We start from the raw sequence: 58,815 nt of genomic DNA, 5'->3' as shown, positions 1-58,815 counted from the left end.
ATGTAGCCACCCTCTCCTGTTTCCTCCTGAGATAGACTAAGGACTATGGGCTATTGGATGTGTAGTGTACATATAGCAGTGTAAATGTCCACGACTAACATGCACTGCTCTCTCCAAACAAACAGAAGTAAGGGGGAAAAGGAGATGTTCAGGAGCTCACATCGGACGTTATCAGGAGGCAAAAAAGCCCAGTCAGAATTGATTTCATGATAAATAGATTACCACCTTACCAACTGTTCATTGTCTGCCACCCCTCTCTACCAATCCCTCCACTGGTTTCCGCTCACCCAACCAATAAAATTCAAGATACTTACAGCAACTTATAAAGCCATCCACAACTCAGCCCCAGCTACATCACTAACCTTGTCTCAAAATACCAAAATCGTTCTCTTCATTCCTCCCAAGACCTCCTGCTCTCTAGCTCCCTTGTCACTTCCTCCCATGCTCACATCCAGGACTTCTCCAGAGCCACTCTCATCTTTTGGAACTCCCTTCCCCAATGTGTCCGACTATCTCCTACTCTGTCCACTTTTCAACGATCCCTAAAAACTCATCTCTTCAGAGAGACTTATCCTGCCCCCACCTAGTAACTGTACATGTACAGTATTTTCTCCATCAGCCCATCCCCACAGTTACCCATTATCTTTTGTATCAATTGACCCTCCCTCTTAGATTGTAAGCTCTAACGAACAGGACCCTCTGATCCCTCCTGTATGAATTTGTATTTTAATTGTACTGTCTGCCCTTATGTTGTAAACTATATAAATCCTGCATAATAATAATAACATTAACCACTTTCCAGTTGTCCTATAGCAGAAATACTGCTACAGGGCGGCAGGGCTGCGTAAAATCACATATATATATATATATATATATATATATATATATATATATATATATATATACACGTGATTTTGCATTTTCCGTGTAGGGGGCCCTACCCGCACTGCCATTGGTGGCCTCATCTGTCAATCACTGGGTCCTGGTGGGTGATTCTCCGCTGAGACCTGGCGATCGCCGAGTATCACTGACTGGAAGAGACCTGTATGTAAACAATACAGATCTCTCCCTTGTCAGCAACTGCACATTGCTTTGTATTGCTTTGTTGGAGATACAACAGCATGCACTATATAGTATTGTGTGTTAATATCACTTGACCAGTAGATGGCACTGTACACTAAGGTTACTAGTTGTGCATATGTGTAAAACTTGTTGGTTCTCTCTTTTCCTTCTTTTCTTCCTCTCGTCAAAAGAACCAAGATGTCTGCTGAAATGTGCTCTGTATGTTTGCAACTTAAGCCACACAAGTAAAACAGAGTTCTGCCTCATCGCTACCAGTGTCTTCTCTAACACATAACCAACATGCTTTGCATAGCAGAGCAATACAAAGCAATGTGCTGACACAGTGAAACATACAGCACACAGTAAAACAGCACACAGATAACCCTTTGATTGCTTCAGATCTTAACCCCTTCCTGACCAGTGCCATTAGTTCAGTGTCAGTGCTTTTTATTAGCACTGATCACTGTATTAGTGCCACTGGGAATGTCAGTAATAGTCAGTTCCCCCCCACCAGTGTCAGAATGCCCGCCGCAGTCCTGCTATAAGTCGCTGATCGCCACCATTACTAGTATTAAAAAAATAAATAAATAAAGTATATATACCGCCATTTGTAGACGCTATAACTTTCATGTAAACCAATTTATTTACACATATTGTGATTTTTTTTTCTTAGAAAAGACATGTCACAGAATACATTTTTGCCTAAATTTATTACGAAATTTGATTTTTAAATTTTTTTCTACTGGACATGTTTAAAAGCAAAAAATCAAAAATATTGTTTTTTTCTCAAGATTGTCAGTCTTTTTTTGTTCATAGCAAAAAGAATAAAAAGCACACAGGCGATCAAATACCACCGAAAGAAAGCTCATTTGTGGGAAAAAAAGGTTGTACATTTTATTTGGGTGCAGAGTTGCATGACTGTGCAATTGTTAGTTAAATTAATGCAACGCAGTATCGCGAAAAATGGCCTGATCACAAAGGGGGGTAAATCCTCTGGAGGGCAAGTGGTTAATGCAGAGCCTAAAATTGTAGATGTGTATGGAATTATTTTTGGAGAGTAAGCTTTTCGTGTGTCACATAAATGCCATTGTCCCATTTTCTACACTCAAGCCTATATACACAAATACACGTATGACACAACCAACAACACCCACAGAGGAATGAACCATCTTTCGCTGATGACACATGATTCACTAGTAAGAAAAAGACAACTGAAACAATATAGTCAGTGAGGGGACAAGAAGCCTAGTAAAAGTAATGAGAATGTCCTGCAGACCAGGTGCAGGCGACAGCTGATCAGCTTTATTTACAGAGCCTATACTGTATGATACCTCCCTATATTGTGCAGGTCTGTGATCAGTACAGGGTCAGTGCATGTTTATAGAAAATATGTATTAATTACTGTACTAGTAAGGACTGACACATAGATATAAAAATAAACTCATTTATTCAACTCACAATCTATCAAAAATAAAACTTGAGTGGCCTTGGTTCTTACTGTTTCTTCACTATTTCCATTCCATTATTTTTCATGATCATATCTTGAAATGTGTATCAGAATACAGAGATAAGGGATCTGCCTCTGCAGACTTGTTTTTTTGAGCTGCATTTTCCCCAGCTGTCATCTGTATCTTTCCTTCACTACTTAAGCTGGCCATAGATGGATTGCAATTCCGCTGGTTCAGCAGGGACCGGTTGAATGTTGAGCCATCTATGTGAAAGCTGGTTGTACTGAAGTTGATCCCTCAATTGATTCAGTTTAATTTTTTTTTTTCAGTTTTGTTCGATCATTGCCAGTAGCTATAACAGCCAGCAATGATCATTGTATTCTGACGGCTGGGAAACCTCCCGCTGTCAGAGTACAAAAGCTCTGCGGGAAGGATTCCCCTATTAATACTGACTTTGATGGGGGAATGAAGCAAGTTTCCCATAGTTGCAGGAAAGAATAATGCCTAATGTATGGCCTGATTTAGAATGTCGCTGACACAGAACAACAAAACCCATATACTCAAACCACATGCAAATTAAAATTGACCTAAACCATTATAGTTTAAAGCAGTATTAAATCCGAAAACAAAAATGAAATACTGTATATATCAGCTTACCAATCCTTAGATGAGGTAGCTGTGTTAGTTTTCTTTTTTTTTTAGAATTTATTTCCCTTTGTTTTCACCTAGTGATCCAACCAGTAACACATTTCCTGTCTTAGGGTGTCTCCCCTGGAGGAACAATGGAAATACCTTTGGACAGTAGTATTGTCAATCTGGTAAGAGGGTTAGACTAGAACAGTGGTCTCCAACCTGCGCCCTGGGGGCTGGATATGGCTCTTTGCTTGCTTTTATCCGGCCCTTGAGGGGGGGGCATTATTCCCCCCACTGTCAGTAACAGTGGGACATAGTTCCTGACACTGACAATGAGGCTCTATTCTTCCCACTGACACCAACAATGGGGCACTACTCCCACTGACACCAATGATTGGTCATTATTTCCCCCCCAATACTAAAGATGGGGCACTATTCTTCCCACTGACACCAACAATGGGGCACTACTCCTCCCACTGACATCAATGATTAGTCATTCTTTCCCCCCAATACTAAAGATGGGGCACTATTCCTCCCACTGATGCCAACCATGGGACACTATTCCTCACCCTACAACCAAAGAGGGGACACAATTTACTCTCACTGACACCAGGATATTTTCCATTCCCACTGGCCACATTCCGGCCCCCTCCTAGTTTGGAGACCCCTGGACTCAAACATTTAGATAGACTAGACTAACATGTTAAAGCTGAACTCCAGCTAACACAATTAAAAGCGGAGCTCCACCCAAAAGGGGAAGTTCTGCTTTAAGGCCTCCTCCCCAACTCCTGTTTGTGAAATGGAGTTTTGGGGGGAGGGGGGAGAAGGTACCTGATTTTGACAGATACCCGCTCCCACTTCTGCTCCGACTGCCTAGGCGATCAGAAGCAGAGGTTCCCCTCCCGCATTCTTCTGAGACACGACAGGTCCCAGAAGACTATAGGACCATTCACAGTGCGCAGCACCACTCGCGGCATGCGCAGTGGGCACCCGGCTGTAAATCCGCAAGCTGTCATAGCCAGGTGCCCATCGTAAACATACCGGCTCCGTGGAGAGATGACACTAAGTGAAAACGGCTGGGCTGAGCACAGCGCTGGATCCTGGGACACAGGAGATTGGAGCTCTGCTTTATCCTAGGTTCACACCTAAGTGCTGTAAAAAAGCATGTATTGCGTTTTTGCTGTGTTTTGCGTTTTAAATCCGCCTAGGAACAAGAAAAATTAAAAAAAAAGAAAAAAAAAGTATAAAAATGCAGGTGCAAAAATGCAAAATGCAACGCAAAACTCAATGCAGAAATGGCTCAAATGCAGCCTGCATAGGTGTAAGCCTAGCCTTAAGTATTTATGGCTTTTTTCCCTTTTGGGAGAAAGGTTTTACATAAATAATAAAAGCTGATCATTGTAAGCACCCCAGTCAGTGTTAAATGGTTTGTTTCAATCCCCTGACATGTTTGCTGGGCAATTTGGTTTGTTAAAGAAGGTTGACAAATAACAGAATTACTGGCAGGATCATTAGGTGAAAATAAACTGTAAAAATCCTTAAAAAGAAAATGAATGCAGCCACCACATCTATGAATTGGTAAGCTGCAATATATTACATATTTGGGGGTTTATTTTGCTTTAAAGGATACTTTGAACTTTTTAGAAAAAAGTAATAAATGCACATATATTCCCAGAATCAAAATATGTTATTTTTTCCTGCAGCAGACTGGAAAGCATTGCAGAGTCAGGTGCCTGCAGACAAGCCCTGCAGCTTTCAGCCTGTACCTCTACACATATGGACTGCAAGTTTGGAAGCTGCAGGGCTGCAGCTTACCAGTCATTATATATGGTGGCTGCATTTGTTTTCTTTCTTTAGGCCTGGTTCATACCTAGGAATTTTAATACATTTTGCATAAATGCCCTACAGTCCATTTAACATGATTTCCTATGGGATGCATGCATATCTATACGTTTTTCAGCTGCTGTGCTTTTGGAAAGGGTCAGGGACTTTTTTTAATGCAACAGTGCGTTTTTGGCTCAATAGACTTCAATGGATATGCGGCAGGCATACACATAGTGTATTTTTTATGTGTTTTGCGGGGGGGGGGCGGGGGTTTCCAATAGGAAAGTATTAACTTTGATGCCAGTTTAATGTGACTTTGGATGGGGGTGCGACTTTGTTAAGTCTTTAATGCAACTTTGGATGGGTGCGACTTTGTTAAGTCTTTAATGCAACTTTGGATGGGTGCGACTTTGTTAAGTCTTTAATGCAACTTTGGATGGGTGTGACTTTGATGCAACTTTTTTTTTTCTAATAGGAAGGTATGAGAGTTCTGTTCATGTAGTGCCACTTCGATGCGACTTTGATGCGACTTCACACTGTCTGGCACCCAAGTAGAATCAAAGTTTCATTCAAGTCCAGCCATTCGGAGTCACATCAAAGTCGCATCCAAGTCCTACCCATCCAAAATCGCATCAAATTTGCATCCATCCAAAGTCGCATCCAAGTCCCACCAATTCAAAGTTGAATCCAAGTCACATCCAAGTCCTCCCCATCCAAAGTAGCATCAAGGTTGCATCCAAGTCACACCCATCAAAAGTTGCATCAAAGTTGCATCCAAGTCGCACCCATTCAAAGTCACATCAAAGTTGCACCCATCCAAAGTCTTATCCAAATACATCCAAGTTGCACCCATCCGAAGTCACATCAAAGTGGCATCAAAGTCAATACTTTCCTACTGAAAAAAAAAACGCTAAACACATTAAATATACCTCAAAAAGTGTACTCAAAAATGCAAAATGAGCCAGAAAATGCATCAATTATGTGAACCTTGCCCTAGGCTTTTTCCCCTCTGTTTTCAACTTGTGATCTGGCCAGTAACACACCTTGTGTATTAGAATGCCCCCACTCTGGATGAACAAGTACAGGGGGAACCTTTGGGCAGCAGCATTTTCAGTCTGGGATGAAGGGAGCGTTAGATGGACTAACAGATTTATATACACTAACAAACAGAAGCCAAATTCCACCTCACACTGCAGTTATACAAGCCATTACAGCAACCATTTTTTTTCCTTTTGGGATAAAGGTTTTACATAAATAAATAAAAGCTGATCATTGTAAGCACCCCTGCCATTGGTAAATGGTTTGTCTCATTTGCAGGACAGAAGACAACAGACTTCCTGAAAGGATCCCCAGGTGAAAATAAAAGAAAGAAAGCCTTAAAAAGAAACGAATACAGCCATCACATGGAGGAAAGCCTAGGCTGCAACATAATAAATGTTCGCTTTTGGCTGTAATACCGCATTAAGTTCTAATTCATAAGAACAGCAACCCATAGTAAGCAGAGCTTGCTTTGTCAAATTTAGACCAGGTTTGGATGGATTTTGATCAAGAGCCTGCCTGATTGGATACCGATTGATTGATCAGTTTAGCTAGCTCATATTACACATTTTTGATAACTTTAAAGTTGTTTTTATGGTCAGATTGTAATGTGTGCGGCAGGGGCGGACTGACAACTCATGGGGCCCCCGGGCAATATGGGATCATGGGGCTCCTGTGTCCTTGCCCACACTCAAAGCACACCCAAAAATGCCTATAAAAAGGTACCAGGGGCATTTCATGGGGCCCCCTACTGACCCTGGGCCCTCGGGCAGTGCCCGAGTGCTCAAATGGTCAGTCCGCCCCTGGTGTGTGGTGACCCCAAAGTCGCATTCACACCCGCATGTTTGCTGAATGCGCAACAAAGCACACAAATATGTTTCGGAAATGAGCTGCAAACATGCTGCAATCCTGCGTTGTGCATGCAGTGCCATTCATTGTTAATAGCACCCCGATCCTGGGTAGCAGATGCTCATTTTGTTGTGCGTTTGTCGAGCGACAAAACACAATACAAATATGCCAAAACGCCCACTAAAAAAAATGCCTCACTCTCCACGACCAACAAGGATCTGGAGATCCTTTGGGTGTTTAGCTCGATCAAGTAAATGGACAGCCGTAAGCACAGCACGTGTTAACACAAGAAAAACATTAGTGGAAATGTGCATTTCCACTATGCTCAACTTTGCTCTCTAAAGAGCAATCTGCATTCGGATTGCTCTTCAAAGAGCATTTGACAGGCAGCGAGGAGGCATTGTATGCACCACCTTGCTTTAACCCCTTGAGGCCCACAATAGCGCTTCAAGCCCACACTGCACTTTAACCCCTTGGAGCTTGCTTTAGCATGCTGCAATCATGTGCATTGCACACATTTGTGCCTGCCAAAAACAACAGGGGTATAATTCCTGCCGCAGCTGTGAAGCAAAGTATCGTGGCCACAGCATGTGTACATCCCCATCCATTGCTTCTATAGCTAAAGGAGTAGCTGTTTAGGGACAGTAAATGCGTGGCTCAACCATGGGGTCTTATCACCCCGCAACTGCGTAGATTGTATGCTCCAAGGAGCAGGGCCCTCCTAACCCTCTTGTATTGAACTGTATTGTGGCTGTATTGTCTCCCGTTATATTGTAAAGCACTGAGCAAACTGTTGGTGCTATATAAATCCTGTATAATAATAATAGAAATAATAATAGTGTGAACGAGCCCCAAAAGTTAGCACTTGGGCTGAAACAGTGTTGCATCTGATCCTATATAGCAGTGGTCCCCAAACTGCAGCCCAGGGACCGAATGTGGCCCTTTGCTTGCCTTTATCCGGCCCTTGAGGTACTTTTCCTCCCACTGATACAAGACATTATTCCTCCCTCTGACACCAACAATGGGGCATAATTCCAGCTACTGACATCAGCCATGGGGCCCATTGACACCAATAAAGGGGCCCTATTTCTCCCACTGACACCAATGATGAGGCACTCAAACTGACACCAAAGATAGGGCACTATTCCTCCCAATGATACCAGCAATGGGGCACTATTCCCCCCCTAATACCAAAGATGCATTGTTTACTCCCACTGACACCAGGACAATTTCAACTCCTAATGGCCACAGACCGGCCCCCCTAAAGTCTGAAAGATAGTAAACTGGCCCTTGTTTTAGAAAGTTTGGAGACCTGTGCTATATAGATTTAACAATTCAATTATCTGTTTAAAAGAAAAGTATCAGTAGCTGATTTTCCAGTATAATAACTGCCAAAATTCAAACAGAAAAAACATTCTCAGCAGTCAGTTGATAGATGTAATCTAGGCAGAAGATTACAGTGATGGGCAGAGGGATTGCTGTGACTTCTGATTAATCTGCTACATCACACACAGCACATATAGTTGGAGCAATAAATGATTTGCAGAAAAAGGATTTCATTATTGAACAGCAATGCTTTGTATTTTGAGTGTCATTACAGCATTACCGATTCTTTACATTTCATTTGTTTAGCTGAAACTTCATCAGTTTGGCTAGGTAAACTATAACCATCATTTACTACATTTAAAAACATTTCAAGCAGAACTACACCCTCCTATCTTTATGGCCTCATGCACGCAGGGCATTTTTACAGCAACTTTTAGGGGTGTCAGGTGTTTTTTTTTACTGCTTCCAAACAGCCATCAATGTTATGCTATTTGTCCATGCACACATAGGCTTTTATAAAAAACAAAATAAGGTCAGCGATAATCCAAAAAAAATCAGAAAGTGAAAAATATTATGTGTATCTGCATGCAATGGATACCGATATACCTATAAGTGCTAAAAAGAGAAGTTGCAGTGCTAAACACAAAAATATTAAATAATGTCAATAGATAAATACCATCAAGTGCAAAAAAATAAAATTCCCATTAAACAAAAAATAATATACATAAGTCCAATGGTGTTCAAATCAATGATTGTGGACTGTGATAAACTGAAAAGAATAGTCCACTGTATAATAAATCTGCACGCAGTGTCACCTCCACCAATGGCTAGAATGAAAACTCACCAGAAGATGTTGCTGCTTAGAAAAACAGATATAGTGCTTGTATGATAATAAATTCCCAATGTACGATCCTTCAGTGTATCAGGAAACTCAATAGTCCTCATATCCCGCTCCACCAGATGTCAGAACATGCACTTTCATCTTCCAAAAAACACCAACAAATCTCTCATAGTGTAGTAGTTTTAATAACGTGCATATATACACAGATAAAATAGCTAATTAAAAACCAAAAACGGTCGTGCATTCACTTACATAACTGGCCACCAGACACTCGGAATGGCGGTGTGACCAATGTTTGGGCAGAAGAAACACTTGACGTGTGTAAACGCAGCTAGATGCATCTAAACGCATTTTAATGTCAGGCGTGTTTAGCGCTTGAGCATAATTCAGTTCAATATCCAGAATAAACTATTATTCAGGACAATGAAATGAACTAACGCCCAAGTGTTTGATGCTTGTAAATGTGCTTAAACACTTGTAAAAGCATTAGACATTTTGACAAGTGTCAGGCATTTTTTTCTGCCAAAACGCTGCTGCCAAGAGGAGGAGCACTTTTATAATGTCCTGTGAGCATGAGACCTCACAGCCAAGAAGGCTGCCATCTTAACTTCTGTTTCTTCTACAGTTGGCATGGTGTTACATGATGGGTCCAGGGGCGGACTGACCATTTGGAAACTCGGGCACTGCCCGAGGGCCCGGGGTCAGTAGGGGGCCCCATGAGATGCCCCTGGTACCTTTTTAATAGTTTTTTTTGAGTTTGGGCAAGGACACAGGGGCCCCATGATCCCCTATTGCCCGGGGGCCCCATGAGTTGTCAGTCCACCCCTGGATGGGTCTGATATATATGGTTATTCCATCCAAATTACCAACCTTCTTTGCCAACCTCTGTTAACCTCGTACATGGAAGTGAAAGGACTGCACCACTCCAACATCAGGAACTCCCCATTCCAGCATCTTGATGATATGAGAATTTTAGTGCACATCCACATTAGGCTAGATATGAATTTTGCTGATAGATTGCAGCATGTTACGTCGCATTACCTGGCAATGAAGCCTACACATTTATGTAGGATTAAATCTTAACTCCAGGAAAACAGCTAAATACACAGATGAGAGACTTATAAGAGAGCTATTAACCCGATAAAGGATTTGTATGTTTCTCCATCCAGTCAATTAACTTACATACACTATATTGCCAAAAGTATTGGGCCACCCCTCCAAATCATTGGATTCAGGTGTTCCAATCACCTCCATGGCCACAGGTGTATAAAATCAAGCACCTAGGCATACAAACGGCTTCTACAAACATTTGTGAAAGAATGGGTTGCTCTCAGGAGCTCAGAGAATTCAAGTGTGGTCCCGTGATAGGTTGCCACCTGTGCAATAAGTCCATCTGTGAAATTTCTTTGCTACTAAATATTCCACGGTCAACTGTTAGTGGTATTATAACAGAGTGGAACAACAGCAACTCAGCCACGAAGTGTTAGGCCACATAAAATGACAGAGCAGGGTCAGCACATGCTGAAGCACACAGTGCACAGAAGTCACCAACTCTCTGCAGAGTCAATAGCTAAAGATCTCTGATCTTCGCGTGGCCTTCAGGTTAGCACAATAACAGTCCATAGAGAGCTTCATGGAATGGGTTTCCATGGCCGAGCAGCTGCATCCAAGCCTTACATCACCAAGTGCAATGCAAAGCGTCAGATGCAGTGGTGTAAAGCACACCGCCACTGGACTCTAGAGCAGTGGAGACGTGTTCTCTGGAATGACCAATCATGCTTCTCTGTCTAGCAATCCAATGGACATGTCTGGGTTTGGCGGTTGCCAGGAGAACAGTACTTGCCTGACTGTATTATGCCAAGTGTAAAGTTTGGTGGAGGGAGGATTATGCAGTGGTGTCGTTTTAAAGGGTTGGGCTTGGCCCTTTATTTCCAGTGAAGGAAACTCTTAAGGCATCAGCATACCAAGACATTTTGGACAATTGCATGCTCCCAACTTTATGGGAACAGTTTGGGAATGGATTCTTCCTGTTCTAACATGATTGCGCACCAGTGCCCAAAGCAAGGTCCATAAAAACATGGATGAGCGAGTTTGGGGTGAAGGAGCTTGACTGGCCTGCACAGAGTCCTGACTTCAACCTGATAGGACTTCTTGTCCAACATCAGTTCCTGACCTCATAAATACGCTTCTGGAAGAATGGTCAAACATTCCCATAGACACTCCTAAACCTTGTGGACAGCCTTCCCAGAAGAGTTGAAGCTGTTATAGCTGCAAAGGGTGGGCCAACTCAATATTGAACCCTACAAACTAAGACTGGGATGCCTTTAAATTTCACTTGCGTGTAAAGGCAGGCGTCCCGATACTTTTGGCAATATAGTGTTGCTCTGACACACAGCACACTCCTGTCTAGCAGGGAAGGGGATCTTCTTCTGTTGCAATATTACTCTCACTTATAGGTTCCCTTCTCTTCCTTAGCTTGTGACTGGACAGTAAAAGGAGAAGCAGCACTGCCATAAAGGCTGCACAAAGTTGATACCAAGTCAAATTCAGGTATATTGTATTAATAAAATACATTTAATGATGTAGTGATAATCACAAAGCTGCATTCATCAGTGCCTTTTAGGGCTGGTTCACACCAGCAGCTACGCTGAAAGCAGTCACTGGTGTGTGCTGGGAGGAACAGTGCTGATGTTTACATTGCATTGTTTGTTTTTTTTTTTTTTTATTGTTAGAACTTTAGTGAAGTGTTACAAGTTATATTTTGTTCAGTTTTATTTACTGCAACGGCATTGCGATGTGTTAGCTTGCATTGCAACACCCTGTGCTGTAAAAAGAAAAACTGTGGGCAGTACATTTTCCCAGCACATATCACTGAATACAGTATTGTGAATTGTCTTTGGAACTCGTTTGGACAATGGGGATAATTCAATAAAGTAGCTGTGCCACTTTTCTGGTGTTAATCCCTCGTTAATGTATTGCACCAAATTTATGAAGCATTTGCAACATTTTTGGTTCTGATAGTGATTTGTGCACCAAATTCAGGTAGTTCTAAAATACGCCACTTTTACATTGTGTCATATTGAATGCATCAAATGTAAAAGTGGAGCTAATTAAGACCAACAATCTTTTGGCATACAGAGAGAAAAACTGGCTCAGACAGATTTTGCAAAAGTGTTTTTTCGTGCATTCTAAAAATGGCGCAGCATGAGCAATATTCAAGTACAAGCTCTAGACAGGTACATGAATTTTGCACATTCTTCACCACTTTTAGAATGTTTGAGAGATGGTTAAGCAAAATCTGCCTGCGCCAGTCTTTATGAATTCCAGGTAATGTGCATTTGGGGTGTCACATCAGGATGAGCGGCTGTGTCTGTGCAGCTGCTGCTAGCTGATAGACTTCAATGAGCTGCCTGCATATACCACCTGGAGGTTTGTGGCATTGAAAAAAAATGGCCTGTTCATGGTATATGGGCCTCAGCACCCATGTGAATGACATCTTATAGCAGACAAGGCAAATTGTCCTTTCTTTACACTGCTAAACGTAGCCCAATGCAGATGCTGTAATTGAGTACTTTTATCTGTCTGGAGTTCAGACAGATTGCACTCTACAATATTTTACTACCAAAGTGTTTTAGGATTAAAACTTCACTTTAGGAATACAAACTCTGTATTGAAAAAAGATATACATGAGGAAGAGACTTCCCATTCAAGGAAAGTCAATATTTTTTATCCTAGAGGACTCTGGGATGGCCCATGTTCTCAGAAGTCCTGCAGAGGCAGATGGCAACAGATTTATTGTAGTTGTTGGGCTATAAAGCGACTGACATTTCAATCCAATGTGGATCTATAAATTGACAGCTGCCTGAGACAATAGGACAAAAAAGGCTCAAATTTAGCAAATCCATTGTTCAGTACAATGATAGAGATTGTGTTGTAGCTTGTGGTCACAGCGACCAACTCTCACTGATTTGATCACAATTTCTGAAGATCCGTGGCAGCGACAAAAGCTGCTGTATGTATACTGCCACTGTACAAAATATTGAATACCAAATAGAACAGCCTGCAGCGCTCAAGGTGATTATTCCAGCAATGGAAGACCGTGAAACTTCAACCACTAAAGTTTGGCAAGACTTTGCAGCCCCCTGAGGACTGGGGAAGCCCAAAAGGTACACTCGAAAAACAAGAAGAGAGGGTGCACCAACCTTGCACATTACTTTTATAGATCCTTTTATTTGAAGTAATAAAATAAACATATACTCACAAACAGTATACAATCTCAAGCTCTTCAGTAACCACAGTGTTCTGCATGACCTGGTCCACTGTGTGAATTCCAACCACGGGAAGACACTCAGAATGTGTGACGTGTTTTGAGGGAGGTCCCCTCTTCCTCAGAGCCATGTCAAAATCAGGGGCGGACTGACAACTCATAGGGCCCCCGGGCAATAGGGGATCGTGGGGCCCTTGTGTCCTCGCCCACACCCAAAAAAGCCTATGAAAAAGCGAATGAAAGGTACCAGGGGCATCTCATGGGGCCCCCTACTGATCCCGGGCCCTCGGGTAGTGCCCGAGTGCTCGAATGGTCAGTCCGCCCCTGGTCAAAATCATACATAGACTGCCAATAAATACCTTTTGAATGATGGATGATGAAACATGCCTTTGAGCAACATCTGAACATACCAGAAAATTGTGACAGTGTTCAACAACAGATCCCTCTTCTCTGCTTGTCCTGAGACCATGAAAGGGATGTCACTGAGGGGAGGTGAGGGGAAATCCTCCAGTGGGGACAATGGTCTTGGTGTCAACTCTCATAGAGGGATTTTTGGTGTGATGTCCTGCAGTGTTTTTGACAGAGGAAGTGATTGGAAATTTTCCCAGTAGGACACAGACACACAAAAAAACAAAAAGAAATAACAAGTAAACGCACAGTGATATACTGCTCTTTACATTAAAGCCCAACTCCCGGCAACTAAAAAATTATCCCCTGCAGTTAGGAATTGCTACTATATGTTTAGAGGAACAATAAAAAAAGATTTACTTCCCTGATCCTTCGCTCCTCCCTGCAGCCTGCAGCTATACTTGTCTCCTCAGCTCCCCCCACCCTCCAGCGGTCTAGGGTCCTGACGCAATCAAGACCACACACAGCAGGGTACACAGCCCTGCATTGGATGTGATGACACCTAGGGTCTGTCCACTGATGGGGTAGAACCAACTGCTGGGGGAGTGAAGGATCGGGTAAGGTAACCTGTTTTTCTCTCCCCTAAACAAAACACGCCCCACTGCAAGGAATAATTTGGGCTTTAAAATAGATATTTTTCAGATGGACTTTAAAATCCACTCAAATAGTAGATGATATAATGTTATAGTGTCCAAATTCTTACTTTGTTGCTGTTATGATTTTCCCATTCCAGTGTTCCTTTGCTTAGTGCTTTCCCAAACTCAATGCATCTAAGAACTGTAAATCTTCAGGACTACACGTTCTATGGCTCCTTGCACACTGCCTGATGCATGCACAGTATGAGCGTATGAGCTGCTAGCCTTTAGAGCTGTATTCAGCCAAAGCAAACGTCCCTATGTGCATCAGTTGAATACAGTGCTAGAGAGCTAGGGGCCCGTGCTGTACATTCATTGACCAAAAATCAAGCCAGTGTTTGCCCCTACTGCAAATGTGTACTCCCTGAGCATGGCATCCAGAAGTGTGTGTATTTTCAGTCCTGGCACGTCAAGGTGGCTCCAGGGAGAATTTTCAAGGCAAAGGAGCCACTTTGTAGGCGGAAGCTCCACACAACATGCTATCAAAGGCAGCTTATGCATTAAAGACTTCAAAAAAGGAGAACAAGAAACACTGCCCAACTTCAGAACACTTTAAAATGTATCCCTGGGGCTGCTTGTTTTGTTTATGGGAGGCAAGCACTTTAATTTACCTAGTCCTCTGCTTTGCCGACAGGTGGTGCTGTCTTCATGCTCCGATGGTAGACTAATGCTTGGTGCTATCCTGTCCAATGCAGGTTTATGGACTATACACTGGTCTTGATTATGTCAGGACCTTAGACCAGTCTTTATCAACCAGGCTGCCTTGGCAAAAAGTCTAAAAATTGGCCAAAACTTGTATACAAGCAAGCGGGTGAAGCAAGCCTGCCTTTTAGTTACACAAAGCCACAGGTTTTCATTGTAACCATTATGACCTTCTAGCCTCCGGCATCCTGACAACCAATGACATCATCAGTTGATAAAGAGGATGTCTTTTGCATTAACAGCATCATTGTTTGACCCTCCCCTGCTCCTCTTCATCAGTGCTGGGGTCACATTAGCTCAATGATGGAGAAAAACTGAGGGAGAAGAGAAATCCTGGAACACTAGTCAGTACCAGTGTACAAAAGTGTATTTGCTTTGGAAGAATAAATTACCTCTAATGTTGGGTGTCCTACATGTGTGGATGTTGCTGCATTATAAAACTATTAGAATAGTTTTTACATTTTAGAATGGGGTTCCTCAAGACTGTCCATAATTTTAAAGGGTGCCTCGGGACTGTCCATAATTTTAGAGGGTGCCTTGACATTGTCCATAATTGTAAAGGGTGCCTTGACTGGAAAAAGGTAGAGAAATACTGCCTTAGACCACTGGAGCATGAGCGAGAAGACACTGCAGGGATCAGTCTAGCAGCACAGAGGAGATCTACTTTTCTATGTCCACTAGACCTAAACAAGCAATTAACCCTTGCAGTTGATTTTTCCAGAGTAGGGCTTTAAGGAAAGCAGATACATTTATTTTTTTTGTTCATCACGGAGTAATACCAAAACTATTCCCTACTCTCTCTACTACTGAAAGATACAGAATGTTTAAACGTAAGCTATACTGGCAGTACTCGGGTCGTCGGTTCAAATACCAACCACTGCACCACCTACCTGGAGTTTGCATGTTCACCCTGTGCCTGCGTGGGTTTCCTCCCGGTACTCCGGTTTCCTCCCACACTCCAAAGACATGCTGGTAGGTGAATTGGCTCCTGTCTAAATTGGCCCTAGTATGTGTATGTATGAATGTGAGTTAGGGACTTTAGATTGTATGCCCCTTGAGGGTTAGGGACTGATGTGAATGTACAATATATATGTACAGTGCTGCGTAAATTGACGGCGCTATATAAGTGCCTGTAATTAATAAAAAAATAAAAATATACATAAGACAGTAATTTTAGAGTACAGCTGACAACCATTGAACACCAAGGAAAGTTTGTTGGGATGATCATGAAACAGTTGTCAGCTCTGGTTTACTCCTAGCTTTTACATGTCACTCTGTCAGTGTTCCATAGGGCAGGGTTATGGGGCTGTGACTGAGCACAAAGATTCTGTGAACCCTCCCATCCCCTCTGAATAGAGAGCAGAGGAAAAATCTCAGAGTTCAGATGGGGGAGAGCAGGTGACAAGGAGGGGTATTCCACTTCACATCATCTAGTCATTTGTCACAATGTCACACTGAGGGACACAAGTCTGTGATTAGCTGCACTGGTGAGTCTATTTACTTCTTTTCTTGACATTTAATGTAGCCAGGAAATGCTTGAAGTTAAACCACCTTAAATTTCCACACTGTGCTACAAATGATAATCACGTTTTTGTGGACCTGTCAAAGGTTTTCAAAGGTTGGCCATTATAAGCCAAGCATCTGAACAGAATCAACAGATCGGAGATATAAGAGTTACCTTGCACCTGAACCCAGCTGAATTTTACTGCTGACTCAGATTTTTTTTTTGTATTGGCGAGATTGCAGCGGATGCATAGTTCAATCTCAGTTAGTGGAAAAATAAATTAATGTCTCTTACTAAAATTTACCAGCATTCTTTGACATTCTGCTACCAGAGCTAATGATTTGCTTGAGTTCTGTTGCTCATTATCTTGTACTCTAGCCATTTAGTACTACCTGTTCTTGCGTGTGTTCTTTTTTTTACTGCCAGTAGACTTTAGATGAAGGGTAAGGTATCACTTTTAAAAACATTTCCTTACAAAAAACTTTTTTCATAAACATGTATGCTTGGATTGTTTAAAAGACTATGCCTATGGAAGAAGGACAGCAAGGGGTCATCTTCAGTATTCTTTATCCAGACAGAATACAATATTGATCAGCTAGAGAAATCCAAATGGAGCTATCAGGTCTCCTCTGAGGGTAATCAGCCATGCAATGTATTGAGAAGTTTAAAGTCCCAATAGATGTCTAATATTTTTCACAATCTACCATAACCAACCAGTTGAGGAAAAATAAAATCTACAAGTACTTTGATTTTATCTGTCATTTACTAAAAAAGGTAAAAAGTGGTAATCCATAGCAACCAGTCAACAATCATCTTCCATCCATAAACTGATAAACGATTAAATCTGATTGGTTACTATGGGCTACTACCATATACACATCATGACTGTTCTTGGCAGTACATTACAAAATCAGTTTATTACAGGGCAATGCTAGGTGAAGTACATGATACTTCGCTTAGGACCAGTGTTTTGTTTAATTACGTTTGGTTATTACACTGTGATGTGTATGTTTATCTTTTCAAAGTGTGGCTTTGTAATTGCGCTACTTCACCTGAAGTATTGTGATTTCAAAGCTGCTGGTCAGTTCGATTTCATGCATGGCTTTCCTGACATCTGTGTGACTTCATGCACAGATGTCTATGCAAGTCGCACATGAAATTGCCAGAAATAGTGCAGGAACCTTTTTTCAAAATTGGTGCTGCACTGATTTGAACAGTTCCATAGGCACAAATAGGGTGCAACTTGTCAAGCAATTTGGAACTGTCAAATCACATGACAGGTTGCACCGATGTGAACCAGGGATCAAAGGTGCCCCTACACAACATATAGCATTGGTTTATTTATTACAGATATTCATATAGCACTGACAATTTACGCTTCTTTTTGAATTTATACATTCACATTAGTGTCTGCCCGCATGGTGCTTACAATCTAAGGTCCGTCTATCTTCCATACATACTTGGGCCAGTTTAGACAGGATCCAACTAACCTAACCAGCATGTTTTTGGGGTGTGGGAGTAAACCAGAGTTCCCGGAGGAAATCCACACAAGCACAGGAAGAACATGCAAACTTCATGCATATGGAGCCTTGGATGGGATATGACCTGAGCACCCAAGTGCTGCAAGGTACAGTTGCTATGCACCAAGTCACTGTGCTGCCCTATAATGTTGGTAGTGGGTGGCCATATATGTCTTACTAAGAACAATGGGCCTTTCTTCAAACAAGGTGCTTTCTCCCCTCTACTGGGAACTGCTGTGATCTTTTTTCCCTATTATGTGATGGGTGTTGGGGTCACACACAGTCTTCACAAAAAAAGGAATTTCAGTCAATTAATTGCAGAGTCATTTTTATACATCCGAAGGTCCGTTTACAGCAACCCTACATGATTCAGTTGTCATGAGCAAGCTCAAAAGGATCCCAATGTTTGTCTTTACATGGCAAGCTCAGACCTGTACATCTGATCTACTAAATAAGTCTGTGAAAATGATCACCATAGGAAAAAAGTGTAACACTCTCCTGTACTGTATAATGTATAGTGGTTTCCCAGGAATGAGCAGTTGCTGATTACAGTGAGATCTCTCACCAGGAGGTCATTTACATTTGTGAGATGCTGGTTAGAATAGGATCTGCTGAAAAGAGGCTACACACCAGTGAACTTCCCAAACACAGCTGTTGTGATATGTAGAGATGTGTGCTTACCTTTGCAGTACACTAGTAGAATTTCTTTTAAATATTTGTTCGATTTTCTAATCGTTAGTGAGGTCAATCGACATTGGATTTGACTGCATTGATGAATTTGAAGGAACAGAATGGATTTTTTGTTTTAACAAATTATTAACAGCGAATGTAAAGTGAGTGAAAGTAAAGTCCATTCATTCCAAAATTGAATGTTAAAAGCAAATGACATTCGTCAAAGCTTTGAATGCACTGAGAATTTTCATTCATTTGAAAATCTTACAGGGGGGGATTTGCTAAAATTGGAGGGGCAGGATCTGATACCGCTTTGTATAGAAACCAATCATCTTCCAGGTTTTGTTGTCAAAGCTTAATTGAACAAACTGAAGATAGAAGCTGATTGGCTACTATGCACAACTGCACCTGAGTTGAGTGCTACAGTTTTAGTAAATCTCCTCCATAGTGTATAGTCAGCTTTAGTCAGTAGAAGACAAAACATTCTTCCTTATCTTCATTTTATAATCTACACAGGAACCCTTGGGGGGGTTAAGCCGGCCATACACAGATCAAAATTCAGCTGGTGCAGCAGGAATCAGACATATTTTCAATCTTTTTTGGACCGACTAGTTGTACTGAAGTTGATGTATCAATTGGCTTTGCTACAACCAGCTTGTCAGGTTATTTTCAGTCAATCACTGCCGGTGGCTATAGCCAGCAGCAGTGATCATTGTATTCTGACAGCTGGGAAACCTCCCACTCTCAGAATACAATAGCGCAATGGGAGGGATTCCCCCATTAACACTGACTGTTTTGATGGGGGAATCAAGCAGTTTTCTTTCCTTCAACTAATGCTTGAAAGAAAATTGCATAATGTATGGCCTGTCTTAGTAGTTTCCAAATTAGGTAATTATTTTCTGATAATCAACACACATGCTGGGCACATCGTCCTTCCATGTCAACATCTACTATTATCCACTTAAGCAGAATTGAAAATATTATTGCCTGGTTATTACATCTGTTTGTCTCTATGGTCATCATTCAAGGTTGCCAACCATCCAGAAATTTACAGACATTGTGTAATAAAGGTTGTCTATAAGATATGTAAAAAAAAAAAAATGGATCCTTTTTTGATTTTAAGGATCAGCCAGTCACAATATTTTACTACTTTAATATGATGGAAAATTTGGTGGCTGCATCGTAAATAGAAGTTGGGTTTCTATGTTCCCTAAGGCTGCATGTGCGCAGGCGTTTAGCCGCATTGTAAATCCCAGTTGCAAGAATCTACTCATTCCTGAGGCTGGGACTGACAACTGGGTGTGACTAGCTGTGGCCGCCGAGCCCATACAGTGCAATGACAGGCTGTTGGCGGTTGCAGCTATTCATGACTGTTCATTCAACCAGCGTTTATCTGTGGCGATCATGGCTGGACGCACTGTGTGTGGTGACCTGAGTTTTTCTACATTGGATAAATGCTGGTCACCACTAGGATACATAGGAAACAATTGTTTTTTATATTTATCTGTTCATGCTACAACTCTGGTAAGATATGCGGTGTGTTGCCACTACATGTCAACGCACTGAAACTTCAAATAAAGTTGAAAAAAAATGAAAAAGTGGGATGCAGTGTGCATGAGCTGCGATGTGCATTAAACTGCTCCCAACTGGAGCCAATGCTAAGGCTGACCATACATTATACAATTATTTTGTATAATTTTCCTTCAGATTTACCAAAACCATATAATATGAGGTCAAACCTAAACACTTTCAATTTGTATGCAATCAGGCAGGCCCTTGCACTACATAGTTAAAGGTAAGGCTGCTTTCACACATCCATTTTTCTTCTGCTTTTGCGATAAAAAAAGGAAGAAAAACGTGGGACCATGTAATCCTATGGAACTCTTCACACTGATCTGTTGAGGGTCCACAGTATTTTTTACAGTCCTGTTTGCTGCATTTTTGGTGCAGGTTTGGTGCAGTAAAAAAAGCACCAAAACCGCACGTTCCCATGGAAATGAATGGAAAACTCAGCAAAACCATTGCAATTTTGGTGCGTTTTTTTGAGTCACATGTTCTGTAAAAAATGCACTGAAAACGCAGTGAAACAAGACAAAAACGCTGTAAAAATGCTGCAAAAAACATACATTTTTGCCATATTGATACCATGGATCAGTGTAAAAGTAGCCTAAATCTAAAAAAAACTGAATAAGACAACTGTGTAATGTATGGCCAACTTATCACTAGCTTGCATGGTAACCCTGTGCTTTACTTTTGCAGGCTAATGTGAACCTAACTTATGCCAGGTTCACACCTAAGCGTTTTCTGCAGTGTTTTGCAGAAATGCAGTACAATCCATTTAACATGATTTCCTATAGGACATGTTCACATCTGTGTGTTTTTACCCTGTGCGTTTTTTGAAAGCAAAAATTTGCATTTTTGGTTCTATAGACTTCAATGGAAACACTGCAGAGAAGCATGTATTGAATTTTTGCCATGTTTTTGATCCCATGCCCTGGGACATGCAGGGAAGAAGTCCCTGCACTTCTTCTGAAAACACAGCCCGTACGGGAACCTCGGTTCCCAGTACGGATGCGATTTCCAGTGCGGGCTGTGTGCGATTAGAATCAATGGCACCCGCCCGTGGGTCTGCATTCTTCTGTGTGGGTGGTACAGCTGCACGGATTTTTGTGCGGATCCACAGCAGCACCACACGCACATATGTGAACCAAGCCTAAAAGTGACATGAGATGCTTGGCCATTGCTTTTCTTATGAACAGTTATTTGTTACAATATACTATATTTACAATGTAGATAATAAAACATTACTATCAAAAAAATGATACAATGCTGACAATGCTGTCATTGTGTCCATGCTACAACTTGTAAAGGTGGCCATAGATGCATCATAGTTTCTCTCTATATGTGGCCACTGCTGTTGAACAGATATTGATTAACCAATCGGCTTCTGTTTAGCCTCCCTGTCTGATAAAAGCTGCTTGATCAGTGACTGCAGTCAGAGGCTGCAGAGCTGATCTGTGTATTCTCCCCACTGTCAAAACACAATGGCACAGCAGGGAGGATTCCAGTGTTATTTTCCAGGCAGCTTTAAAATAAATAAATAATATATATATATATATATATATATAAATTATATTTATATAATTTTTTTTTTGTTATTGTTATTGAACTATTAATGAACACAAAATAGAGGATAGCAAGTCAGACCATTTTTTTTATATTCAGCTGAATGAATTGTTTCTTTAAAAATGCCATTATAACCCAGCCTGCTGCCTCTGTGCGTCTTCTTCCTCTACTTACAAGCATACATCTCTATATTTCCTGTACATTTACATCATGCATGGGAAAGAACATGACAGAACTTTTCAAGAAAAACCCCAAGTCTGGTTAGCTCTCTACAATTTGCAAAGATGAGTAAATTATGTGACTGAACACGTGGACCACATACTTCATCTGCATGAAAGAATCACACGCTCTTTTTTTGTAAAAATAACTATGACTGCAATGTGTGACAGTTTATTAAATGCACCACATTTATTTGTTTGTACACAGTCAAGTACCTTAAATCTAGCAATACATGTACAGATTTTTCTTCTTCAGCCTGCAGACTGAATGAGAGAAATCTAATAGATTCTTCCATCCAAGCAACAGAGTGTGGATGGCAAAATCTCTCCTGCCAGCTATTATATTCTGACTGCCAATACCAGCAGCTGTCAGAATACCCAAACAATGGCTGCATCTGATTGGATGCAATCGCTGTTGGGCCAACAATTTTCTACTTGGCTCTTTCAACAAAAAGCTAACAGGGTCACCCAAAGCTCACATTTAGGCCGATTTAGCAGCAATTGGACAACATTTGTGCCATCAATGGCAAACTAAAAGTGGTATAAAACCCAAATGCAAAGATGTAATATTGATTTGGTGGCTTCATTAGTTTTCTTATTTAAGCTTTTCTCTTTATATTGTTACCTGATGATCCTGACCATAATGCCCTTCTTATTTTAGAATGTCTGCATTTTGGATGAAATAGTAAAGCAGACACCTTTGGACAGCAGCATTGTCAAAGAAGGGGAGGATAGTATAGACTAGCAGATTGAGGCTAAGTTCACATCTATACAGGTTGCGGCAGATGCGTTTCTCCAGTGCATTTTGCGCTTTTTGAACACATGTTTTTGAGTGCTTTGCATTTTTGTTTGCTATTAGAACAGTATGACAGTTCTGTTCATGTGATTCGACTTTGATAAAGCTACTTGAGTGCCAGAGAGTGTAAAGGAAAATCAAGTCGCAAAGTCGCACTACATGAACAGAACTGTCATACTTTTCTATTGGCAAAAAAAGCAAAACGCATCAAAAACATGCCCATTGTAAGTACCTTGAAGTCTATTACATGCAAAACTCAAACTGCTGCCTCCCTGATCCTTTCCAAAAAATGCAATGGCTCAATGCACAGATTTGAACTATATCCACAGGCAATCATGTTAAATGGGCTGTAGTGCATTTCTGCAAACTTGAAAAATGCACTGAAATCCGCATAAGTGTGAACCTAGGGTGAGATGGACTTGACTAACAAATTGAAGCTGAATTCCAGCTCACACTTTATAAGCTGTTAGAGAAAATGTTTTTTCTTTTGTGGATGAAGGTTTGACACAAAAGAAAAAAGCTTGTAAGCAGGGGTTAGTATATCTTTTAGTAAGGCCCCTTCCCTGGGTGTAGTTGGTGGGCGGAGTATGTACCCATTTATAAGCTGGAGTGGGTGGAGTCCAAGTCAAAAGGAGTATGGGAACAGGTTATCCCTGCCTATGCAGGTTTGTAGTCTGGAAAAGAGATGACCCTTTAAAGCAAGAATGACAAGAGACTCTGGATGGAGGTCCACACTGGAAGAATTCTTAATTGAGGAAGAGTGTGTTGAGGGCTCGAGAGGAGACTATGCCACTCCCCTTCTCCCCCCCACCATTTGAGCTTTCACGGTTGCCAACAGAAGAGTGACTTTGTGCTCCTGCCCATCCCTCCTCCTGTCAGCAGGAGAGAGCCAGTGCGGTGGTAATGGAGTCAGATGAGGACAACTGCGGGCTCTACACAAGCACTGCTCACCATCTGCCCCATTTCTTCTTCACCTCCATTTTCCTGGCCATGGAAAAGGAACCAATCAGCAGGCAGCCAGCAGGATCTAGGGACATGTAGTCTCAGAAGACAGGTGGCTCCAAGAAGAATAACAAAGCATGGACTACAGCAGCCAGACTGCCATGGACAAGACAGGGGAATTGGACTGAAAAACGTTTCCCAGGCAGAGAGGGGTGCGACCAGGGACAGAGTGGATAGAGGGGGAGAGAGAGAGCTGGGTGGTGCGGATCCACAAGAATGCAGGTTGGGTGAGATCAAGCTGGAGAGCAGAAAGAGTCCAGATCGCTGAGCCCATTGAGGGATACACACAGGATATCTACATTAATGCTTTCTGTGTCCCTGGTAGACAGGAATTTTGAATACATTCCACTACAAGCCTATTCTATCCTGGGAAAGAAAAAGTGTTACAGATTCAGTTAGAGGGACATATTGCTGCCAAATTCAGTTCTACCACCTTACCAGTTTAATCACTTTCCATCCAAAGGGACAATACCCCTCCTGTGCACCAATGTAAGGGCCCCATCAAGCCGGCAGAAGAGTCATTCCTATATCTTATGTTTAGTTTTTCATGAGATCCTCTTTATCAGAGAGGTAAACCCTGACTCTGGTTACCGGGAGCCCATCAGTGAGCTAGCCTAATGTCTTTTGCTCTTTTCTTCTCTACTCACTTGGGAGAGGAACCTCTCAAAAAAAGAGCCAACACGTAAGCTCTGAGTCCTGCAGTACAGTTTGGGTCTGCTTAAAGTGGTATTGTATAGTGTTGTATTGTTTAACCCTAATATGTAGTTTTCATTTGCGTACAACAGACATTGACCTTTCTGTGATTATACTCTTGATAATTTGACTTCAATATAAACTGAATAATCATCAAAAGTGTGTGTTTATTCCTTCAGCTGTGCATCTATTCCTGGTAATATCCAGGATAAAAGATCCTTATTTGTGTTTGCAGTGATTTCCATTCAGCTAGGTGTGTCAGAGGGGTTGTGGTCTTTCTTGGGGTTGAGGTGCAGAACAGAGCACCCATATTTACTAAGTGCCTCCTTCGGGGGTGGCGCTACAAGTCTAAGAGATGATTGGACTTGCTGAGTTCAAGTCTATAGCACTGAAGTGCACTGTACTGCTGGTCTGAAGTGTGCAAGAAGTAGCTGTGCGGAATTGTTGACCTGTTATCTCACAGCAAACAACATTAACCTTTTTCTGCCACCTCCAGGCCCTTTATCAGGTTCTAAATGCTGGGAGGCAAAGGTGGGCGTTTAAATCATGTGACTGCTGTGATTGGCAGTCACAGAGATCACATGATCGCAAGTATGCCTCGGAAGCTTTCCAGTACCCACCAGTTACTGTGCTGGGAGTGCGCTGTCAGCACAGTAAAATGTTTACTGTGGGACGCATATATATATCAAAGCCCACCTGCCGGGAGGCTGAATAAATGTGTACAGCTGGCGAGAAGTGGTAAAAAAATCTATTCATGTGGGCATTATTCATCAAGGTAGGCCTCAGACCAGGAAGATTTGAGTAACAAAATAGGATAACAAAATTGGGTATCAAAACACACCATTTACAGGTGTGTTTTGATACCCTATCCGAAGAAAAAGGGTGGACCCCCTGGCCAGCTTGGCAGGAACTAGTGGCAATTCAGGGCTACCAACAAGCTGACCATTGTACCCCTGTTGAATGGTCTGATAGGGACACACCTCCTCCTGCCCTCCCTCCATTGAGACAAGTTTTTTCATTGATTACACATATGATTATAACATAATCTGTGAATGGAAGAAATAATCCTGTGACTGATCAGACTGCTCCATTCACAGATGGGGGTGCATTCAGTGTAATCCATGAAAATTTTTTTCTCAATAAAGGAGGAGGAAGGAGGGGGCGTGACGCCGTTGGATCTCCTTTAGTGCAGCTGAGCCTGGAGACTGAAAGTTATTAACACCCACAGTACCAGAAGCTCAGCAGCAGGAAGAGGACAGTGAAGCCTTCTACAGAATCCAGGAGCCTGCACATCATGGGATATCCTTCATTACAGGTAAGTAATGTAACTAAAGCTGTAGAGAGAAAAATGTTTCTTATCTAAACGTCAGCTTTAAAATTGTGAGGGCGTCTAAGAACAATACACTGTTCTGCATATATTTTAGGAACCAGCCAGTGAATGCGTGTTCCTCATGTTTTTGTGGGTCAGTGCTTCATTTTAGGATTAGGATTTTTTACAGAAAAAAAAAGTCAGCACTTGCAGGAGGCAGTTCTCATATTTTTATCATTACAAGCCCCCTGGTTCAAGAAAACCCATGCTGAGGCTGTCATGGCTGAATTCCTTAGGAAATTGCTAGTTTCCTGGCTGCCTCTGGCCCCAGTATTTAGTGAGTCACTATCTTGGTTGAAGGATGCAAATAGTGAAAGGTAGAACTCCTCATCTGCATACTTTGTCTGGGTGCTTTTGGATCAACATAACAGCCAAGAAACTAGAATTTTCACAAGAAGAATCGAGCAATAGCCACATACATGCTGATGTCTCCTTTTAAAAAATAAAAGTCCTCTGTTATGTTGATCCAATGTTTTTCTTAGTCACTGACTTTGAACAAGCATACAGATAAACTTCACTGACTTTCATTATCTGCATGCTTGTTCCAGATCAGCATTAAAAGCACTGAATTCATACAAGCATCTAGCATTTTCAGACAAATGCTTGTGATTTTTGTCTAGCAAATGTTTTATAAACCAAACCAAGGTGTTGTGGTTCATAGGGCAATACATAGGATGCAACATGCAGTAATCAACACATCTAATATCACCGGATATCTATTAGACAGTAGGCTACTGTGCTTAGTACATCCCAGTTGCACTCTACTCTGCCCAATCTAGTAGACCTGCTTCCTTTATCTTTTTTTCAACACAGGATTTTTTTTTACCTTATTCACCCAACTTTTTAAAATGAAACCACCATAAAGTTAACCACCATAAAGTTAAACAACAAGCTGAGTAAGAATTCACTTTTAGACGTGGATTGCCTCCGGCCTGCCAGTGAACCCCTGGACTGTGTTTTCTCAGTGTTGGTTGTTAATTCAGGGGACCACACTCTTTGTGCCTCCTAACTTTACATGTTCTTGTAAAAGATGCAGCTGTTGGAGCTGTGAAACTCCTGAAAGAGACTTTTCCCATAGCAGATTATGTGTCTCTGGGTTGACATTGGTCCGTTTGTTCACCCTAAGCAGCTTTTCTTTTATGTAGAACAAACTTAAAGCTGTGACACCGTGCTTTTATTGCAAAAGAGGATGACTGTTTACTTACCACCATACAAGCTACTCTATGTTTGCATTAGCATTTCCATTTCCATTGGCCTACTGGTGTGCCAATGGGATGAACAAACCAGACTGGAATGATGAAGCCTTTCATTCATGATCACAGCTATTTAAAGTCTGGGTGAACTTTGGACAGCTTCTACTAAATCTGAGATCAGTCCCATGTAATAGAAAAAAAACTGTATATACAGTATACAGTGGATATAAAAAGTCTTCACATCCCTGTTAAAATGTCAAGTTTCTGTGATGTAAAAAATGAGTCAAAGAAAATCATTTCAGAACTATTTCCACCTTTAATGTAACCTATAAACTTTTAAGGTGGAGGGAAGTAAAGATAAAAAACTAAAATAATATGGTTGCATAAGTGTGCACACCCTTAAACTAATACTTTGTTGAAGCATCTTTTGATTTTATTACAGCACTCAGTCTTTTTGGGTATGAGTCTATCACATGAGTTGTCACATGTACCATACAGCCAGTACTTGCCAGATATTCCTGCAGCTCCTTTAATGTTGCTGTAGGCCTCTTAGCAGCCTCCCAGACCAGTTTTCTTCTCATCTTTTCATCAGTTTTGGAGGGACATCCAGTTCTTGGTAATGTCACTGTTGTGCCATATTTTCTTCACTTGATGACTGTCTTCACTGTGTTCCATGGTATATCTAATGCCTTGAAAATTCTTTTGTACCCTTCTCCTGACTGATACCTTTTAACAATGAGATCCCTCTGATGCTTTGGAAGCTCTCTACGGACCATGGCTTTTGCTGTAGGATGAGACTAAAAAAATGTCAGGAAAAACCTACTAGAACAGCTGAACTTTATTTGGAGTTAATCAGAGGCACCTTAACTGATGGCAAGTGTGTACTGACTCCTATGTGCTCAAAGCGGTACATTTTTTTGCATGGAAATATGTATTTTTTTTGTTGTAGGCCTGTAATTTTTAGGAATAACTCACTGAAATCTGTCCGAACAAGAATCTAGTAAACATCCCGGGTAGGATAAAACTTGAAGCACGAAATCATAAATTATAATTTAATAAATAATCATAAAAAATAATAATATATTAATAATACATTTAATTCAATAATATAATCAAACCAAAAACACTGAAATTTGAACTATAGCGCCAAGTTCGCACATCACTGAGCAAAGTCGCAAAATTGTTTTCAGTGTCTGATGACGAATTTCCCCACGAATCATTATCACTCAATTCTGCAAGTAGTTCTAATTTACTATCGCTGTTCTCTAGCTGGTCTAAAACCGCTTTTGACCTAAAGGGACGCTTTTTGGACGCCATGGACGTTTCTCAGTTTCAAGGCAGAAAGAACAGTATAAATACAGGCAGGGTGCCGGACAAAGAACTCGGGACAAAATGTATGTGAAATGCTTTGATACAGTAATGGTTTACTATGTGATTTTAGTGAATGTCACTTTTTGTCATTTTCAAATGTTCCACCGTTCCGTCCCCCGTACGTCCCGATGCTCGCAGGGGACGGAACCCAGATGACAGAGGCCGGCATCCGCCAGATTACATTTCCGGGGACACTGCAGGAGGGACATCGCAGGAGCGCAGGACAAGGTAAGTGATCGAGGGATTGCGGAGCAGTGACGCATGGTAAGCCCGAGTGTAGCTCGGGGTTACCGCTTGTGGTACTAAAACTTTACCCCGAGCTACACTCAGGAATACCGCCAGGGAGGTTAACATGATTTTGAATGTGATTGCTCAATTCTGAACACAGCTACATCCCCAGTTATAAGAGGGTGTGCACACTTATGCAACCACAGCATTTTAGTTTTTTATGTTTACTCCCCCTCCCCCCCAAAAGATTTCAGTTTGTTTTTAAATTGAGTTGTACAGTTTATAGGTCACATTAAAGGTGAACAAATTTCTGAAATGATTTATCTTTGTCTAATTTTTTTACATGATAGAAATCTGACATTTTAACAGAGGTCTGTAGACTTTTTATAACCACTGTGTGTATATATATATATATATATATATATATATATATATATATATAAATATATATATATTGGAATGGAGGTTAGATGCTAGTTGGCACGACTTAAATAATTATACTGTAGAATGTTTAAAAATGTTAAAGTCCATTTACAATCAACAATGTTCAGTCAGATATACTGTACATTGAATCTCCATCATCATAGTGTTACATTCAGTTTAACTTTACAGTTGTCAAATTTAACTACAGAATAGAATAAGCACCTGAGTGTCACCACACTGCCCAGTACCGTCTGTGACCTAAGCCTAGGTTCTTGCTTATTCAAGCTCGTTTGCATACACACGCAAGAAACGCGGGTACAGAAGTCCTGGAACCTCTTTTAAAAATCGGACCATATGGAAATTCCTGGTGTTGCCCCACCATGCAGTTCAGTGTGTGCAAAAGAGCAGTGCGTAGTATGTGAACCCCTTGGAATTAACTGGTTTTCTGCAGCAATTTGCCATAAAATGTGATCTGATCCTCATCAATGTCACAATAGACACACAGCTATAGCTTAAGCTAATAACACATAAACAATTCTAATTTCATAGAATCTCTAAGGGATTAAGGTGTGGACTCTGACTGGGCCACTCCAAAAAGAGCATTTTCTTTTTCTGAAACCATTCTGTGGTGGATTTAATTCAGTGCTGAGGGTCATTGTCCTGCTGCATCACCCAATTTCTACTAAGCTTTAGCTGGCGGAAAGACACCCTGACATTATTTTGAAGGATATTTTGGTAAACTTGGGAATTAATTTTCTCCTTGATAATGGCAAGTAGTCCACACCCTAAAGCAGAGAAGCAAGCCCAAATCATGATGTTCCCTTCACCATACTTCACTGTTGGGATGATGTTTTGATGTTGGTAAGCTGTGCCTTTTTTTGTGCCATAAATCCTGCAGAGTATTCTTCCTGAACAATTCAACTTATGCATGCGTTCCCAACCCACACATACACTATATTGTCAAAAGTATTGGGATACCCCTCCAAATCATTGGATTCAAGTGTTCCAATCACCTCTATGGCCACAGGTATATAAAATCTAGCACCTAGGCATGCAGACTGCTTCAACAAAGCACACTGGATGTGTTTTCTGGAGTGAGGTATCACGCTTCTCTGTCAAATTGATGGACGTGTCTGGGTTTGGCAGTTGCTAGTAGAATGGTACTTGCCTGACTGCATTGCGCCAAGTGTAAAGTTTGCTGGAGGGGGGAATATGGTGTGGGGTTGGGCTTGGCCCCTTAGTTCCAGTGAAGGAAACTCTTAAGGCATCAGCATACCAAGACATTTTGGACAATTTCATGCTCACAACTTTGGAGTCCTGACCTCAACTCGATAGAACACCTTTGGGATGAATTAGAGCGGAGACTGTGAGCTAGGCTGTCAAGGTCCTACCTTTCCTCAGCCCTTGTGCTGCTCCATGTGCTGGCATCCATCTTAGGTGTCTGCAAAGCATTGTGGGATCCTTTATGCTTTCAGCCCTCTGCGGCTCCTCCCCCAGGAGGTGGCGGCTTATTACATATAAGTTTGCTGTTTGTGACTGTCCATTGCATTTGTGACCTGCCTGTTGCACAACAGCAAGCTCCTGTTTAGCTCCTCATTGCTTTCCTGGATACTGACTCGGCTTTGGCTAAGACTCCTCCTGGCTTCTGACCCCGGCTCTGTCGACCATTCTTCCTGGCTCCTGATCCCGGCTCTGGCGACGATTCTTCCTGGCTACTGATCCCAGCTCTGGCGACGATTCTTCCTGGCTCTTGACCCCGGCTTTGGCTACGATTTCCGCTGTTGGACTTGCATAGACTCTTGTCTTATTTTTATATTAATAAACCTACCTTTAATTGCACCTCCTTTTGTGTCTGGCTCCTCGCTCCCTGACACTACATGAATGCCATGAATCCTGACGGTGCAGGTATGCCCCCGCTCCCCATGTTGGTTTCCAGACTTGATCAGCAGGATCTCTTGTTGGCTCAGTTCGCTCAGGCGTTGCAGATGCTGCTTGCACGCACAGCGCACCTTGCTCCTGGTGCTATTAGACCGGTTGTCACTCCAGTGGTCGCTCCCGTTGTTGCTCCAGTTGTTGCGCCTACCTCCGCATCTGCTGCCGCACCTGCGGTGCCCAGAGGTATGACTGGTTCAGCCCTCCTTCCACAGCACTTTGGGGGTTAACCGAGTCAGTGTCAGGGTTTCCTTAACCAAGTGGGCATATATTTTGAATTGATACCCCACGCTTTTCCTACTGAGAGGTCAAAGGTGGGCTTCCTAATCTCGCTGCTCTTGGACAAGGCCTTGGCCTGGGCAAATCCCTTATGGGAGAACAAAAACCCTGTGATTCACGAGTTTGCCGGTTTTGTTGTCTTCTTCCGTACGGTATTTGATGTGCCTGCTCGCTCCACCTTTGCTGCTAAGCTGCTCATGTCCATGCATCAGGGTTCTTGAACCGTTGCCGTTTAAGAATGCTTGCCCAATTCCGTTGATAACCGAGTTGTTCGACCGCCTCAAGGGAGCAACGGTCTTTACTAAACTTGACCTTAGAGCTGCATGCAACCTCGTATGGATCAAGGAGGGCGATGAGTGGAAGACCGCGTTCAACACCAGAACCGGCCACTATGAATCCCTGGGTATGCCCTTCGGGTTGTGTAACGCGCCCGCGGTCTTTCAGGAGTTCATTAATGATGTCTTTTGTGACTTGTTGCAGCAGTGCGTGGTGGTTTACTTGGACGACATCCTGGTTTACTCTGCGTCCACGGAGTCTCATATCCAGGATGTTAAGCGAGTGCTGCAACGATTACGTGAGAACGAGCTTTTCTGTAAGCTCAAGAAGTGTGAATTTCACTGATCCCAGGTTGCCTTTTTGGGCTACATCATTTCCGCTGTGGGATTTTCCATGGACCCTCAGAAGGTTTCGGCGGTTCTGCAGTGGCCTCGTCCCAGTGGTCTTCGGTCCATTCAGCGGTTTTTGGGATTCACCAACTATTATCGGAAGTTTATCAGGAACTGAGGCCAAGCCTCTCTCAGATCTGACCAAGAAGGGCAGTAATCCTCATGAGTGGTCATCCGAGGCCATCTTAGCTTTCGAAGCTCTGAAATCCACCTTTGCTTCGGCTCCGATACTGTCTCATCCCAATCCTGGATTTCCTTTTGTCCTTGAGGTTGATGCATCTGAGACGGGAGTAGGCACCCTCCTGTCTCAGCGTCGGTCGCCCGATGGACTCCTACTTCCCTGTGGGTTCTACTCCAGGAAGCTTTCCTCTGCAGAATGCAACTACCAGATTGGAGACAGGGAGTTGTTGGCCATTATTCAGGCTCTCAAGGAGTGGTGGCACCTGCTTGAGGGTTCTGCGGTTCCGGTTCTCATTCTCACTGACCACAAGAACCTGACGTATCTCTCGGAAGCTAAGAGGTTGATGCCCTGTCAGGCCAGATGGGCTCTGTTCTTGTCGCATTTTAACTATGTGGTCTCCGATTTGCCTGGCTCCAAGAATGTCAGGGCTGATGCCTTGTCGCGGCAATACTCTGAGCTGTCCAGGGAGGACTCTGAGCCGACCTCGGTCATACCTCTGGATCAGATCCTGGCTGCCATTTGTACCAGCCTGACTTCTCCCCTTGGGGAGCAGCTTTTGGCGGCTCAAACTGATGCTCCCTCTGAGAGACCGGCTGGTAGACGTTTCGTACCTGAGGGATTGCCCATCCGCTTGCTGCGTAGCTACCATAATTCCAAGACCGCCGGTCATCCAGGGAGGAACCAGTTGTCTTGGGTCGTTTCTCGTTTATTCTGGTGGCCATCTCTCCGTTCCGACATCGCCTCATATGTAGCGGCATGTTCTGTCTGTGCCCAGAATAAATCTCCTCGGCATCTTCCATTGGGCCTTCTGCAACCCATTCCCAATGGGAAGCGTCCCTGGTCACACCTGGGCATGGATTTTATTGTAGACCTCCCTGCATCTCGAGGCCATACGGTCATTCTTATGGTCATTGATCGTTTCTCCAAGATGTGCCATTGTGTTCCGTTCAAGAAATTGCCGACTGCGCAAGAACTGGCTACGGTTTTTCGCCAGGGAGATCTTTCGCTTGCATGGGTTGCCTAAAGTGATTGTCTCGGACCGTGGGAGCCAGTTTGTGTCCAGGTTCTGGCGCGCCTTCTGCTCCCAGTTGGGTATCAAGCTCTCTTTCTCTTCGGCCTACCACCCGCAGTCCAATGGGGCTGCGGAGCGTTCCAACCAGGCCCTGGAACAATTCCTTCGCTGCTATATCTCTGACCATCAAGACAATTGGATCGATCACCTGCCATGGGCAGAGTTTGCGAGGAACTCGGCTGTCAACTCCTCCTCCGGGATGTCTCCCTTCATGGCCAACTATGGGTTCCAACCCGCTGTATTGCCGGAGTTGTTCTCGCCACAGGACATTCCGGCTGTGGAGAACCATCTTGCTGCCCTGTGTTCCTCGTGGGGGCAGATCCAGAGGTCCTTGAAGGACTCAGCTCAGCGCCAGAAGCTCCAGGCTGATCGTAGACGGTTGCCCACACCTTCATACCAGGTCGGAGATCGAGTGTGGATGTCCACTCGTAACCTCAATCTTCGGGTGCCCGCACCGAAACTGGCTCCCCGTTTTGTTGGTCCTTTCTGCATCCTCTGCAGGGTGAACCCGAATGCCTATGCCCTTGCTCTTCCTCCTGGGATGCATATCTCCAATGTCTTCCACTTATCTCTGTTGAAGCCTCTGGTCTGTAATTGCTTTATTGCCTCTCCACCTTGGCCTCGTCCTATCCGGGTCGACGGTCATGAGGAGTATGAGGTGAACCGCATCCTGGACTCTCGGTTGGTCCGCGGTCGGGTGCAGTTCCTGGTCCATTGGTGTGGTTATGGTCCTGAGGAGCGTTCCTGGGTTCCTTCCACAGATGTTCATGCTCCTGCCCTCCTCCGCACTTTTTACGCCCGCTTTCCACAGAAGCCTTATGTTGAGCCGCGGAGGGGGAGGGGCCCTTGAGGAGGAGGTACTGTCAAGTTCCTACCTTTCCTCAGACCTCGTGCTGCTCCATGTGCTGGCATCCATCTTAGGTGTCTGCAAAGCATTGTGGGATCCTTTATGCTTTCAGCCCTCTGCGGCTCCTCCCCCAGGATGTGGCGGCTTATCACATTTAAGTCTGCTGTTTGTGGCTGTCCATTGCATTTGTGACCTGTCTGTCTGTTGCACAACAGCAAGCCCCTGTTTAGCTACTCATTGCTTTCCTGGATACCGACTCGGCTTTGGCTAAGACTCCTCCTGGCTTCTGACTCCGCCTCTGGCGACCATTCTTCTTGGCTCCTGATCCCGGCTCTGGCGACGATTCTTCCTGGCTCCTGATCCCGGCTCTGGCGACGATTCTTCCTGGCTCTTGACCCCAGCTTTGGTTACGACTTCCGCTGTTGGACTTGCATAGACTCTTGTCTTATTTTTATATTAATAAACCTACCTTTAATTGCACCTCCTTGTGTGTCTGGCTCCTCGCTCCCTGACACTGGTTTTCTCGTCCTTCATCGGTGCCTGACCTCACAAATGCGCTTATGGAAGAATGGTCAAACATTCTCATAGACACACTCCTAAACCTTGTGGACAGCCTTCCTAGAACAGCTGAAGCTCTTATAGCTGCAAAGGGTGGGCCAACTTAATGTTGAACCCTATGGACTAAGACTGGGATGCCATTAATGTTCATGTGCCTGTAAAGGCAGGCGTCCCAATACTTTTGGCAATATAGTCTATATATATATATATATATATATATATATATATATATACACATACTCGGCTGGTTCAGTAGGGTGAATTTGAATTTCCATACATGGCCATTCCCGATTGACAGCAAGTCAATCTAACAGTTCTACTTCTGTCAAACGTGAATGTTGGAAAATGTTTGTCAATCAGCGGCTGTAGCCAATGGGCTGCAGCTGCTGGTCAGTGTATTCTTACAGTGGAGGAGACCTGCTGTCAGAATACAATGGTACAGTAGAAAGATTCCTGCATCCACCCTGTTTGTGTGGATGGGGGAATATGTTTGTTTGTTTTTTTCGATCAGATCACTGGCTGATTGAAATAAAGCGAGTCGTCCATAGCTAGCCTTAACAAGAGAAATCACTTGATTCCACCATCCATGCTAAAAGGATGGATAAATCTGTAGTACCAGCCACCCAACCAGTGCCTGCATATGAAAAGTTTCTAAAAAATCGGCTTTTTTAGAGCTGAGTGGTTGCTGACAAAGCCACCCAAGGAACAAATTTCAGTTGATTCAGCAGGAATCATCAAAAATGTATATTCTTTGTGTATGGATACCTTTTATAGACATAGCCAATAATATCTAGGCTATGGTAAACACTTGAGGTATTATGATGACATTGTACAAAAGCTTACCGATAGTCTGGTAGAAGAGAATACTGACGGGTAAGACAGTATTGACTGGTAGGCCCATCAGTGGTGCTTATTAACAGGGTGTCTTGGGGTTTATGTAGGTCCACAAGAATATGGACCTGGTCACAGAACGTTTGCACCATCTGTCTTTTGTCATTATCAATTTGGCTCCAGACAGCAGAATGGATCATATAAGCCTTCTACAGTTTTTTTTTGTCCATCCATCGTTGATGGGAAACTTAATTAACCTAGACAATGTCTCTTGATAATGATCAATAGCTCAGTATTTTGGGATTTGGTGCAATCACAGCAGGGTAATGTACCATGGCTTGATGTACAGCTGTGCATTTGTTGTGCTGTCCCATAGGAAAAGGCATCTATGGTATCTGTTTGGTACATCTGTGTCATTCATTTCTAATTAATAAACACATTCCCCTTTGAATACTTATTATAGTGGTACGGTTTACTGTAATCCAAACATACTGTACTTTGGTTGGGTTGTGTACAGTGCTTCACCACTTCTCTATTTCTGTAATATGTTTTGTCATAGGATGTCAAAGATTTGCGGTATGTCTCTACAATGTGATTCTGCTTTCCAAGCTGCTCCCACATTACATCAGCAAAAAAAAAAAAAATTTTCGGATGGTTTTAGAAGTATTTTCCTTTACCGTAAAACCTGGTCATTAACTTCTCACCAGCTGCCCATACTCACCTTCTCTTTGCTCACCCACAGCTCCATTCTGCCATCGGTAGCAATTATAAATACCCAGTACATCTATATATGGGGATCACATAATATATTTATCTTTCTCCCACGTCACAGTGCTGGTGCTTAATGACTGACTGAACAGGAACCTAGCACTGTCACTTATGGTGGCTAGGAGAGAATCCTCAGCCCCATGTAAACAGAGACGCAAAGGAAAGTATAAGCAGCATGGAGGGCAGACATTTAAATTAGCATGTCCAGTGTTATATACTTTTGATGTTCCTAATGGTAATTACACTCAGGAAAGGAAAAAACCTTACCACAAATGTAGTCCAAAAAAAGAGGTGTTTACTTTGGATATAAATTTGTTATGTTGGAGGGCTATGAAAAGGAAAATGGTCCAGATGTTTATAGAGACACTGTTATTTTGCCCATTCAAGTGATAGTGTGTCTCCCTAGCAGGGTATATTCATGTTCCCTCATGCCTCCTAACTCTGTGTCCCTTTCCCCTTTGCCTCCCTTTTGGGGGGTTATGTATGTATCGTGAGTCTCATACATGGTTTATGACTCTTTTATGCTAATAAATAGTTGTATGTATATTATTGTGTGGTCTCCTACTGTGCCTCAAAAACCTGCTAGTTTTGCCGTACTTTTATTGTCCAGCCTTTTTTCTTGTTATTACTAGGATGTGGCAGTAGAAAGCTCTTTTGTTATTTTTCACTTTCACTATGGCCTAAATGGGTAAAAGTGTCTGTTTAAGTGATCCATGGCAAGATATTTAGTGTTTTTTTTTCTTTAATGCTATAAAACTTTCTTTTTTAACTATTGTGATGTTCCTTTCCAGGTAGATAATGGATGTTCTTATGGATTTTTCAACTCATTTGGCCTCAACAACATGGACTGTGCAGATTGAAGAGAAAACATCTTCGGAAACAAATATATCTATTGCACCTACTTTCAATGGCTGCCATATTCAAGATGGAGTGCTATCCTTAATGCTACCAGTAGTGTATTCACTTGTTTGCGGTCTTAGCCTTGTTAGCAACATTTTGGCTCTGTTTGTCTTCTGGACAAACTGTCAAAAGTGTACATCAATGGTCATATACATGAGGAACCTTGCCATAGCTGACCTCCTCCTTGCCCTTTGTTTGCCCTTTCGCATTGCCTATCAGAACAATAATGGACCTTTGCTCCTGTGCAAGATAATAGGTGCCTTTTTCTACTTGAACATGTATGCCAGTATCATGTTCCTGAGCCTTATCAGTATGGATCGTTACTTTAAAATAATCCGACCTTTGCAACAGTATAAAATTCACAGTGTGTGTTGGAGCACCCGAGCCACTCATGTTGTCTGGGTGATCAATCTGGTATGCATAGCACCGTTCTTGTTTGAAAACAAAACTGATGAACCTTGCAGTCAAAAGTGCTTCCACTTTAAGAAGAAAGGAATTGTGGCAGCTGCAATCAACTTATCGGCAGTTATTTCTTTCTTTGTCCTTCTGTTTCTTTTTGTCTATTTTTATGCAAAAATCTCAGCAAAGCTCCACCAAGCCTCTTTGGGAAGAAACCAGCCACAAACTAAAAGGAACAGCAATCGGGCCATGAAAAAATCTTTTATTGTCTTGATTATATTTATTGTATGTTTTGTTCCTTATCACTTGGTACGTGTGCCCTATATACTAGCCCAGATTGATACTATTCCCAGCATGGCCTGGAAACAGACATTGCACATCACCAATGAATTGGTGCTGTGTTTGTCCACACTCAACAGCTGCCTGGATCCTGTGATTTATTTCTTCTTGTCAGACAGCTTCAAAAGGGCTGTAATTTGCACCATTCAGGGAAAGCTCAAACTCATTATGAACAATCAGGACAGATCATCCTACTGCAACAGATCTGTTACTGATATGTAAGACCAAGCTTTTCTGCTGTGTTTACAGTTTCCTCCTATGGAAGCACCTGTTTCTCCAATGGTTGATGGTGGCATACAGGGGAATGGTGTTCTTTACAGAATGGAAAAGGAGTTATTGCAGCTTTTTACATTGTCATAGCATAATTATTATAATCTCACATGTATGATATAATTACATTTTCATTGTTTAAAGGGAATGTATAAAATGAAAAATAGAAATCATCTTTGGTTTTGCCCCTTCTTTTTGGGTAGAGGTTTCCCAACTTGGCTCAGTGTTATGTAAAAAACATTTTCCTACCATTTTTCCTTAATTCACTTACGTTCCCCATAACTTGTTCATAAATGAGCATTAATGGAAACTAAAGATGAAAAAAAAATAGAAATTAAAATCTCAGCCCCAGGTTCTCCCATTCTAGTTCCCACTCTGGAAGAGGAGAGCCAATCTAGAAGGGGAAACTGTTAGAGAGAGCCCCTAGCAGCATTTTATGGGAGTCTTCAGACCAATCATGTAGTGCTACATGGACCTCTTCCTCTTTGCTTCTTCTCCTGGCTTGGGTGTCCTTAATAATGCACAAAGTGGTGCTGCATCATTACACTATGAGTGCACGTGATGATGCCCCTAAGGAGATGGGCTTATGGCACTATAGGGTTGATTTACTACAGGCAAATAGACTGTGCACTTTGCAAAGTGCAGTTGCACTCTGCAAGTGCAGTTGCTCCAGAGCTTAGTAAACGAGCAGAAGTTCTGCTGACTTCCATCATCCAATCAGGTGTAAGAACAAAGTCTTCTTTTTTACTTTCCTCGCACATGATTGGGTATTCTTTACAAAGTGAAGCTTTACCTCATATACTAAGTTCTGCAGCAAATGCACTTTGCAAAGTGCACAGTCTATTTGTCTTTAGTAAATCAACCTCTATATACTTTCAGTATGTCTTCAATCTTTTGGGTTGAATGATGCTGGGCGTCATTCAACCTAGAAAACTAAGAACGCATAGGGGTTGATTTACTAAAGGCAAATAGCCTGTGCACTTTGCAAAGTGCAGTTGCTATGGAGCTTAATAAATGAGGTAAAGCTTCAGTTTGCAAAGAGTATCCAATCACGTGCAAGGAACAAAACCCCCAAAACATCAGTTTTGCTTGCACATGATTGGATGATGGAAGTTCTGGAGCAATTGCACTTTGCAAAGTGTACAGTCCATTTGCTTTAGTAAATCAACCCCATAGTGATGAGATCAAAGTGGGAAGTTAGCACTGGAGAAGAGGTAACAGTTTTTTTTTACACCTGCTGTGGGCAGTTTCATAAAATACTCTGAAATTGGGCTTTAAATTTATTTCAATTGACCAATATTACTGTAGTTATGGCCTAACAAGATATCGAATGAAACAATGGCATGTGAGGCCACAGAATTTCAGGAAACTGACCATTTGTTTTTTGCAATACCCATTACCTGCAGCAAAAACATGTTTTATATGGGACACGGAGATGTGTGGCCAAAGACATGCATGTAAGTGAAATCCACTGTAATATATAAATAATAATTTGTGACAAATGTATTAGTATTCAGTGTAATGCTTTGTCTTGAAGGTTACTCACATTGTTTTAATGTGTGTTCAGTGAAAATGTTCTTTTTACATACATACCAAGAAATTAACTGTGCACTGAGTCCTGCATGAACTCTTCCTTTGGGCATAAACCACAATTTGCAGACTTTCCCCATGTGTGAAGTAGAGATGCAGCATCCTGCATTAAAGCAACTCTACAAACTAGACATTATAGACTCTACGTAGATTGTTTAGTATTTTGGAGTCCCTTATAACCAGCAATGGAACTCCTATGTGACAGCTTATTTTGAATGTTGCATTGGCAGAAATTACCATGATGGCATGACGATGACTTACTTTATTTAGTAGTATAAATGATGTTTTGCAGTTTACAGAATTAGGGCCCATTCAAAGCTTTGTGTCCTGGTGCATTACATGTGTGCTTTTTTTTTTTTTACCTGTTAACATGCATTACAAAAATGCCTTGCATTGGACCAGAACAACATATTTAAAGTGATATTAAAGGTTTGGCCTTTTTTCAAAAAAACATTATTACTATTGTTACTATATTATTTTTATTATTACTTGCCTGCTCTGTGCAATGGTTTTGCACAGAGCAGCCCCAATCCTCTTCTTCTTGTGTCCCCCCGCCAGCACTCCTTGCTTCTCCCCCTTGACCGGTGCCCCCAATAGCAAGCCACTTGCTAAAGGGGCGCTAATGTGTACTCGCTCTGAAGCCTCACTCTATGCATCCATAAGACACCCTGCTCTCTCTCCTCATTGGCTCACTGGCTGTGATTGGGTGCCAATGACTCCCATTGCTGTCTCAGCCAATGAAGAGCGGGAGTCCCAGGACAGCTGAGGCCCACTGGATCGAGAGGGGGCTTAGGTAAGTATTGGAGGGGCTGTTGAGGGAACAACACACAGAAGGTTTTGTTACCTTCATGCATAGAATGCATGAAGGTAAAAAACTTTCAGCCTTTACAACCACTTTAAAGAGGCGCTAGGAAGTTTCAAAGTTGGATATGTAGTCAGATTAAGGAAAAGCTCAAACAAGATTAATAGTTCCAGCGAAGCGGCTCCCGCACAGCAAGGCACAGCAAGGCAACGATGGGCAACACAACAGTAGCTCAAACCATAGAAATACAGAAAGACAACCACTGTGTTTCAAGAGCAACACAACTGCCCCTTCATCAGGTCTCAAAACAGGATAAAACTTGGATGATCAATGAAAACATTGACCTCACAGATCTATAAAATCCTCGTTGAGTAAGAATGTAACAGTTGTTAAGCAGCAGTGGAGCTCAGGAACTGTTATGTTGCTATTCCAAGAGGAGGGATCAATACTAGTTCTAAGGCCCCTTGGACACAGGCATTCTGATTAGGTCTGACTGTCAGCCTACCACTGGTTCCTTCCGAATACAGAAAAAACTCCCCAAAAACAGAAAAGGACTGCATCTGACAACTAATAGATCTGACAGGAGTCTGTATGGGCTGATTTGACATCTGTCCCATCTGTCCTGCAATCAGCAGGGGTTCTGCTCACAGATCCCCTTTTGATCAGAGTGGACTCTGCTTTGTCTGTGTGAAAGGACCCTAATACAGAGTCCACTCAAGTTTTCTATTTCAATGGTTTTTATTAAATTTTAAACAGTATAAACAGAGGCAATAAAACACGCCCACGCAGGGGCTATCAATTGCACAGATAAACAATATGCAAAATAAAAAAAAAAGGAAAAACAATGCTCTAATGCCAACAGGGCAAAAGGTACGCCCACGCAGGGGCTATCAATGGCACATAAGTTACAAAACAGTAATGTAACTGGTTATAACAACTAAATGCAGCTGCCCAGTCACACCAAAAACAGAGAGAGAGAGAAAAAAGAAAAGAGAGAAAGAAAAGAAAGGGAAAAAAAAAAAGGGGTGGGGGCAAAGAGCAGGGATTCAAGAGCGCCAATACCGAACGCCATTACATCCCCAGACTAGCCGGGGGGAGTGAGGGAAGGGCATATTGCAACCACGGCTCCCATATTTTCAAAAATTTACGTTGGGAGTCGTTGCGGATACTCGACATCTGTTCGTTGAGCATTATAGTGGTCATACGATCCCGCACCCCCTGAAGAGGGACAAACGGACTCTTCCAGGCCTGAGCAATTGTTCTAGTGGCGGATAAAAACAGATAGGAAGCCAACTTCTGCTGGTGAGCTAAGAGGCCCGGTATGGGGCAATGAAGCAAGGCATACCGAGCATCCCGGCGTATGGAGAGATGGAACAAGGTGAAAAGGAGGCCAAATACACGAGAGAGTCCACTCAAGTTTTATCCTTTGTTGAGCCCTGATGAAGAGGAAGTGGTGTTGCCCTTAAATGCTTTGGCTGTTTTTATATGACTTATCTACCAACAATTAAATGTTTTGTACTCTTTTATTCAGATGATTGGGCTGGCAACATGCCAACACATCCCCAGTAGAAAAAAAAAAAAAGTTCATGCAGCATTTTTTGTCAACAAAACACATCACAACACACGGTAGTGCTGCAACTCATGTGTTGGAACTGGGTTGCATCAAAATGAATGGCACTGCAATGCACTAATGCAAATGTAATGTACATCATGTATTGCATGTCACCGCAATGCACTACAATAGTAAGGTGTAGATGGGGCCCCAAATTAGAGTCCATCCCTAAACCATGCTTAACATCATGAACTGAATTCCACGCCTCCTCACCTTCTATAATCAGAAAGGTTTTTCACATGAAAATGTGAATAAACTCACAACACAATCCCTACCCAGCCCAGTCACCACTGCACTCAGCTCCTTGGATAATTGTCTTTTGCCCCCATTGTAAGCTGATGTAGTGGCCTGGGCATTTGAAAACCACACTCTTATATCTGTTGGGTCTCCGTTCGGGAACAAAGAAGGCTCAGAGAGATTTTCATTGGTTAGTGTGGTCACATGCTGATGCTGACCAACTCCCACTCATCATTGCAAGAATTATGAGGCTATGCAGTCTTTAGGTTGTGTACTGCATTTTTCAAATATCCAGACCACAACACCAGCTTACAAGAGCGGAAAAAGATAATCATCAAAGAAGATAAGTGTAGTGGGGACTAGGGGGTTGGGGAGGATGTTGTGAGTTAGCTCACTTTTTCATTTGTTTGTGAAAAGGGGAATAACCTTTTAATTACTGACGTTTCTGACTCTTGAACTGAATATTTAGTTGAAGCCACTTACAAAATGCCACTTATTTTGACTCCCACTGAGTCTCTGCATTAATTAAAGGGCTGTTGTATAGTCCTCCTGATGATACATTTTAAACCTGTGATCTTTGTGTCCAATATTTGTTAATTTTTTGTACCTGTTTTCTATTTCACAATTATTTTTTTTATTAATTAAAAATACATTTTAAAAAAGAAACTCTTTTAAAATTTCTTTCAGGTTTACCAGCTTGTAATAAATGAAATGATATATTTTACACATGCTGTAGATCTATATATGTAGTGTATTCACTGTTGGCAATTTGTTTTTTTTTTGTTTTTTTTTCACTAGCTAGTTTTAGTGAAGGTTTTAACCCAAAGGCTAACAACAGCTGTACACGCTGGAGTTCAGTTTTCAAGCTGATGCAGCCGACTGCCCTGGTTTTACTACTCTATAGCTATTATAAATCACTGGGAATCATTTATAAACGCTGGAACAAATACAACTTGAACACAAAGAAGGATTGGTTAGCTAATAACACTTATGCAAAAACTGACATATATGCCCAGTGCTGTCATCCATCTTTTTGTGGTGAAGTAAAGAGGAAATATATATATTGAGACAACTTAAAACCTTGATTATTCATGGTTATAGCAAATATTTTGTAGTTTTGGTCAAGCTGGCAGATTGCCCAGCACTGTTTTTTTTTTCTTAGCTTTTAGCTTTGGTTGGCACACACTTTAACATAGACGTGAGATCCCATTTTTCATAACGTAAAGTGAATTTATGCTTTGTGCATGCTTATTCTCTCTGTTTTGACAGGTGAACTAGGGGTGGATTAAAAGAATGTAAGTAAATCCAGAGAATGGTTTACATGAACCTGTTCAATAAATATTTTTCAAGCCTGCAGGCATTATTGCTTTTTAAGCTGGCTATACATCAGTAGAGTTGCAATTGAAAAGTTTTAATCCGGGGCGCATGTGCTCAGTGCACCCTGCTAGGCGCTTGAGCTGGCCGCTCCACCACATCCTGGCTGGTTGCCACTGATCCTGAGTACAGATAGGGACCCACTGTGCTGATTTTGGCTTCTGCCTCCCCCTCAACATCCTGGCACCTTCCTATGGCGAGGAGGAAGTACAACCCCACCCCCTGATGCTTCCTAGGCACTGATATTCTAGGCCGACGAAATCCAAGATGGCCACCGAGACCTCCTACAGCATGCAGGCTGCACAGGGTAAGGAGGACCACAAGGCCGCACAACTGGAGCTCTCCCCCCAGGAGACCAGTGAGCACTCTCTTCTCTCCCCACACCTTGTTTCTGAGACCTAGGGTAGCTGTCCTGGGGGCTCTTCCCTACACTCTGCGGGCTCCTCCATTAGGGTTGCCACCTCATTCCTTTAAAACCCGAACACATATTAATTACACAGGTTCTGTGGTTCTGATTGAGGTAGTGACTAAACTCACCTAGTGCCTTATCTGCATTAAATTAGGGATGAGGTGGCAACCCTATCCTCCATGGACAAAGCAATGAGAGATAGGAATGGGCTAGATGTTTGAGTCGAACATAAGTTCGAACTCGAACACAGGTCAGGTGCAATGCTTGGAGCCAATCACAGTTGAATTCACTGTGAGAGCCATGATTGGCCAAAGTCTCGGTGACTTTGGCCAATCATGGCTCACAGGCTAAATCCATGCCCCACACTATATAAGGCTGCTTACACAGCTGGGGTGGGGTTAGTTAGCTGAGGTTAGTTAGTGGTGTGATATTAGACAAGTGTAGTCAGTGTAGTGCGGTATTGTGGAGCAGTGTAGTGGTGTGATTGTTGTTTTTACAGCATTTCTGTATCACCGCTGTTCCCATTTATTTTTCCTTTGTAAATGTTTTTTTTTTTTTTATTCTTTACATTTTTGCAGCATCAGGTTCTGTTCTGTTGCTGCACCTTTAGTGTTTCCTCTTCTGTGTCTCAGGTGTTCCTCCTGCTGCATCAGCAGTGGTTTTTTGCTTTTTTAATTTACATTTTTTTATTTAATTTTAATTTATCTTTCTTTTGTTTTTTGGGTTTTAATTAAAATTAAAATTAAATTTAAAATGGTTTATAGTGCACCAAGCACAAAAGTAAGAACCAAATTCCCACCCCACACTCAAAAATAAAAAGTTATAAAAATCCCCTAAAAAAATCCCCATCATGTCCGAAAGGCCAACAAGGAGAGGCAGGCACTCACAGGCAGCTAAGAGAGGGCAAGCAGCCTTTGTATCCACAGTGAAAAGTGGTGGTTGTGGACATGGTGTATGCTCTGCAGGCAGGGCACGCTTGCCCTTTTTTTCTGTTGCTGGCTGTTGCTGGCCACAACATGCAGAAGAGGTGGTAGAGTGGATAACTAAGCCATCCTCATCCTCCTCATCCTCTGTCACCCAGGCTCATACTACTTTGCTTTCCACTGCAGCTGCCAAAGTGGACTATTTCACAGGCTCCTTGTCCACCAGAGCTGCTCCTTCATAGCCTCACCATCATGCACAGAGGAGTCACCGAAATTATTTGATCATAGTGTCAGTTACACGCTGATGGAGGATGTGTAGCAATTCTAATGGTCCGATGTTGGTTCCCAGGTTGAGGAACAGAGTTACGTGAGCCTAGAGAGATGGGGTGCCAATCATGGAAAATAAATTGGCAGTCATTTTCCCCCAGACGGAGTACACTGCCAAGTTGGCTCCAGTGATGAGGAGGGAGGAGATGATGAGGCACTGTACTTGGGTGCCTGAGAGAACAGAGGAGGAAAGTGAGGACACACAACTCCAACAAGGCAGGATGTCCTCCAGGGGCAGGCAAAAGAGCAGCTACCCTATTGCATCACAGGACAATGCTCCACAGGTGCAGGGCGCTACTGGCTCTCGGCTGACTTCCAAAAGTTCAATGGTGTGGGCTTTTTTTCAACACTTGCAGCATACCATAGCATTGCTGTTTGCAGTCTCCGTCTGAAGCGGATCAAGCGTGGCCAAAACACCAGCCGCTTGGGCACCACATGCTTGACAAGACATATGACGATCTCCCATGCAGCCTGTTGCAACAGCACCTGAAAGACCCACATCCTAAAAAAGTGCAGACTTCTCATCTGGGATCTCTACCCCTACTATAAAACCCCATTTCTTCTCAACAACCTCCACTGAGAGAGTTGATGGTATAACAATGGGTGCCACAGTTCCTTGCACCCAGTCTCCTAGAAGTATACCACCTGTTGAATTCACCAGGCAAATTTTGCTACCCCAGTTGCTGAACCAAAAAAAAAAAATATATACTGTCCCACCCATCCACATGCTTAGCATCTAAATACTAGCCAAATTGCTAGCGTTACAACTGCTGCCTTTCCATCTGGTGGACTCTGCCCCCCTTTTGTGTAATGTGCTGTACCACAGTGGCAGGCTCTGAAAAGACATTTGTTTTCACGTAAGGTCATTCCAGCTCTGTACCATCATGTGGAAGGCAATGTTTTGGCGTCGTTGGACTGGGCGGTCAGCAACAAGGTCCATATTACTGCTGACACATGGTCCAGCAGGCATGGTCAGGGACATTACATATCCTTCACAGTGCACTGGGTAACTCTGCTGGCAGCTGGGAAGAATGCAGCACAGTGTTTAGTGCTGGAGCTTGTTTCACCACCATGCCTCCAAAAAGCTGGTGGTGGCTCTGCCACATCTGTCTGCTCCACCCCCTCCTCTTCCTGTATGGCCTCTTCTGCTGAAATGTCCTCTGAATCAGCAGTGCTCCCTTAGTGTTCAAGGGGCTACGCAAGCAGTCAGGCTAAAAGATGCCATGCGGTGCTTCAACTGGTCTGTCTAGGGGACAGGAACCAAACCGGGCCAAAGATTCCATCAGCTCTGCAGGGGCAGGCTCAGAGGTGGTTGACACCACGGCAGCTTGAGCCAGGAATTTTTGTATGCGACAATGGCACCAACCTTCTCTCCGCCCTCCAACAGGGACACTTGACACATGTTCCATGCTTGGTTTGCACATGTCCTGAATTTGGTGGTGCAGCATTTCTTGAACAGGTACAAGATCTTCTGAGGCAGGCCAGAAAAGTCTGTGACCATTTCTGGTGGTCATACATGTTCAGTGTCGGCTGGCTGACATTCAACGGGCATTTAACGGGCATTCAACCTGCCCACCAACCACCTCATTTGTGACATGTCCACTAAGTGGAACTCAACATTGGCAATGCTTCAGTGGCTGCACACGCAGCAGGGGGCCATCAGTAAATACCTGTGTGAGTATAGCACAAGGACAGGCTCAGGGGAGCTTGGCTTCTTTTCGTCATGCCAGTGGCTGCTGATAAAGGATGCATGCACTGTCCTGTCACCATTTGAGGAGGCCACAAGGATGGTGAGCCGCGACAATGCATGCATCAGTGACACTATCCCTCTAGTCTTCCTGCTGGAGCACACACTGCGTGGAATCTTGGACAGGGCACTTGAGGCAGAACAGCAGGAGGAAGAGGAGGACTTCCTTTCCTCTCAAGGCCCCCTTCATGCAGATACCAATCCTGTGGGGCTGAACACACAGGAAGAGGAGGAAGAAGAGGAGGAGGGTTGGGGCAGCATGAAAGTAGAGGCGAACATACTGTAGTCTTCAAGGGATGTTTTTCAGCCCCCAGAAACACAGCCAGGAGTAGTACGTGGCTGGGAGGAGGTAGTTCCTGACAGTGTCATCCTTAGAGACCCAGAGGACTCAGAATCTCAGCCCCTCAAACTTATGCTGCATGGACTCCCTGATTCTGCAAAGCCTGTGAAAGGACCTGAGGGTCGGTGGTATCAAGGAGAGGGATCAATACTGGTTGGAAACCCTTTTTGATCCACATTACAAGGGTAAGCATGCAGAGCTCATCCTGCCTTCACAGAGGGAGCAGAGGATGCCTTGAAGAAAAATTTGTGTAACACCTTTCCAGACACTGGGAGGTTACCATTTCCTGGACAATGTGTTCTGAGGCTTTGTTTGGTCAAAAGAAGAGCTGTGCAGAAGGTGGCCGGCTGATTGATGCCGTTATTGAATTCTTTAGTCCTCAGCACCCAGGGCTGTTAGGTTTAAGCACCCATTGGCAGCGTCTGCATCATATGGTGCAGAATTATCTAGCGGCATGAGCAGACTTGGATAACTTTCCAACTGAGCATCCATTGGGTTACTGGGTCTTGAAGATGGATCACTGGCCAGAACTTACTCAATATGCCAACAAGCTACCGGCTTGTCCTGCAGCCAGCCTGCTTTCTGAATGGACATTCAGTGCTGCTGGAGGATTTGTGATGGATAAAAGAGTGTGTCTGTCCACAGACTCCGTTCACTGGATGACATTTATCAAAATGAATCAGTCCTGGATAAACGGCAGCTATCAAACCCCTGATGCTGATGTAGCTGATTAAATTTGTTAGGGATCTTGGATCCTTGAAGACTGCCTATACTATCAATCCTATTCCTGAATCCTGATTATGCTAGCTTCCAAAAATGTTTTTGGTTTAGGCATCACCAACACCCAAGGCCCAATTTGTTTACACCTGTTTGACAGGTGCATCTAATTTAAATTTAAAATTTTTTTTTTCCAGTTAACAATTTTTAACAGCAGGGCCCATTCCTGCACTCAGCAAGAATAACTGTGAGGGGTTAGAGTTTTCAGGCACCACCAACACCCAAGGCCCAATTTTTCTGCACCTGTTTGATAAGTGCAAGTAATTTCAATGTTGTACAATTTTTCTCTAATTGTTAACAATTTTTAACAGCAGGGCCCATTCCTGTGCCAGAGTGTAAGAGTAACTGTGAGGGGTTAGAATGTTCAGGCACCACCAGGTCCAATTTTAAAGCACCTGTTTGACAGGCACATATAATTAGAATTTTTAGAGCAAGGTCCAATCCTGAACTCATCAAGAATAACTCTGAAGGGTTATGGTGTGAAGGCACCACCAACTGTCCGCCCGCTAAACACTCCACAATGCACTGTGTTCTCTCAGTGCACAGTTCCCACCCCACACTACATAAGACAGAGGGGAGAATACTCCCCCCCCCCCAAAAAAAAAAAGATTAATAATAAAATAAATTATTAAAAAAACAAATAAAAATAACACAAAAATACATTTTTAAAAAAAACAGCATGGGGTCCCCCCAAATCCCTACCAGACTCATTATGTCTGGTAGGAAGGTTACAAGGAACCCCACAGTATTTTTTTTAAGTGCTTGGGGTTCCCCCTAAAAGCCATACCAGGCCCTTTAGGCCTGGAAGGACTTGTCAGTCAGAATTGTCAGTTCTGCTGCAGCAGGTGATATACATTGTACATATGTGCAACTTTGCAGGTAGTTTAAGCCCTCCCCCCCAGGCATTATATTTAAAGGATTTTTTTTTTACTGTAAGCAATGCAAAATGACTTCTCCTTTAAAAACAGTAATTTTTTTAAATGTATTTTTTCACTGATTCATGTCCCTCAGGTCAGTACATGAGTCCCTATAGCCCTTTTATGGCCAATAACTTGCATATAAGCCTTCCAAATTGGCACTTTTGAATTTACAAGTTCGAGTTTCGAAGACTTGCATTATGTTCAAAGTTCACGGTTGAACTTTTGTTAGGTTTGAATGTTTGACCGTGAATCGAACAGCCCTGAATACCCATCTCTGTCCTCCCAGCATCCCCAACCTGAGTACTCTGGGGATCCGATTATTCTTGCCAGTATTTCTGCCCTGCTGGAGCAGGGCCTGGAAAGAGCTGGCAGGCATATATCCTGTAAGCTTAAACAGGGATTCAAGGATCTGGGGGACCACATTAACACTATAGAAACCAAACTGGATGCAACAGTTACCAGAACAAATCAGAATACTGACCAGATCAGCCACATACATGACCTTGAGAACAGGTCTCGCAAATATAATTTTCATATCCAAGGGCTGCCCGAATCCTGCACTGACACACATGCCGCTATTTCAGAACTCCTGCACTCCCTGCTTCAAGATGAACCTGACCATAACCTGGAATGGGACAGAGCCTACAGGGCTCTCACACCACAACGCCCTAATGGCTCACCCAGGGACATTATCGTTAAACCCCATTTTTATGGCATAAAGGAAAAGATCAAGCAGAAAGCTAGGGAGGGCCCCAACAATCAAATTGGAGGTCATGATGTTCAAATTTATATAGACCTAGTGCCAACCACAGTTCATAAGTGACGCTCATTCAAACCTCTGCTGCAACCATTGTAGGCCCAGGGCATCAAATATCGCTGGCAGTTTGCCTTCCGGTTGCAATTTTCATATAGAGGTAAAAGTCTCAACTTTCTCTGACGGAGAAGATCTTCTACAACAGCTAGCCTTAATCATGTCCACTCCATCCTCTTCACCACACTTCATGGATAGAAACAGCATGACATCTAGTGCTCCTCTATCCCCCCTGTGGCACAACACCAGAAATTGTTCAAAAGCAACAGTCTCAACCACCATGAGGACTTTCATCTGTTTGGACACCTCAACCATTTACACTCATTCTATAGCCTAATGATGCCCTTGGGGGTTTCTCCCCTCTTGTTTTTGCACTTAGGATCCCTGTCCCTGAGCATTTGCAAGTTTCTACACTAGTGTAGCAGGACTTCCCTACTTATCTTTCCTCTCTTTCCTTCTTTTACTTTTTGCTATTTGATGAACTACTATCATTAAAGTTTGCTTTTATGAAGAGCGTTGCATTGCTGAGTTCTGGTGGCAATATCCTGGGATAAGCGCTTGCAGAGGAACATTGTTGAATATATCTTTAGGGACTATACCATTACAGCCTGGCTAGTGGCAATGAGTGGATGGAAATATGGATGAAGAATCTATGTCCCATTTGCCGAATCTACAAAGTGGTCTCTTGATTGGGATTTACATGCTGGTTTATGTTGCATTTCTGGTAATGGTATATTATCCATTAGATGTGGACACTTTCACGGTTTGACACTGCATGCAAGTGTTACCCATAGTTTCACACTTATATTCACCTTTCTTCATCACCTGTGGCTTAGTGTGATTCACATGCGTGTGGTTTAGTGTGATTCACATGCGTTTGCAGTGATGTGCGCTTGATTTCATGCATTTATGGTATTACACTATGTGAGTTCTCTTTTCTTGAGGTTCGATCTCCAAGAATAATTGGGATTATCACTTTGCTGGAATATCACCTTGTGGACTGCTCTTTGGAAGATTCTTTATATATCAGTTTTGGACATTATATTTTGGACATTATATGTTGGACATTATATTTTGATACTATCATTACTTAGTAGTTATTTGTCATATATTGTCAATTAGCACTTTATATATCTTGATTCATACACTTTTTGGGGTTAAAGTGTTTATGTGCATTTAGGTTATTTATATAGGAGGAATACCGTACTTTTGTTAATCATAAATGTATTTTATTGGGATTTTTGTGATAGATCAACACAAAGTGTCACATAATTGTGAAATGGAAGGAAAATGATAAATGGTTTTCAAAATTTTTTACGCATAGATATCTGAAAAGTGTGGTGTGCATTTGTATTCAGCCCCCCCTGAGTCAATACTTTGTAGAACCACCTTTCGCTGCCATTACAGCTTCAAGTCTTTTTGGGTATGTCTCTACCAGCTTTGCACATCTAAAGAGTGAAATTTTTGCCCATTCTTCTTTTCAGAATAGCTCAATCTCTATCAGATTGGATGGAGAGCATCTGTGAACAGCAGTTTTCAAGTCTTGCCACAGATTCTCAGTTGGATTTAGGTCTGGACTTTGACTGGGCCATTCTAACATATGAATACGCTTTGATCTAAACCATTCCATTGAAGCTCTGGCTGTATGTTTAGGATCTTTGTCTTGCTGGAAGGTGAACCTCTACCCCAGTCTCAAGTCTTATGCAAACTCTAACAGGTTTTCTTCTAAGATTGTTTTGTATTTTGTTCCATCCATCTTCCCATCAACTCTGACAAGCTTCATTGTCCCTGCTGAAGAAAAGCATCCCCACAACATGATGCTGCCACCACCATGTTTCACGGTGGGGAAGGGGTGTGCAGGGTGATGTGCAGTGTTAGTGTTCCGCCACACACTGTGTTTTGCTTTTAGGCTAAAAAGTTCAATTTTGGTCTCATCTGACCAAAGCACCTTCATCCACATGTTTGCTGTGTCCCTCACATGGCTTCTCGCAAACTGAAAATGAGACTTCTTATGGTTTCCTTTCAACAATGGCTTTTTTCTTACCACTCTTCTATAAAGGCCAGATTTGTGGAGTGCTCGACTAATAGTTGTTCTGTGAACAGATTCTCCCAGCTGAGCTATGGACCTCTGCAGCTCCTCCAGAGTTACCATGGGCCTCTTGGCTGCATCTCTGATTAATGCTCTCTGCTTCTCTGATTAATGCCCGGCCTGTCAGTTTAGGTGGATGACCATGTCTTGGTAGGTTTGCAATTGTGCCATACTCTTTCCATTTTCAGATGATGGATTGAACAGTGCTAAATAAGATGTTCAAAGCTTGGGATATTTTATTATAAGCTAACCCTGCTTTAAACTTCTCCACAACTTTATTCCTGACCTGTCTGGTGAGTTACTTGGCCTTTATGATGCCGTTTGTTCACTAATGTTCTCTAACAAACCTCTGAAGGCTTCACAGAACAGCTGTATTTATGCCGAGATTAAAGTACACACAAGTAGACTCTATTTACTAACTCTGTGACTTCTGAAGGCAATTGGTTCCACTAGATTTTAGTTAGGGGTATCGGAGTAATGGGGGCTTTTTGGTTTTAACATGACAAAAATCTGTGGAAAACGTCAAGGGGTATGATTACTTTTTCAAGACACTGTATGTAAACTTCAATAAACATCATTGAAAAAGATTTTTTTTATCCAAATTTAAAAAGGGACATACTGTGACTCATAGTTCCACAGAAGAAAACCACCAGGTGTCTGGGGTGGTGGACCGCTGGCTAGGGCACAGATATATAGGGCATAGAGTTCACCCAAGGCACTTAGCTTTCCCGCTGCAGAACTCACCCTAAGGGGGCCCAATCTTCATCCATCACCACAGACTTTGCCAAAAAGGCCTTCAAGGACTCGTTACTCTGCAGGGGACTGCTGCCCTGGTACGCAAAGGAACCCTACCGCTCCACATGGCATTATGTCATTGCACAAGATCCTGTTATGTAGAGTCCAGGGCTGACAGGCAACCTAACAGACTGTCCCAGAGTGCCCAGTGCAGGGTCTGGGTAATATTCCAGTGAGCACAGAAAAAGCGTCAGGATACGGATCCAGATAACGCTAGTCAACTAATCCCAGCTGGAACCTTTAGGAATCTAGCTATTTTCATGCAGACAGCTAAAGAACAATTACCATATACATTCCCTATATTATAGCAAATCTTCAGTTTTTGAGCTCAGTTCCACTTTAACTGGTCAAACGTTCTCTCCTTGAGAGAACCATTTTCAGCCATTATAAGGGACTTTCATGAAGGAATGATGGGGCTTATAGTAAAGGCATACCTAAAGGCAATGACACCAATGTGAAATGTGAACATGGACTCTCCTACAACAATCTTTCATAGATCCATTCAACCTTCTAATTTTTAATAAAATAGAGCAAGGTTACTTGTTTAAAGAGATTCTGTCACATTGCCTATTCAGGGAAAAGTGACAGTTTTTCTTGTAAACCCCCAACCCCCTTCCTATTAATAACTATTGATACTCACCTTCCCCACACTCCCCAACCTCTCTGTAGCTCTGTGTTGGTGCTCGAAACATGAAAAGGTGAATTAACTCACAACACTTTCCCAACACCTCCATTTCCTGCTGCATTTACCTCATTGGATGATTATCTTTCACTGCCCATACTAATTGATGTAGCAGTCTGGTCATTTGAAAACCTTGCACTTCTACACCTTTCTTTTTCTAAGACACCTGTTGTACATGGAAGGTGGAAAATTACACCTCACACAATCATCCCCTAGGGGCTCCTGCACTCTCTCTAAGCCTTTAAGTAGCACTCTAACTCACTATTCTGTGGAGGCATTAACACCTTCTGGCTATAGGTCCCCTTTACACCTTCGTCCTACAAACACTTACAGAAGGACTGCATGCCATCTCCACTTAAGCCCGTGGCTAGGTCTGTTAGTACCTGTCCTGACATGGGCTCTGTAGCATTTTGAGTAATTAATGCCAAGCATGTCCTAAAGTTCACCAGCCATTCAATGCGCACTTGACTTGACACACTGTACAGGTGACTTGACATATCATGCCACAGGGCACACAGGGAAGCCACCTTACTTCTAATTGGCAAGGTCTTGCACTCATAACCCCAGGCTAGGTACATAGACAGTCTAGTACCACAGCCTGCTCCAAAATGGAGACCAAGTGGAGAACATGAAGCACACCTGTCCCACCACTAGGGCACCCATCACCCACTTCCACTGCTGGATGGGAACTACACCTTCTTCACCTTCTTCACCTTCTACTACCACAACCATAAACGTTCACTGAATGTTTGCTCATTGTACATAACTGCAGGAGAAGTATGGCCAAAGCTCTTTTGGTCATACTTATCATGTGGGTCACAGAAGTTCAATTACTTGTGCTCTCCTGTGAGCCAGATTCAGCCAACAGTCTAAAGCCCGCTGTCAGCAGATGTCACAGACCCGCTCTAGACTCTAGAAGGGAAAAAGACAATAATGTCTGTCTCAGCCTCGCAGCACATTGAGTCACCCGTTCCAGCTCCCTCCACAGCCTGGCATTTCAGTGTGCACTGGAGGGGCAGACAAGTAAAGACAGAGAATTGAACGATCAGCAGTCATATGATCTCTCAGTTCCCGGGCTTAGAGCCTGCAGGGAACAGCTAGCATCACTGGACTTTTGCTGCAGCAGGTAGATAAGTATGTATGTTTGATTTTTTAGATTCCTGCAATTCTTGCTTAACTTGATTCTACTTAAGCCCTTTGCTTCTTACCTGAAAGGTTAACATGAGTTTGACTCCCATAATAAAGTTTTACAGTGTTACACCTTATTCTTCCACTCAGAGCACTTCTTCCTAGTAAATGACACAGACAACTTCTTCAATTAATATAAGTCATTTTTACTGGTAGACTTGTAAAGTGAACATATGTACATCACATCATAATTCTTTTCCATTCCCATTCAATCAATAGGCATTCAATTGGCTGTGCAGTTTGGTTGTTCTCTTTGGCTATGCTGCTGTTAAGCTACACTGTCCCTAGTGGTGCATACAGAAAATGGTGCAGCCACCCATATTTTAGAAGTAGTAGTTCATAGCAACAAAAGTCCAAAGCATCAAGTCCCGTTAATTCCCTAAAGAACATGTGCAACTGAAGGGTGCTATGGCTTGGAGAATAGCTACTGTACATGATAACATGGGTCTTCTCTGTATGTTTCCCTCACCAGACTCTCCCCATGAGTTCAGCTCACCTGCATTTCTGTTCTTCACAAGTGGAATTGACATAGCTAAAGAAGAAACTGTCACAAATTACCCCACCCCTGCAGCATCAGCCAACACATTTAAAGTAATAGTGCATAAGAAATAAAACAAATCTAAAACTTAAAGTAGGCACCTGCCTACACACTGTCCTGGAACAAAGAACACTCAGGGAGATACTCATTGGCCAACACGGTTCCTGCCAACGCCTCACCAATGTGAATATGGTGCTACACAGCCTCCAGGATTTGTACTGCATTTTTAAAATGCTAAGACTGCTACACCGGCTGGAATGGGCAGTAGAAGATAATCAGATTCTTTTTGTAATAAATTAATTTCTGCCAATCAGAAAAGACTAAAAAAAAACATGACTGAAACAGAATTATTGATTAATTAATTCTATATCGAATGTAATACGATCACACAGCTGCTAAATACTGGAAGGGGCCATCCTGACTGGCCCTGTGAGCTCATGGGCCCAGCAGCAGCAGTTGTGTGCAGTAGCTAAATTCTTGACTGTATGCTGACTCTTTCATTATTTAAAGTAAAGAAAAAAAACATTTAACAGTTGTGAACACAGGAAGTCTGAGGCACACCATAAGATCAATGTAACAGGTTCTCACCTTTTGTCAAGTGCACCATTAACAGGTAGTAAAGATCTATGACTGTCAAGTGTAAAGATTAACACATTAAGGACAAAAGGATGAATGGATTCCAAGAGGTCATGGTGGTCTTCAAATGGAAAAGTTCACCATCATGAATAAAAACTGACCAGAGACATCAGAGGGCATTTGGATGTATAGGCAAGATCAATCAGTGCATACCATTTCATTACAATTTTTACAGAAGAATATTTCATTCTTGGAGATTCAAATGTATATGAATCTCCAAATGGACATAGTAACAAACGTCTACCAATCCAATAAAAAGTTGTAACAAAATTAACAAATGTGTTTTTTTTCATTCGGATGACATCACATGATGCAATAGTAGCTCAGGCCCATGGGAAGATGAATTCAATTTTTGAATTTGTTCGATAATTCAGATTCGGATAATGAATGGATCTGAATTTCATTCTATTCGTTAATTTGGATGCACGTGACGCCAGTTGATATTGCCCAAATAGCTCATGCCTTTTCTCTTGGTGGGTCGGACTAGCACCTGAAAATATTGAATCTTTCCAATTTGAATCTGTACAACTCAATAATATATAGAATATATATAGCAATCTTCCAAAAAAACTGCACATTTTTCTGAATCTACTCAGACCAACGAATATATAAAACAAATGCTGAAGATCCAAGATGAATTCTGAAAATAAATCAGTTCAACATAACGAATATGATGAAACAAAATTCTTTAATGAATGAATGTAGCTGAAATGAAACAAACATTTCTGGCGTGCACATGTCTAATTAAAAGATTTTCCAAGTCTTCTTGGGAAACAGATATAACATATTTCAGTTGCTTTTGCAGTGTTTGCCTGCCATTGCAGACTTGAATCATTTCCTGTGACTGTCATCTATTATCCATGAGCTTCACTATCCCAGGGAGCAAACTAGGACTCCATAAGTGGTAAATCTAGGAAGAATACCATAATGATTGCAGAGTTCCATCATTCTGGAAAATCTCTATAAGAAATAATCAGTTCTCTCCTTGCAAGCAAGAGTGCCCTTGCAGGGCAGCAGTTCGTCGAGGGAGAGAGTCTGTGGTGGCTGCCAGCCCGTCTTCAGCTGCGGCCAGCGAGCCATGCCACCTTCAGGAGTGTCTACATAGGTCAGTATCTGGCTCTGTAGGTCCAAAACTGATCGGCTGGGTCATTTTTGTATTTTTGACATCCTGGACTCTCACATTTGCCTGCTTGGTGCAGTTTAGGCTTTCCTGATGGTCCCTCCTTGGGAAGGTCATTCCTCCTACATCTGGATGGTTATGCATTGTCTAAATTCCAGTTCATTTCAGTTTTCCGGCGATGCCTGGAGGTGGCTGGTTATGATTCTGTTGGCTACACCTCTCATTTTTTCAGCATTGGGGCGGCCACAGAGGCTGCGCGATGGGGATAACATGGGGCGGCTGTTAAACGCCTTGGCAGGTGGGAATCTGACAGGTTCAAATTCTACGTTCTTCCCCACTTGTTGAATGATTGAGTGGTGCGTGGGGTGTTGGTTCATCCTTTCTTCTGTACTATGTTTTGTATTCCTACCGGTTTTTATTTGTTGGTTTTTGTCTTGTCTTCAGGTGGAAATGTTTGCCTTGTCTGGATTCTTGGCCATGCATATGTGTTTTTGGGGAGTGAGGTGAGCAAATATCCGGCCCAATGGTAGACATTTGGGGATCTTCCCTGGCAGTTAGCTTGTATCCGTTGGGTAGATTTGCCGGGCTTGCTGTGGAGAAGGGTGGTGCCGGAGGTGCACTGCTTTGCGTGGTTGGACAGGCCTCCGGATGTGTTGGTACTGCATGCTGGTGGGAATTACTTTACGGTCCATGTGGGAGCTGATCCGTTATATCAAGTTTGATTTTCACAGCTTTCTGGACATGCTCATCGTGTGGTCAGATATCATGGGTCGCACTAAATGGTGCTTGGCCAGGTCAGTGGAGTGTATCAACAAGGCTCGCATGAAAATGAATAAAGAAGTGGGGCGGTTGGTGATTTAGTTTTTGTAACTGGAGGTTGACTCCTGGCAATACCTATGGGGGATGTTGTTCATCTCAATGCCATGGGCACAGACATGTGGTTCTGGGTTTGTAGGATGGGGTACAGCGAGCAGTGCGGGTGTGGAGGGGCACACAAGGGTAAGGGTTTACCCTTGCATGCTGTGGTGGTTGTTGGTCTTTGGAGGAGGTAAAATTCAGGCTAAATACAATGGTTCGGGACACATCGGTGGTATGGGGTTCTCGAGTGCATTCCTGTTAACGATGGGTTAACTCAGAATAGGAAAACCAAGGTCATTGTGGATGGGGAAGATTGTCACTGAGCCAGTGTGTTGCGGCTGGGGGCCTAGTATAAGTGTAGGTGTCTGCAGTAAAGCTGTTTGTTTCAGTGGCTTTAAAGATCAACAAGCTCTGGTATTCTCTGTTTTAGGGAATTATGTTAATGTTATGTTGATTTGAATTTTGTTAATAAAAGGCTGCTATGACCATATTACTCCAAAATCTTGGTGTGGTTCCTTATGGGTGGGTGGGTTGGAGGGTACATGGTTAAGCAGTCAGTGGTTAAAAGTGGTATGGACATGTATTCTACACTAGTCAAGTAAAGCCCAAAGCAAAAAAAAAGAAAAATAATCGTAGGGCATACATGATGGTGGGTATATGGGACAGTACAGGAGGTAAGGGGTTTAGGAACGACAGGGAAGTTTAAAGGAAGTTAGCTTGCCTGATTGGTGGGGGGCACCATGGCAAGGCGTAGCTTGGTTTACAGGCAGGGATGTGAGTTGTGTGGGTCAGTGGTCTCCAGCGGAGACTTTACAGAAGCAGATCATTCATAGGGACAAGCAGGAAAACCT

The 58,815-nt window shown here is 42.7% G+C and overlaps 1 protein-coding gene across 1 annotated transcript; it reads left to right on the top strand.

Moving 5' to 3' along the window:
- Nucleotides 1-16,421: 16,421 nt before the first annotated feature.
- On the top strand, nt 16,422-43,096 carry LOC149447844 (putative G protein-coupled receptor 34). Its single transcript, XM_089651951.1, has 2 exons — nt 16,422-16,520; nt 37,073-43,096. Exon 2 carries the CDS (start codon nt 37,080-37,082, stop codon nt 38,139-38,141), a length of 1,062 nt encoding a protein of 353 aa, XP_089508077.1. The 5' UTR covers nt 16,422-16,520; nt 37,073-37,079; the 3' UTR covers nt 38,142-43,096.
- The last annotated feature ends 15,719 nt before the right edge of the window (nt 43,097-58,815 follow it).

This window comes from Staurois parvus, unplaced genomic scaffold (genome assembly GCF_062004578.1).
Source record: "Staurois parvus isolate SC_StPar_1 unplaced genomic scaffold, SC_StPar_1.0 ptg000668l, whole genome shotgun sequence".
In the NCBI taxonomy this organism is placed as follows: domain Eukaryota; kingdom Metazoa; phylum Chordata; class Amphibia; order Anura; family Ranidae; genus Staurois; species Staurois parvus.
Note: the sequence above shows the minus strand (reverse complement) of the source record. Positions and strands in the feature narration are given on the sequence as shown.

Bases quoted from the DNA above. Each gene is read 5' to 3' on its own strand.
- LOC149447844 (XM_089651951.1), top strand. From the start codon at position 37,080: ATGGATGTTCTTATGGATTTTTCAACTCATTTGGCCTCAACAACATGG.